Source organism: Physella acuta, unplaced genomic scaffold (assembly GCF_028476545.2).
Source record: "Physella acuta isolate Inbredline_101_S28 unplaced genomic scaffold, ASM2847654v3 ptg000299l, whole genome shotgun sequence".
Classification (NCBI taxonomy): domain Eukaryota; kingdom Metazoa; phylum Mollusca; class Gastropoda; family Physidae; genus Physella; species Physella acuta.
The window spans coordinates 188,419-251,769 of record NW_026731818.1 but is presented as its reverse complement, the minus strand read 5'-3'; the positions used below and the strand labels follow the sequence as shown (position 1 = coordinate 251,769).

The 63,351-nt window shown below is 37.3% G+C and overlaps 3 protein-coding genes and 1 long non-coding RNA gene across 4 annotated transcripts; 1 reads left to right on the top strand and 3 right to left on the bottom strand.

The window, feature by feature from the left end:
• Positions 1 to 16,914: 16,914 nt before the first annotated feature.
• On the top strand, positions 16,915 to 20,070 carry LOC131939880 (uncharacterized). Its single transcript, XR_009386488.1, has 2 exons — positions 16,915 to 17,267; positions 19,819 to 20,070. It is a non-coding gene; the product is annotated as an uncharacterized LOC131939880 (long non-coding RNA).
• Positions 20,071 to 22,705: 2,635 nt separating this feature from the next.
• LOC131939882 (uncharacterized) lies at positions 22,706 to 30,441 on the bottom strand. Its single transcript, XM_059298407.1, has 7 exons — positions 30,352 to 30,441; positions 29,501 to 29,596; positions 29,119 to 29,201; positions 28,431 to 28,446; positions 25,740 to 25,835; positions 24,445 to 24,588; positions 22,706 to 23,148 (listed from the first exon to the last, which is right to left on the bottom strand). The coding sequence occupies exons 6-7, from the start codon at positions 24,563 to 24,565 to the stop codon at positions 22,832 to 22,834; spliced, it is 438 nt and encodes a 145-aa protein (XP_059154390.1). The 5' UTR covers positions 24,566 to 24,588; positions 25,740 to 25,835; positions 28,431 to 28,446; positions 29,119 to 29,201; positions 29,501 to 29,596; positions 30,352 to 30,441; the 3' UTR covers positions 22,706 to 22,831.
• A 135-nt stretch (positions 30,442 to 30,576) lies between these two features.
• Positions 30,577 to 52,250, bottom strand: LOC131939889 (uncharacterized). The gene is made up of 13 exons (XM_059298419.1): positions 52,168 to 52,250; positions 51,521 to 51,602; positions 50,381 to 50,515; positions 48,771 to 48,914; positions 48,042 to 48,230; positions 46,397 to 46,609; positions 44,692 to 44,886; positions 44,113 to 44,241; positions 42,058 to 42,156; positions 39,614 to 39,709; positions 32,710 to 32,808; positions 31,708 to 31,800; positions 30,577 to 30,581 (listed from the first exon to the last, which is right to left on the bottom strand). Exons 2-13 carry the CDS (start codon positions 51,588 to 51,590, stop codon positions 30,577 to 30,579), a joined length of 1,467 nt encoding a protein of 488 aa, XP_059154402.1. The 5' UTR covers positions 51,591 to 51,602; positions 52,168 to 52,250.
• A 2,349-nt stretch (positions 52,251 to 54,599) lies between these two features.
• On the bottom strand, positions 54,600 to 60,398 carry LOC131939888 (DNA ligase 1-like). The gene is made up of 6 exons (XM_059298418.1): positions 60,341 to 60,398; positions 59,877 to 60,035; positions 58,799 to 58,897; positions 57,650 to 57,745; positions 57,103 to 57,243; positions 54,600 to 55,288 (listed from the first exon to the last, which is right to left on the bottom strand). Exons 1-6 carry the CDS (start codon positions 60,396 to 60,398, stop codon positions 54,600 to 54,602), a joined length of 1,242 nt encoding a protein of 413 aa, XP_059154401.1.
• Positions 60,399 to 63,351: the final 2,953 nt, after the last annotated feature.

The following is a 63,351-nucleotide window of genomic DNA, read 5'->3' as shown; positions in this document are numbered from 1 at the left end:
AGGAAATGACAAATGAAAAGTCATGTCAACTGTTATGTCTTCATGTCAATGTACAGCAAAGTTTGGACCTCCCTTGCTTAAAGCAAGTAACAAAAACACACAAGATGTTGATAAGAATTATTAACAATGACATGCTAGGAGAAAATGGTGGAGAGTGGATACAGAAGCGACGCAGTAAAAGTACTTATTTTATTTAAAGATGACTCATAAAAATCCGGAAAAAAAGAAAATTTTCTGCGTTCATGTGTATACTTTGTTACATTTTGTGTTCAGTATTCCCTGAGCATCGTATACAAATTTAAAAAATAAAATGTATATACATACAATTTTGTTTTGTTTTGCCCAGCAAGCAGTATCTATGCTGCCAAATGAATGGGTTTTAATAATAGTTATAAGCGTAGATGTTCTGCACAACGAAGAAGCAATTGTTATAGCTGGAAGCAACTACACCAGCATCTTTCATGTTACGTAGTTCGTATTTGTTGCTATAACGTGCCAGTTTTGAAGTTTTAGAAAAATGGACCTTAATTTAATTAGCACTAGAAACTGGCTGTGGTGGTTGTTATGAATGCGATGTGAGGACAGGATCGAATGACAGAAGACGACGATCCAATACAATTAAAAATGAACACATAGTTTAATTGCATACAACGGACATGACTATATCTACGACGACAGACAAAGACATCCACACCCTAACAAGACATGACGAAGACTGATTTCAACCCCTTTACCTAATAACAAAATCCTATTCTCACACGTCACATCCTTTCTTGACTCGTCACATTCACATCTTTTATTAATATAGCACATCCCACTACAAACATACTCTCATACCCATTCAGTACACCAAAATACCATTCACAACAGTGGTATTGGGGAGCCGGGCATTTTCTCGAAGGCCGTTTGCCCTAAGGCATTTTCCCCAATAATAACTTCAAAATGGAACGATTGCTCGAATGAACACAGCCCACAGCTCATAGCTATTCAGCCTTCACAACATTGAAAGCAAGTTTATTGCAAGGACATATCAGACAGAATGACTTCAGAGCAGAAACGAATGCTGATTTATTAAAAACCAGTAACTTTAAATTTAAGAATTAAAGGAATGCATAGATACAAAATAAAAACATTACATTAAGTTCAATACGATAAAATAATAAAGCTGGTGTTTTTATGTCCCCACCAGATTTGGCGGGCGCTCCCCAATCCGGCGCCCGGGGAGGCGCTAGATGGGAGATCACCAGCAACTCCACACGAGAAGTGACGTCACGAACCATGGCGACATGGCAGTGGTAGTGTCGGAGCTGATGTCCTTGACGTACCCTAAGCTGAGTCCGACACTTAGTGTTCTGTCAAGGGTGTACCGTTCTCCTTGATTTCGCGGGGGTATATCATTTCTCAACTGAAGCGTGAAATAAATGGACGACCCCCAATCAGTGGACCGATAGAATACCCTTATTTAAGAAGCCTAATACTAACCTCGGGAGGCGTTTGTAATGTGTTCATTCAAGGCCGACAAAGGCGCTTTCAACAACTTATATGGATACCCCAAACCACAGACAGAAACTAAGCACTCGTAGGATACACAATCTCAAGTGCCCTTGTAGCTGCCATGGTGGCCTATAAACATCCTTTCTTGAATAAGGTAGTTCCGTCTGACCAGTTGCAGGATGTATGGCCTGCACTGTTCACGAGAGAAAACTTATGGGGTACTCAACTAATTCGCATCCACAGATACACGATCTTGACACTGCTACAGCAGTAAAACACAGAGCATGCCTGTTCTCGCAGGCCTAGATAATACGTTCCGCTCCACCAGGCTTATGGAACAATTTACGTTCCGCTCCACTAGGTTTATGGAACAATTGACGTTCCACTCCACTAGGCTTATAGAACACGGTCGAAGTATTTAGTCAAGGGCCCTGTAGCAGTTATCAGTGGGTGACCGGACGTCGACTTTTAAAATGTCCGCCTGACGCTTACAGCCTAGATGCCTGCTAACGACAGGTAAAACGGTTAAAAATGTCTCACAAATCTACCACTGGTAATTACTAATGAGTTTGACAATAAGCCTTTGAGCAAATTTAAACGTCATATATATTAAGAAAGACGCGTTCCTCCTAGAAGCCATTGTCCTGACATTTTTTACATTTAATTGATTTCCTGTTTTAGTTTTATTTTTACTCTATGATGCAAAAAATAAGCTTTTCCTCATAAAAACATCCGGTCTATCAAACTTTCTATTATAATACAGCACAAAGGTTGCGGCTGACTGACTTTTAATGGGCTCATTCGAGAAATTATTCGAAAGGCCCGTTAAATATTTTTTTAAAACAATGAACGATGTTATTAAAATAACTATGAGTATATAACCCTGACTGATTTTTTTTGGACTTTACTAAAGATTGAATGTAACGTGTGTTTATTATTTTCGGTAACTAAAAAAAATTGAAAGAAAGCCAAAAACAATCTAATTGTTTACAATTATTACAGATCTATAAATCTACTTATCCAGATGTACGTTATGAAATTTATACAATTTTCTAGTCGTAAAATAATAAAATTAGTTTAAAAAACAACAACACAGATACCATTGAACAGCCGGTTTTAATCGTAAGTCTCTCAGTTGATTGTTAAGTAATTACAGCAAATCACGTATTTCTAATTTTTAGTGCATATTTATATAAAATCTTTTTATTAAAACGTTTAATATTATTTTTCAATAGTTTAAAAAATTATATACAGGACAATTGTTTCACTAAAAACAGCTGGGCGCCAAATGAACACAAACAATGTGCGTATAATAGTACAAAAAGTAGTACTTTTTACAAGCTTTTATTTAACTCACTTCCTCTGTCGTCAGTCTGTCTAGATCGAAACGCCGGAGTGAAAATTCGGACACTTCTACTTCAAATTGGATGCCTGATTAATTTTTTATGAATTAATTAAAATTTGGACCGAATTAGTAGGCATATCCAACCCCACCACACGCGTCATCACGGTCAATAGCTGCGCCATCACGTTCAGTAGGCGCGCAATGGTTTTTAGTCATGTAACTCTATTGTAAATAAAACATGTAAAGTACTGAAAAAAAAATTCATAAAAACCGTTTTAACAATAAGCTTTTATGTAATAATGCACTAAAAAGTAGAAAATAAATTATAGACTACTATTTAAATAACTATAAACAAAAGCGTGGGTGTCTTCCTTAACATTAGTAAAGGTATCCAACAGATACTAAAGTGACCCACGCTTTTCTTTATAGTTATTTAAATAGTAGTCTATAATTTATTTTTTACTTTTTAGTGCATTATTACATAAAAGCTTGTTATTAAAACGTTTTTTATGTATTTTTTTTTATTACAAGCTTTTATTACACTCACTACCTCTGTCTGTCTGTCTGTCTGTCTAGATCGAAACGCCCGTGTAAAATTGCAGGCACTTCTAACTGACAGGTACGGTTCGTAGTTGGTACGTGGGTCAAGGCATGAAGACAATGCATCGTGACATTCAATTTGACTTAACTGGTTGCCTAATTAATTTTGTATGAATTAATTAAAATTTGGACCGAATTAGTAGGCAGTTCTATCCACACGCGTCATCACGGCCGTGTTGGGCGTGGAGCGAGAGGGGGGGGGGGGGGGGAAGGGGGGGGGGGGGCTCTACGTAAAAAGCGCGTCATCACGTTCAATAGGCGCGATGAATTTTAGTCGGGTCAGCAGTCTAGTTCTTTATCACTAGACTACGCCATCTCATAATACATGTAATAAAAAGCAAAAAAAAAAAAAAAAAAAAAAAAAGATACGGTAAATATGCAATAATAATGTACTGTTTAAATTAACCGCTAGAAGTTCCAAGCGACTGCATGTTACGTCATTGTTCGCCATCGCATAAGCCCATATATTTGTTGCTACACTATATTGTCTTAACATGCGTATAACTCGTTAAAACTAAAAAGTATAAAAATAATAAATACATAAAAACGTTTATAATTACAAGCTTTTATAAATGCACTAAAAAGAAGAAAATAATAAAAATTTTATTAAATATAAAATAAATTTTAAAAAGATAATAAATCTTCGGTTACTTTAAATATAAAAAAACTACTTTCTTTAAATATATTAATGCACTTCTATTTATAAATATTTATAAATAAAAGCTTTGGCCGCTATAATAATAAGTATTTAAACAAGCGGCCCACGCTTTTATTTATAGTGATATAGATAGGGGAGTAATCTCCCCTTATCTTTCTCGAATATTCGTATATAACACTAAGAGACATGGCCAATCCAGTTCTATCGGTTCATAGAGATGTTTTTCTTTCTCATTTCTCGTGCAAAAGAATCGATCGAAGATTGTGTGGGAGTTTGGAGAATCGGAAATAGCATAAAAGACTACTTTCGATCACCGGAAACCACTAAAAATTTGACAGAATCGAGAGAATAAGTTCTTAAAAGTATAAATGGAATTTCGTTTACCTAACTGAAATAAGGTTATTCGCTTTTGAAAAAACCGGGAGTAGAATTAGTACCTTTTTTGGTTACTACAAATCGTTGGAAAGTTGGTACAGAACTACACATTAATATAATACTTATATTTAATACTTATATTTAAAACTTCGTCAACATAGCTGAAAGTTTTCCCGGCTTGATGAAGTGTAAAACGTCCAGTTTTGTGAAGATCTTTTTCGCACGATTACAATACTTTCTTTATACTTCGTATACAAGAAAGTAAAAATATGTGAGATTTAACTCATTTTATTACTGAGAATTCACTCGCATTGAAATGTACACTAATTCAACTCAATTCAATAGAATGTGAATTATTTTGAAATTGATATGCGTATTTTTGTACCCCACCGGCCACCATATAGCTAGTTTCAAGTTATTTATACTTGTTACTGTAAAAGAAAAACAACAAATGATAATTATTTCAACTCAATTAGAAAGCTATGAAAATAACAATATGTATATTAAAGAATTCTCCTTGATCTAACAATCCATTGGGCAGATGAAGTAGAGTCCATATGTTTCTTAACCTCAGTTTATGAAGCGAACAGGCGGTCAGCAATTTGCCCAGCCGACATTACATTCACTAACATGAGTTAGGTACCCATCAAAGCTGGTAGACTCAGGGACGTTCTAATGACATTAACCCGGATTTGAACTAAATGTTGTCATTTCTGAAAAGTTTCATTAAAATTTAAAAAAATATAAATTTAATTTTAATTTTAATTTTAATTTTAATTTTAATTTTAATTTTAATTTTAATTTTAATTTTAATTTTAATTTTAATTTTAATTTTAATTTTAATTTTAATTTTAATTTTAATTTTAATTTTAATTTTAATTTTAATTTTAATTTTAATTTTAATTATTTGATTTTGATTTTGTTTTTGGTTTTGGTTTATGTTTTGGTTTTGGTTTTGGTTTTGGTTTTTTGTTTTGGTTTTGGTTTTATGTTTAGGTTTTTTTCGTTTTGGTTTTGTTTTTGGTTTTTCGTTTTGTTTTTGGTTTTTCGTTTTGGTTTTGATTTTGGTTTTTCGTTTTGGTTTATGGTTTTGCGTTTTGGTTTTTCGTTTTGGTTTTTCGCTCTGGTTTTGGTTTTTCGTTTTGGTTTTGGTTTTTCGTTTTGGTTTTTCGTTTAGGTTTTGTTTTTCGTTTTGGTTTTGGTTTTGCGTTTTGGTTTTGGTTTTTCGTTTTGGTTTTTCGTTTTGGTTTTTCGTTTTGGTTTTGGTTTTTCGTTTTGGTTTTGGTTTTGGTTTTTCGTTTTGGTTTTGGTTTTTCCTTTTGGTTTTGGTTTTTCAGTTTGGTTTTTTTCTTCGATTTGGTTTTGGTTTTTCGTTTTGGTTTTGGTTTTTCGTTTTGGTTTTGGTTTTTCGTTTTCGTTTTGGTTTTTCGTTTTCGTTTTGGTTTTGGTTTTTCCTTTTGGTTTTGGTTTTTCGTTGTTTTTTTTCGATTTGGTTTTGGTTTTTCGTTTTGGTTTTGGTTTTTCGTTTTGGTTTTGGTTTTTCGTTTTGGTTTTGCGTTTTGGTTTGGTTTTTCGTTTTGGTTTTTCGTTTTTGGTTTTGTACCCGTCCTGGTTTTCAAAGAGATTTTAGTTTGGGCTAAAATTTTACAAGAAAATAAAGTATGACGATATGTATTACTACATTATTTGTTATCTGCTCCCAAGATTGCGAGAAATCTTACTTTGAACAAGATTTTTTAGATGTTTAGTTTTATACAAATTTAATTAAAAAAATAATTTCCCGCTGGGTTTGAATGAAGAATATGGCATACGATTTAAAAAATAATCACCAAATTTATTACATGATTTATGTAACAGCAGTGTCAATAGTAATAAGTGATATACCAACTGCTTAAATAACAAATAAAATGCAACTCGTATGTCAAGTTTATCCAGTGCTTTATTGGACGGTCATTAAAACCACTCCTTATATAAAACAAGCACGTCATTATACCGTCTTGATGAAAATTGTCAAACAGAAGGTACACATTAGTGAAAAATGGATATGTAAAAAACAGGTAAACTCCTGTATAATGGCAATCAAGGATCATACTTTTCATATTCATATTTTTCATATTCATAATTTTCATACTCATGATTTTCATATTAATAATTTTCATATTCATAATTTTCATATTAATAATTTTCATAATCACAATTTTCATATTCATAATTTTCATATTCATAAATTCCGTACTCACAACTTTCATATTCAAAAATTTCATATTCATAAATTTTATTTTCATAATTTTCATACTCAAAATTTTTATGTTCAAAATTTTCATAGTCTTAATTTTCACATTCTTAAAGTTCATATTCATATTTTTCATTTTCGTAATTTTCTTATTCATAATTTTCATATTCATAATATTCATATTCATAATTTTCATATTCATAATTTTCATAATCACAATTTTCATATTCATATTTTTATATTCATAATTTTCATATTCATAAATTTCATATTCATCAATTTCATATTCATAATTTTATATTCTTAATTTTTTTCTTCATAATTTTCATATACATAATTTTCATATTCATAATTTCTATATTCATAATTTTAATATTTATATTTTCACATTCATAATTTTAATATTCATTATTTTCATATTCATAATTTTCATATTCATAATTTTCATAATCACAATTTTTATATTCATATTTTCACATTCATAATTTTCATATTCATAAATTTCATATTCATAATTTTCATATTAATAATTTTCATATTCATAATTTTCATGTTCATAATTTCCATATTCATAATTTTTATATGCATTACTTTCATATTCATTATTTACATATTCATAATTTTCATATTCATAATTTTCATAATCACAATTTTTATATTCATATTTTCACATTCATAATTTTCATATACATAATTTTCATATTCATAATTTCTAAATTCATAATTTTTATATTCATAATTTTCACATTCATAATTTTCATATTCATAATTTTCATATTCATAATTTTCATATTCATTATTTTCATATTCATTATTTTCATATTCATAATTTTCATACTTACAATTTTCATAATCACGTTTTTCATATTCATGCATATTCATAATTTTCATATTCATAGCTGTCATATTCATAATTTTCATATTCATAATTTTCATAATCACAATTTACATATTCATATGTTTATATTCATAATTTTCATATTCATAATTTTCATATTCATTATGTTCATATTTATTATTTTCACATTCATAATTTTCATATTCACAATTTTCATATTCACCTTTTTCATATTCATGCATATTCATAATTTTCATATTCATAGTTTTCATATTCATAATTTTCATATTCATATTTTCACATTCATAATTTTCATATTGATAAATTTCATATTCAAAATTTTCATATTCATATTTTCATATTCATAATTTTCATATTCATAATTGTCAGATTCATTATTTTCATATTCATAATTGTCAAATTCACAATTTTCATTATCACCTTTTTCATATTCATGTATATTCATAATTTTCATATTCATAATTTTCATATTTATAATTTTCATAATCACAATTTACTTATTCATATTTTTACATTAATGATTATCATATTCATAAATTTCATATTCAAAATTTTCATATTCATATTTTCAAATTCATAATTTTCATATTCATAATTGTCATATTCATTATTTTCATATTCATAGTTGTCATATTCACAATTTTCATTATCACCTTTTTCATATTCATGTATATTCACAATTTTCATATTCATAATTTTCATAATCACAATTTACTTATTCATATTTTTACATTCATAATTATCATATTCATAAATTTCATATTCAAAATTTTCATATTCATATTTTCATATTCATAATTTTCATATTCATAATTGTCATATTCATTATTTTCATATTCATAATTGTCATATTCACAATTTTCATTATCACCTTTTTCATATTCATGTATATTCACAATTTTCATATTCATAATTTTCATATTAATAATTTTCATAATCACAATTTACTTATTCATATTTTTACATTCATAATTATCATATTCATAAATTTCATATTCAAAATTTTCATATTCATATTTTCATATTCATAATTTTCATATTCATAATTGTCATATTCATTATTTTCATATTCATAATTGTCATATTTACAATTTTCATTATCACCTTTTTCATATTCATGTATATTCATAATTTTCATATTCATAGATTTCATATTCATAATATATATATTTATAATTTTCATATTCATAATTTTCATAATCACAATTTACTTATTCAAATTTTTACATTCATAATTTTCATATTCATAAATTGCGTATTCATAATTTTCGTATTCATAATTTTCATATTCAGAGGCGTAGCGATTTGGGGGGGGGGGGAGGGCAGGGGGGTACATCTGTCCCCGGGCGCCGACCTTAGGGGGCGCCAAAATGGGTTGTAAAAACAAAAAAAAATGTCATTTTAGCTGCATTTTTGCATTATAAATAGTTTTTAGGGGGGGGGGAGATGCAAATCGAAAGTTTGAGGGGGGGGGGGTGTGCTAATCGAAACTTTTGCTCCCGAGGGGGGCGCCAAATTGGAAGTTGGTCCCCGGGCGCCGGGAAGGGTCGATACGCCTCTGTTCATATTCATAATTTTTATATTCATAATTTTTTTATTTTTTATTTTTTATATTCATAATTTTCATATTCATTATTTTCATATTCATAATTTTCATATTCATTATTTTCATATTCATAATTTTCATATTCATAATTTTCATATTCATTATTTTCATATTCATTTTTTTCCTATTCATAATTTTCATATTCATAATTTTCATAATCACAATTTTTATATTCATATATTCACATTCATAATTTTTTTCTTCATAATTTTCATATACATAATTTTCATATTCATAATTTCTATATTCATAATTTTTATATTTATAATTTTCACATTCATAATTTTCATATTCATAATTTTCATATTCATTATTTTCACATTCATTATTTTCATATTCATAATTTTCATACTTATAATTTTCATAATCACGTTTTTCATATTCATGCATATTCATAATTTTCATATTCATAGTTGTCATATTCATAATTTTCATATTCATAATTTTCATAATCACAATTTACATATTCATATTTTTATATTCATAATTTTCATATTCATAATTTTCATATTCATTATGTTCATATTCATTATATTCACATTCATAATTTTCATATTCACAATTTTCATATTCACCTATTTCATATTCATGCATATTCATAATTTTCATATTCATAGTTTTCATATTCATAATTTTCATATTCATATTTTTACATTCATAATTTTCATATTGATAAATTTCATATTCAAAATTTTCATATTCATATTTTCATATTCATAATTTTCATATTCATAATTGTCATATTCATTATTTTCATATTCATAATTGTCATATTCACAATTTTCATTATCACCTTTTTCATATTCATGTATATTCATAATTTTCATATTCATAATTTTCATATTCATAATTTTCATAATCACAATTTACTTATTCATATTTTTACATTCATAATTATCATATTCATAAATTTCATATTCAAAATTTTCATATTCATATTTTCATATTCATAATTTTCATATTCATAATTGTCATATTCATAATTTTCATATTCATAATTGCCATATTCACAATTTTCATTATCACCTTTTTCATATTCATGTATATTCATAATTTTCATATTCATAATTTTCATATTCATAATTTTCATAATCACAATTTACTTATTCAAATTTTTACATTCATAATTTTCATATTCATAAATTTCGTATTCATAATTTTCATATTCATAATTGTTATATTCATAATTTTTATATTCATAATTTTCATATTCGTAACTTTCATATTCATAATTTTTATATTCATTATTTTCATATTCATTATTTTCATATTCATAATTTTCATATTCATATTTTCACATTCATAATTTTCATATTGATAAATTTCATATTCAAAATTTTCATATTCATATTTTCATATTCATAATTTTCATATTCATAATTGTCAGATTCATTATTTTCATATTCATAATTGTCAAATTCACAATTTTCATTATCACCTTTTTCATATTCATGTATATTCATAATTTTCATATTCATAATTTTCATATTTATAATTTTCATAATCACAATTTACTTATTCATATTTTTACATTAATGATTATCATATTCATAAATTTCATATTCAAAATTTTCACATTCATATTTTCAAATTCATAATTTTCATATTCATAATTGTCATATTCATTATTTTCATATTCATAGTTGTCATATTCACAATTTTCATTATCACCTTTTTCATATTCATGTATATTCACAATTTTCATATTCATAATTTTCATAATCACAATTTACTTAATCATATTTTTACATTCATAATTATCATATTCATAAATTTCATATTCAAAATTTTCATATTCATATTTTCATATTCATAATTTTCATATTCATAATTGTCATATTCATTATTTTCATATTCATAATTGTCATATTCACAATTTTCATTATCACCTTTTTCATATTCATGTATATTCACAATTTTCATATTCATAATTTTCATATTAATAATTTTCATAATCACAATTTACTTATTCATATTTTTACATTCATAATTATCATATTCATAAATTTCATATTCAAAATTTTCATATTCATATTTTCATATTCATAATTTTCAAATTCATAATTGTCATATTCATTATTTTCATATTCATTATTGTCATATTTACAATTTTCATTATCACCTTTTTCATATTCATGTATATTCATAATGTTCATATTCATAGATTTCATATTCATAATATATATATTTATAATTTTCATATTCATAATTTTCATAATCACAATTTACTTATTCAAATTTTTACATTCATAATTTTCATATTCATAAATTGCGTATTCATAATTTTCGTATTCATAATTTTCATATTCAGAGGCGTAGCGATTTGGGGGGGGGGGGGAGGGCAGGGGGGTACATCTGTCCCCGGGCGCCGACCTTAGGGGGCGCCAAAATGGGTTGTAAAAACAAAAAAAAATGTCATTTTAGCTGCATTTTTGCATTATAAATAGTTTTTAGGGGGGGGGGGGAGATGCAAATCGAAAGTTTGAGGGGGGGGGGGGGTGTGCTAATCGAAACTTTTGCTCCCGAGGGGGGCGCCAAATTGGAAGTTGGTCCCCGGGCGCCGGGAAGGGTCGATACGCCTCTGTTCATATTCATAATTTTTATATTCATAATTTTTTTATTTTTTATTTTTTATATTCATAATTTTCATATTCATTATTTTCATATTCATAATTTTCATATTCATTATTTTCATATTCATAATTTTCATATTCATAATTTTCATATTCATTATTTTCATATTCATTTTTTTCCTATTCATAATTTTCATATTCATAATTTTCATAATCACAATTTTTATATTCATATATTCACATTCATAATTTTTTTCTTCATAATTTTCATATACATAATTTTCATATTCATAATTTCTATATTCATAATTTTTATATTTATAATTTTCACATTCATAATTTTCATATTCATAATTTTCATATTCATTATTTTCACATTCATTATTTTCATATTCATAATTTTCATACTTATAATTTTCATAATTACGTTTTTCATATTCATGCATATTCATAATTTTCATATTCATAGTTGTCATATTTATAATTTTCATATTCATAATTTTCATAATCACAATTTACATATTCATATTTTTATATTCATAATTTTCATATTCATAATTTTCATATTCATTATGTTCATATTCATTATATTCACATTCATAATTTTCATATTCACAATTTTCATATTCACCTATTTCATATTCATGCATATTCATAATTTTCATATTCATAGTTTTCATATTCATAATTTTCATATTCATATTTTTACATTCATAATTTTCATATTGATAAATTTCATATTCAAAATTTTCATATTCATATTTTCATATTCATAATTTTCATATTCATAATTGTCATATTCATTATTTTCATATTCATAATTGTCATATTCACAATTTTCATTATCACCTTTTTCATATTCATGTATATTCATAATTTTCATATTCATAATTTTCATATTCATAATTTTCATAATCACAATTTACTTATTCATATTTTTACATTCATAATTATCATATTCATAAATTTCATATTCAAAATTTTCATATTCATATTTTCATATTCATAATTTTCATATTCATAATTGTCATATTCATAATTTTCATATTCATAATTGTCATATTCACAATTTTCATTATCACCTTTTTCATATTCATGTATATTCATAATTTTCATATTCATAATTTTCATATTCATAATTTTCATAATCACAATTTACTTATTCAAATTTTTACATTCATAATTTTCATATTCATAAATTTCGTATTCATAATTTTCATATTCGTAATTGTTATATTCATAATTTTTATATTCATAATTTTCATATTCGTAACTTTCATATTCATAATTTTTATATTCATTATTTTCATATTCATTATTTTCATATTCATAATTTTCATATTCATATTTTCACATTCATAATTTTCATATTGATAAATTTCATATTCAAAATTTTCATATTCATATTTTCATATTCATAATTTTCATATTCATAATTGTCAGATTCATTATTTTCATATTCATAATTGTCAAATTCACAATTTTCATTATCACCTTTTTCATATTCATGTATATTCATAATTTTCATATTCATAATTTTCATATTTATAATTTTCATAATCACAATTTACTTATTCATATTTTTACATTAATGATTATCATATTCATAAATTTCATATTCAAAATTTTCACATTCATATTTTCAAATTCATAATTTTCATATTCATAATTGTCATATTCATTATTTTCATATTCATAGTTGTCATATTCACAATTTTCATTATCACCTTTTTCATATTCATGTATATTCACAATTTTCATATTCATAATTTTCATAATCACAATTTACTTAATCATATTTTTACATTCATAATTATCATATTCATAAATTTCATATTCAAAATTTTCATATTCATATTTTCATATTCATAATTTTCATATTCATAATTGTCATATTCATTATTTTCATATTCATAATTGTCATATTCACAATTTTCATTATCACCTTTTTCATATTCATGTATATTCACAATTTTCATATTCATAATTTTCATATTAATAATTTTCATAATCACAATTTACTTATTCATATTTTTACATTCATAATTATCATATTCATAAATTTCATATTCAAAATTTTCATATTCATATTTTCATATTCATAATTTTCATATTCATAATTGTCATATTCATTATTTTCATATTCATAATTGTCATATTTACAATTTTCATTATCACCTTTTTCATATTCATGTATATTCATAATGTTCATATTCATAGATTTCATATTCATAATATATATATTTATAATTTTCATATTCATAATTTTCATAATCACAATTTACTTATTCAAATTTTTACATTCATAATTTTCATATTCATAAATTGCGTATTCATAATTTTCGTATTCATAATTTTCATATTCAGAGGCGTAGCGATTTGGAGGGGGGGGGGGGGGAGGGCAGGGGGGTACATCTGTCCCCGGGCGCCGACCTTAGGGGGCGCCAAAATGGGTTGTAAAAACAAAAAAAAAATGTCATTTTAGCTGCATTTTTGCATTATAAATAGTTTTTAGGGGGGGGGGGGAGATGCAAATCGAAAGTTTGAGGGGGGGGGGGGGGGGTGTGCTAATCGAAACTTTTGCTCCCGAGGGGGGCGCCAAATTGGAAGTTGGTCCCCGGGCGCCGGGAAGGGTCGATACGCCTCTGTTCATATTCATAATTTTTATATTCATAATTTTTTTATTTTTTATTTTTTATATTCATAATTTTCATATTCATTATTTTCATATTCATAATTTTCATATTCATTATTTTCATATTCATAATTTTCATATTCATAATTTTCATATTCATTATTTTCATATTCATTATTTTCCTATTCATAATTTTCATATTCATAATTTTCATAATCACAATTTTTATATTCATATATTCACATTCATAATTTTTTTCTTCATAATTTTCATATACATAATTTTCATATTCATAATTTCTATATTCATAATTTTTATATTTATAATTTTCACATTCATAATTTTCATATTCATAATTTTCATATTCATTATTTTCACATTCATTATTTTCATATTCATAATTTTCATACTTATAATTTTCATAATTACGTTTTTCATATTCATGCATATTCATAATTTTCATATTCATAGTTGTCATATTCATAATTTTCATATTCATAATTTTCATAATAACAATTTACATATTCATATTTTTATATTCATAATTTTCATATTCATAATTTTCATATTCATTATGTTCATATTCATTATATTCACATTCATAATTTTCATATTCACAATTTTCATATTATGTTATGTAGGGAAGCCAGCTCTTGTGTTATGTTCATGTCTTCATCCACACCTCTAATGAACACAAGCAGTTGTGAGGTAGAACAACTGTCCAGCGACTCATCCATCGCAATTTGAAACATGGCGAAACTTGCGCTTGGCCCGCGGGCCGTAGTTTGGAGACCGCTGCCCTAGACGGAAGAACCAGACACGCTACACACTAACACGCACACAAGGATACACGAAGACATACACGTACACACACACACTTACACACACACAAACACATACCTGCAAACAGTCATGTACATTTAAATTTTGTTATAATTAGCACACAACTAATCCAATACATTTACCCGTGCAGTTACACATGTATACACACACACACACATGCACGCACGCACTTTCGCACGTGAGATACTCACACACGTGACATACACACGCACGTGACATACTCACGCACGTGACATACTCACACACGAGACATACTCACACACGTGACATACTCACACACGTGACATACTCACACACGAGACATACTCACACACGTGACATACTCACACACGTGACATACTCACACACGTGACATACTCACACAAGTGCCATACTCACGCACGTGACATACTCACCCACGTGACATACTCACGCACGTGACATACTCACACACGTGACATACTCACACACGTGAGATACTCACGCACGTGACACACGCACGTTGTCCCCCGCGTGAATAAGGCGATGACCACCTGCGGCAGCGTCACAACAATCCATCCCAGCATTGTGGTCACTCTCAGCTTCGAGAGTCACAAGCGGACAGAAGGGACAAAATACAACCTGTCGCAGTGCCTGATCTAAGATATACGGGGAACAAAGTAGCGTTAGTGACTGGAGTATGTCTGTGTACAGGGACAGAGTTGCCCAGCGTTTACACTATCTACATGTATACCATACATGTCTAATAAAATTAGCTTTATCAGAATATGTATGGGGGAGGGGGGGCTACTCTCTTATTTAAAGACATGTATTGTACACATGTTGAAAGTGTACAAGAAGTTTTAGGGTTATGATTAACTAGGGAAAGAGGGTTCGGAATCGGGGTAAAAATTATAACAGTGCTGGGGCTTTGTTTATGGTAGTTAAGGCTAAGTCAGGAGATAGTGTGTGGGTTAGGACTAAGTCGATTTGTAGTGTTGGGTTAGGAATATGTCTAAGGGTAGTGTTTGGTTAGGACTAAGCCTAAGGGTCGTGTTAGGACTATGACTGTCTTCAGATGTTGTTAGCCTTAGGACACATGACGGTGTCTTAGCTCGGGCTATGTCCTCGGATAGCGTAAAGGCTAGGGCTAGGTTTTGGGATAATGTCGGGATTAGTAGTCTGGAGACACAGAAACGTTGTATGACTAAGTTTGGGAGGGTTGTGTTGGGGCTACGGCAACGTTTGATGATAGTTTTAGGGCTATGTCTGATGATAGCGTTAGGGCTACGGCTATGTCTGATGATAACGTTAGGGCTATGTCTGATGATAACGTTAGGGCTATGTCTGATGATAAACTTTTAGGGATATGTTTGATGATAGTTTTAGGGCTGCGAATTAGACATTGGATAATAAATAATTTAACGCTAGGGCAAAGTACATGGATATGTTTAGGGCAAGGGCTAAGGGCTGTCTAGGGGTATTTCAAGTCTAGGACTAATTACGAAGATAATTAAAGGCTAGAGCTAAGACTATAAATGATTCGGCACCTAGATACCTAAATATAGATCTAGAGTCTAGATCTAAATATAGCTAGTGCTATAATCGCATCTGTCTAGACTACTCTAGACTCTAGACTCTAGTGACCTTCTAGTTCTAGATTGGCGATACATAACGTCAATAGGGCGATCCCGCAGAAAATATACAAAAACCTCACTACAATAGGTAGGAAAAGTCTATGTAATCATACTAAATTTTTAAAAAATTATTTTAAAAAATATGGCAAGCGATAAAATTATAGCTACAATTTTAAAAATTAAAGTCGATTAGGAACCATCGATTACACTCATTTTCATATTTTTGTGTTGAACAGAAGCCGTTAAAAATAATTTTGAATAATTGTACTAATTTACATATTTTATAAAACCGCCCTCAACCCCACCTTGAACTGAACTTAAGTGGCCAGGGAGAGGTAAACGATGCAAGTCATAACATTTGTTATCCATGATAAATACGGACAAGGTAATCAAAATAAACAAAATGGCGAACAAGGGAAGATTTTCAGTTCGATTCAAGCTTTAAAAATTCGTTTGTATCCCCTTTCATTACAGTTGGCTTATTTTTTTATGACTGTTATGCTCAGATTATTAAGATCTAACATTATTAACATTATTCTTATTAATTGTTAATCTACCTTTTTTTTAAAAGTGTTTTTAACGCAAGTTTCATAATTTTTGTTAGGCCTGCTCTTCTACGCCATGATTGATACTAGTATTACTAGATCTACTAAGATTCTAGATCTAGATCTCTAGATCTAGATCTAGATCTAGATCTATCTATTCTATAGTATGCTACGGCTTTTTAATATGTTTAATAAATTATTAAATATAAAAATACTAGTCTAGAATAGAGAGTCTACTAGATCTAGTAAGTCTAGATCTATTATAATATTATTATTAGATAGATCTAGATATTAGACGGTTTTTAACGCAAGTTTCATAATTTTTGTTAGGCCTGCTCTTCTACGCCATGATACTATTAGATTCTAGATCTAGATCTAGAGATCTAGATCTATCTATAGTATGCTACGGCTTTTTAATATGTTTAATAAATTATTAAATATAAAAATACTAGTCTAGACTAGAGAGTCTACTAGATCTAGATCTAGATCTAGTAAGTCTAATATTATTATTAATAATAGGCCTAGATAATAGATAGTAGTTAGTTAGCTAAGCCTTAGCCTTAGCGTAAGGAACTTAAATATATTAAATAATACTAAATACTACTTAATACTATATTATAGGGGAGGCCCTAGGCCTAAGTATTAAATTTATTAAGTTGATCTAGACCTAGAGTCTAGATCCAGACTAGATTGACTAGAAAGATTATCTGTTAAAAAAATATATCTAGATAGATCTATTTTTAGGCTATTCAATAAAATCAATAAGTATTTAGTATAAATATTCTATAGGCCTAATGATTGTACTAATAAATAGTAGAATCTACTTATCTAGAACTGTAATAGATAGTATCGTATCTAGAATCTAGTATCTGAATCTAAGTATAGTAGTGATACTAATTTAATTTACTAATAGTAGGCCCAATAGAAATAAAGTAGACCGTCTGACTAGTGTGGTGGATTTAGACTAGATCTAGATATAGTTTTAAGTTTTAGTATTGCTATACTAGCGTCTATCTTATACTCTATATTTCAGTTAATTATAATAATAGATAAATTAAATTAGGCCCATATTTTATATTATTACAAAGTGTCGCTGGTATAGATAGTTTTAGACTTGTCGTATAGTAAATAGTAATTAGTAGGGCAGTATATACATGTAGTCTAATTAATGATTAGTCTAATTAGTTAGAGCCTACTTGTTTAAATATATTTACTATTTAGTAGTATTAATAAAGTATAGTTACTCTATTCAAAGAATAGTTATTAGGTATAATACACAACCTCATAATCGCAAAATCATGACATTAGTGACTCAGTTATTTAGTAGGCCAATAAGTTCTATATTAATATAATTTTAATAGTTAATACTTCTTAAATTACTAGATTTGTACAAATGAATACATTTTATTTTAGATAATTTAGGCTATGATACTGCTGAATACTTCAGTTACATTAGTATTATGAATTAGGGCCTATTTAGAGGTAATTATTAAATTACTAATTAGACGTATGATAACTTATGTTGGTCTAATAACTAATAGATTCATATTTAATAGCAGTAGGTCTGTAGGTATAGAATAGTATTGTAAAAAAATAAAGTATGCTTAATTTTTTACAGTTGTCATATTAATTTTAGTTTTAGTAGGTAGTAGTAGGCCTGTGATAGCGCAGGTAGTTAGTATTAGTATGTAAGTTAAACACAGTTAACTACTATAACTAAGCTTAATAAGGCTACAATTTTAAACTAAAAATTACACGCAGCCTAAATAAAAGGTTACAGACTAGTGCATTAAATAATATCCAAAATTTAAGTTTAATCTACATTAGTTTAATAATTGTAAAAATTACTGAATAGAACAGTAGGCTTACTTGTGAAGAGCTGTCTCATTTTAGTTCTACTTAATTAATATATGACTTAGTCTACTCTTAGTCTCCTGTAGTTATCTTTTGAACTTATTAAAAAATGCAGAATAGTTAATTAAGCCAAAAGGTGTCAATTGTCATAGATGGATTAACTTACTATTCAAATCAATATAATTATACTTATTTATTCTAGTAGGTGTATGAATTGATGATAGTTTTAGTAGCCTAGTTTGAATATAAATTTTCAACTAATTCTTGAGGTGGCTAAACATAAGTAGTAGACCTTTATTGATACATTTTTAATTTTGTTTTTTTTTTATGATATATACATGACTTTTGACACTTTTGAAGACCTATTGTATTTAATGACAAACTCCTTACATTAAAATATTAAAAGAAAATCTTAGATCTATATATTTAATGAATGGTAATAATTAGATAGCCCATACAATCCCATGCATAAATAGTCCCATCATTGCTTTATGATTTTTATAAGACAGACAAATATTTTTAATTATACCATACAATGTTAAAGTATATAAATGTAATGAGTTTAATATAACAGTTTGTGAAATTTATTTGTTTTTTTTTTAGATACTACATACAGAGAAGATAAGTCAGATGAAGTTCCTTTTAAAAACTCTTATCACTGAATCCTCCAGTTCTGAAGACTTAATATACAGTATTCTTCAACAGTGGTCAGGCTTGACTGAAAATGGCCTACACATACCTATTAGATCCAACTAGTCCAAGGATACATGTTGGACCCAAGAAAACTTGTTCATATTGAACAACTTTTTTTTTAATATATTAGTTCTGAATGTAATTAAAAAAGAAATTTATAAAGTTTGTTATGTTTATTTTTTTCAGCACTGGTTGTGTGTGATGGTGTATGCGGAAACTAATTATTGTTACCTTAATTTAATAATTGACTTAAACTGGCGAACTATAAATAGTTTTTAAGAATATGGTGCTGAAGTAGATTTCACCTAGTTTTGTTGCCCTTCCATATTAATAAATTGTATGGTCAGGAAAATATCAAACAGCTTTTACTGTCCATAACCAGTCAGGTACCAGTTAACTGCTTTGAATTTGAATCAGAGACAACCTAAAGGATTAAAATTTAAACTCAAGAACTTTTGCTTTAGCAAATGTGTTCACAAATATGTAGTCCCACTATAAGTCTTTCATTTGAATATTATTTACATATAAGTTTATATCAATATATAATCTATCATTTGTTAATATTATTCCTAGTCCAAACAACATGCTGATATGAAACCCATTGTATTACAAGAAGAAAATAAGGAATGAAAATTTCCCATAAGACAGCTTGCTTATAATAATACAAATAATAATAAAAGGGCAATGTCTGCAAACAATTATACTTTAATTTTTTATTTAGAATTTTCTACTTTGTATTATATCTCGTTCAAAACGAACAATTATTAAAATATCTTATGTTATGGTTTAAGCTTCAACTTTAGTATTTTGTAACTATTACTTAAATTTTCTACAATGTTAAAAATAAAACTACTATATCTATCATAGCTGTAAAACATGATAAGGGAAGAATCAAGAATATGGGTTTTTGTCAATTCTAGCCATACCAGCATATAAATGTAGACCAAGCTTATAGAAATATGGCTGATAACTAACCATAAACCACAAATACAGCAAACTATAATAACTGCTTGTTTCCTGGTAATGTGTTGTTATTGGCTGTGCAAGTTTATAAACATTTTGTAATTGTTTATACATTACAAAAGAAAAAGACTGTAGCTGATCAGATGCATTCCAGATATTTGAGGAAAAGATGTTTTCTATAAGGATAGGCAGCTATAGCAAATGAGGTATGGGGAAATGTTGAGTTAAGATAAACTATTTAATAATTGTAATGACAGAGATACCTTCACAGCAACAAATGTAATTGGGTTTGTATGACTAATTAATGAATATCCTATAAATAAATATAAAATGCTGAGGTGGTCGTCTATAAACGACTTTGAGGTGGTGGTGGAGATTTGGACCTTTGTGTCAAAGGGGAGGGGGTTCAGAAAGTAAGATGACACTTTTCCATGTTCAACAAACACTCATGTTAAGAAACTGAATTTAAGCCTTTATTGCATTATTAAAAGTTGGTTTATAAATTGTTGTAAATAATTCATCAATAGGCCTACATTGAATGCTGGAAAAGCCCATAGGTCTAAATATTTTATGAAAATCGCTGCTTTAAAAACAAACTAGGGGGGGGGGAATGTTGGCTTAGGTTTACTTCTTTGGGGAAGGGGGAGGTCTGGCATCGTTGTGACATCGTTAATAGATGACCCCATAGTCAGAGGTCGATCTAGATTGCTTAGGCCTATATTAAAATGTTGATATTAATTACGCTTTACTTATTATTACAATGGAATATAGCCTAGTAGTTTAATTATGTTAAATAATATAACATCCCCTTTCACCACAACACCCTGACTATACTAATCCAAATTAAAATAAAAATGTTTGGTAAATTACTATTATATTATTAGTAATTTTGTGTTTAAAATTCTAGCCTTAGTAAAAACCGGAAGTGATTTTTACTTATTTCACAAATGTTATAAAATATTCAATTTTGGTTCAAAAATATGCTTTCTGGCAACACAAAGTGGAACCACTTTTGGAACCACTTTTCCTACCTATTACCTTATAATGTGATCTACCTCTGCGCCTGATTTAAAATGTAGTGCTACACTATATACTCGCTAAAAATTGAGACACATTTAACGATACAAACAAAAGATTCCATCCTGTTCTGTAACATTTTATTTGGGTGCTGGCGACAGGGAATTCCCTATTTGTGTTGCAAAACGTTAGAAAACAACATCATTACTAGGTCTAGCGTTGGAAGGCTACCGACGGTTAACAAGCACTTATTAAGTTGTCTTTCTAACTTAATTTATGCTCTCAATGAAAATGCACATTTTTTTTCGTCTGAATAAAAATAAATTATCTGTGATGATATTATCAAAATAAAGTGTATATTGTGTTTTTGAATCAAGTTGGTACAAAGTCAATGTATAATGAACTTACCAATACAGCCTTTTACTTTTAGACAACAAGGCAATATAGCCTATCATGACAGCAGTGTTTCTTCCAGCCTTTTTTTTATCTGTGTGGGGGGGGGGGGGGGGGCACTTGATATTTTCGTGGGGGGGGGGGCGGCCAACATTTTCCGGGGGGCGGACACTGGTAAAAGTATATGTTTTCTATATAAATTCCATGACGTTGGTGGGGGGGGGGGGGGGAACTTTCTTCTCTTTCTTCTGGGGGGGGGGGGGGGGGGTGGGATGCCTGGAAGAAACTGCTTGACAGAAAAGAAATCTAAAAAAAAAAAGAACGTGCAATTATGATTTCCAGAGACAGGTTTGACAATACAAAAACAAACAAAATAAAACATGATATACAATCTTTGACAAGGAATTTATTTTTACAGCGGAAATTGGTCAAAATGAGTGACCGGTAATATAAACAATACAATTTTAAACAATACAAACTAGTTATATGTCACTAGCTAGTTTTTTTTACGCAAAACTTGATTGGTTTGTTTCCGGTACGAGATACTGGATCAACTTTCAATAGACGAACTAAACTTGACTGTCTTGCGTTCGGTTTTTTTGTCCACTAGCGTGCTGCGCATACTGCTTGACGACTTTTCGGATTTCTCCGGCGTCACTCTGCTCACGTCATCGACGCTCGACTCGGCGTCTTTGTTACTCCGCGCAGACGCGCTGTCGCTGGCGGAGCTGGCAGTGGTGGTGGTGGCGTCCGTCGTTTGGGTGGTGTCGGTGGTGTAACTGACGTCGGTGGTGTGGGTCAGACCGGAATCCGTTACTCTTGCTGACGATTTGCTGTTGTCTTCTATCAAGGTTGGAGATGGTGTGGCTGTGAGGATGCAGAAGTTTCAGTTAGCTAGCGAATGGTGGCAAGAAAAAAAAATAGCGAGTATTGAATGAAAATGGAAATATTTTAGGTAATTAACACTTGAAACTGGAAGGTTCATATTGTTTGAACTAGTACCCAGGTACCCGAGTTCAATTATGATTCTTGCAAGCAAAACAAGATGACGCCCATCCTATCGATAGCGTGCGTATGCATACACACACACACACGCGCACACACAACACACACAAACAACACACACACGCCTAAAACTCACACACACAAACATTTACATACACTACCACCCATGCAAACACACTAACTCTAGCTCTCCAGAGTTCTCTGCCCTGCTGGAGTATGGGCCACCAACTACAGCTCTCCAGAGTTCTCTGTCCTGCTGGAGTATGGGCCACCAACTACAGCTCTCCAGAGTTCTCTGTCCTGCTGGAGTATGGGCCACCAACTACAGCTCTCCAGAGTTCTCTGTCCTGCTGGAGTATGGGCCACCAACTACAGCTCCCCAGAGTTCTCTGTCCTGCTGGAGTATGGGCCACCAACTATAGCTCTCCAGAGTTCTCTGTCCTTCTGGAGTATAGGCCACCAACTACAGCTCTCCAGAGTTCTCTGTCCTGCTGGAGTATGGGCCGCCAACTACAGCTCTCCAGAGTTCTCTGTCCTGCTGGAGTATGGGCCACCAACTACAGCTCCCAAGAGTTCTCTGTCCTGCTGGAGTATGGGCCACCAACTACAGCTCTCCAGAGTTCTCTGTCCTGCTGGAGTATGGGCCACCAACTACAGCTCTCCAGAGTTCTCTGTCCTGCTGGAGTATGGGCCACCAACTACAGCTCCCAAGAGTTCTCTGTCCTGCTGGAGTATGGGCCACCAACTACAGCTCTCCAGAGTTCTCTGTCCTGCTGGAGTATGGGCCACCAACTACAGCTCTCCAGAGTTATCTGTCCTGCTGGAGTATGGGCCGCCAACTACAGCTCTCCAGAGTTCTCTGTCCTGCTGGAATATGGGCCACAATCTACAGCTCTCCAGAGTTCTCTGTCCTGCTGGAGTATGGGCCACCAACTACACTCTCTTTCCTGCTGGAGTATGGGCCGCCAACTACAGCTCTCCAGAATTCTCTGCTCTGCTGGAGTATGGGCCGCCAACTACAGCTCTCCAGAGTTCTCTGTCCTGCTGGAGTATGGGTCACCAACTACAGTTCTCCAGAGTTCTCTGTGCTACTGGAGTATGGTCTACACGGGCCTGCTAGTACCAACTGCACCAACAACGAGCATTGCCAGTACTCACCAACGTACTCGTCGTCCCGCTGCCGACACGTCTCTCTGATAGGCCGAATGATCAACAGGTACCAGACGGGAAACGCCAGCAGCACCACTAGTACCATCAGTATCAACAGAATGGTGAGCATGAGAGAGCTGCGTCGCTCCTGTACTGTAGATGTGAACAACGTTAACAAGCTGGTCAAAGTCTGGGCTGGTGGTACTATACAAGTATTATACAGGTACTATACAGGTATTATACAGGTACTATACAGGTATCATACAGGTAATATATAGGTATTATACAGGTATTATAAGTTACTATACAAGTATTATACAGGTAATATATAGGTATTATACAGGTATCATACAGGTACTACACAAGTATTTTACAGGTAATATACATGTAGTATATATAGGTATTATACAGGTATTATACAGGTACTATACAAGTATTATACAGGTAATATATATGTAATATATATTGGTATTATACAGGTATTATACAGGTACTATACAAGTATTATACAGGTAATATACATGTAATATATATTGGTATTATACAGGTATTATACAGGTACTATACAAGTATTATACAGGTAATATACATGTAATATATATAGGTATTATACAGGTATTATAAGGTACTATACAAGTATTATACAGGTAATATATAGGTATTGTACAGGTATCATACAGGTACTATACAAGTATTATACATGTAATATACATGTAGTATATATAGGTATTATACAGGTATTATACAGGTATTATACAGGTACTATACAAGTATTATACAGGTAATATACAAGTAATATATAGGTATTATACAGGTATTATACAGGTACTATACAAGTATTTTACAGGTACTATATAGGTACTATACAGGTACTATACATGTATTACATAGGTTTCTATTCAGGTATTAAACAGATATTAATCAGGTAATAAACAGTTATTATACTGGTATTAAACAAGTATAAAAATGTATTAATCATGAATTAAAAAGTTATGAATCAATTATTAAGCAGGTATTAAGAATATGTTCCAATTTTAGCTAGCTATAAGGAAAAGGGGACTATGTGATAACCTGGTATTAGCCAGATATTTTTCAGATATTAATTATATGTTAATTAGTCATTAGCTAATTATCAGTCGGGTACTAGTCAGTCTCTGTCCAGGTGTTTTCAGGTAAAAGCTATTTAGCTGCCCTGTATTTGCAATGTATTAATCAGGTTTTAAATGCTATCGAAAGGTGTTAATTTAATTTAATGGCATCACACACAAACACACACACAAACACACACACAAAATTTAGCTTACCTTTACAATCAGGGGCAATAAATCCTGCAGCACAGCCGTGAGAACAATGCCCAGTAAATTGGTTACAGGTGTGATCTCCTCCACAATTCTCACACCCTATTAAATAAAGGGCAATTTATTTCTATTTTATACACTTTCCTATATATATATATATATATATGTATATATATATATATATATATATATATATATATATATATATATATATATATATATATATATGTATATATATATATATATGTATATATGTATATATTTATTTATTTATTTATTTATTTATTTATTTGGAAAAACATAGTTTTGCAATTTCATCCGTATGTCTGTGTGTGTGTATGTGTGTATGTGTGTGTTAGTGAACACGATAACTTGAGTACCGTTAGCTAGGTTGCTGAAATTTCATATTTAAGTATTATATCAAATTTGTGGTTCTGTATAAACTTTTCATTCAGCAATTTCCGGTAACCGGAAGTGGAACTTATTCTACTTTCAATTTGTCAAAAGCCATAACTTGAGTACTGTTTCAGGAAGACCAACGAAATTTCACATGTAAGTAAATGAATTGCCGGCCTTTTTTCCGTTAACCGGAAGTAGTAATTTACGCTATTTCCAATTTCTCCAAAAGCAAATATGAATTTATAAAGCACTAATAATCCGCACTCATATACAAATATTGTTTGCTGTTCACTTAGTGCGCAATTCTTTTTTCTACGAGATGCTATTCTATTATAAAAAGTTTAAGTAATTAAAACTTGATTAAAAGTCATGTCTATTTCACGAGTTGGCATCCCCCTTTGCTTTATATAAGCATATTTGAGAAAGTTTAGGGGAGATCACTCCAGCTTTGTTTACGTTAGAAATGAAGAAATAAATTTATTACATTAAATTATCTTTTATTGAACACATCTTTGATCGAAATAATCCAGCAAGCTAAGCATCAGTTTCACCCACTTAATCAACTTAGTGCTGACCAGTCAATAATTTCATACGCAGATGTCACAGAAACAGGTGAACTCTACTTCACCTGCCTCAAGAATCGACCATCTGTGCCTTTAAACTTGTTGGTTGGATAACAATAAGAACGACATTTGAACTTACTGTCGATACAATCGACCTTTGAACTTACTGTCCTTACAATTGACCTTTGAACTTACTGTCCTTACAATTGACCTTTGAACTTACTGTCGTTACAATCGACCTTTGAACTTTCTGTCGTTACAATTGACCTTTGAACTTACTGTCCTTACAATTGACCTTTGAACTTACTGTCCTTAAAATCGACCTTTGAACTTACTGTCGTTACAATTGACCTTTGAACTTACTGTCGTTACAATCGACCTTTGAACTTACTGTCGTTACAATTGACCTTTTAACTTACTGTCATAACAATTGACCATTGAACTTACTGTCCTTACAATTGACCTTTGAACTTACTGTCCTTACAATTGACCTTTGAACTTACTGTCGTTACAATCGACCTTTGAACTTACTGTCGTTACAATTGACCTTTGAACTTACTGTCCTTACAATTGACCTTTGAACTTACTGTCCTTACAATTGACCTTTGAACTTACTGTCGTTACAATTGACCTTTGAACTTACTGTCGTTACAATCGACCTTTGAACTTACTGTCGTTACAATTGACCTTTTAACTTACTGTCATAACAATTGACCATTGAACTTACTGTCCTTACAATTGACCTTTGAACTTACTGTCCTTACAATTGACCTTTGAACTTACTGTCGTTACAATCGACCTTTGAACTTACTGTCGTTACAATCGACCTTTGAACTTTCTGTCGTTACAATTGACCTTTGAACTTACTGTCCTTACAATTGACCTTTGAACTTACTGTCGTTACAATTGACCTTTGAACTTACTGTCGTTACAATCGACCTTTGAACTTACTGTCGTTACAATTGACCTTTTAACTTACTGTCATAACAATTGACCATTTATCTTACTGTCCTTACAATTGACCTTTGAACTTACTGTCGTTACAATTGACCTTTTAACTTACTGTCCTTACAATTGACCATTGAACTTACTGTCGTTACAATTGACCTTTGAACTTACTGTCCTTACAATTGACCTTTGAACTTACTGTCCTTACAATTGACCTTTGTACTTACTGTCGTTACAATCGACCTTTGAACTTACTGTCCTTACAATTGACCTTTGAACTTACTGTCCTTACAATTGACCTTTGAACTTACTGTCCTTACAATTTACCTTTGAACTTACTGTCCTTACAATTGACCATTGAACTTACTGTCCTTACAATTGACCTTTGAACTTACTGTCCTTACAATTGACCTTTGAACTTACTGTCCTTACAGTTGACCTTTGAACTTACTGTCCTTACAATTGACCTTTGAACTTACTGTCCTTACAATTGACCTTTGAACTTACTGTCCTTACAATTAACCATTGAACTTACTGTCCTTACAATTGACCTTTGAACTTACTGTCCTTACAATTGACCTTTGAACTTACTGTCCTTACAATTGACCTTTGAACTTACTGTCCTTACAATTGACCTTTGAACTTACTGTCCTTACAATTGACCTTTGAACTTACTGTCCTTACAGTTGACCTTTGAACTTACTGTCCTTACAATTGACCGTTGAACTTACTGTCCTTACAATTGACCTTTGAACTTACTGTCCTTACAATTGATCTTTGAACTTACTGTCCTTACAGTTGACCTTTGAACTTACTGTCCTTACAATTGACCTTTGAACTTACTGTCCTTACAATTGACCTTTGAACTTACTGTCCTTACAATTGACCTTTGAACTTACTGTCCTTACAATTGACCTTTGAACTTACTGTCCTTACAATTGACCTTTGAACTTACTGTCCTTACAATTGACCTTTGAACTTACTGTCCTTACAATTGACCTTTGAACTTACTGTCCTTACAATTGACCTTTGTACTTACTGTCGTTACAATCGACCTTTGAACTTACTGTCCTTACAATTGACCTTTGAACTTACTGTCCTTACAATTGACCTTTGAACTTACTGTCCTTACAGTTTACCTTTGAACTTACTGTCCTTACAATTGACCTTTGAACTTACTGTCCTTACAATTGACCTTTGAACTTACTGTCCTTACAATTGACCTTTGTACTTACTGTCGTTACAATTGACCTTTGAACTTACTCTCCTTACAATTGACCTTTGAACTTACTCTCCTTACAATTGACCTTTGAACTTACTGTCCTTACTATTGACCTTTGTACTTACTGTCGTTACAATTGACCTTTGAACTTACTGTCCTTACAATTGACCTTTGAACTTACTGTCCTTACAATTGACCTTTGAACTTACTGTCCTTACAATTGACCTTTGAACTTACTGTCCTTACAACTGACCCCTCTAAACCCTGGCTGACATCCGGACCAGCACTGACCGTCGTCCCTGCCGCAGGTGGTCGTGTTCCAACACCTGTCGCAGGCTGCAGGGAGCACAAAAAGTTTTCTTTTATTGCGTTAATTAGCGCGTGAAGATAAAAATCGCAGAGAATGGGGTCGTTTTTTCGAGGTCATTTTGTCAAGGCCGTTTTGTTGGGATCGTTTAGTTGGGGCAGTATTATTTGTGTCGTTTTGTCGGTGTCATTTTGTCGAAGTCGTTATATCGAGGTCGTTTTGTAAGAGCTGTTTTAGTCGCGGTCATTTTGTTAAGGTCTTTTTGTCGGGGCCGTATTGACGGTGCACAAGAGCAGGTTACCCATGACGTAATGCACACGTGACTCACAAATATCACAGGTGGGTCCGCCATAATGTGGTACACACCCCAGCGTGCAGTTTCCGCTCCTCTGGTCGCAGAGTTGGTCTATACACTTGTCGCAGGCTGTGAACAAATTTTAAGTAGCAACATTATTGTTCTATACACTTGTCGCAGGCTGTGAACAAATTTTAAGTAGCAACATTATTGTTCTATACATTTGTCGCAGGCTGAGGAACAAATTTTAAGTAGCAACATTATTGTTCTATACATTTGTTGCAGGCTGAGGAACAAATTCTAAGTAGCAACATTTATGTTCTATACATTTGTCGCAGGCTGAGGAACAAATTCTAAGTAGCAACATTTATGTTCTATACATTTGTCGCAGGCTGAGGAACAAATTCTAAGTAGCAACATTTATGTTCTATACATTTGTTGCAGGCTGAGGAACAAATTTTAAGTAGCAACATATTTTCTATACATTTGTCGCAGGGCTAGGGATGTGGGAAGTGGTAAGAATTGGTATAAAATGTATTGTAATGGATGGTAGAATCTGAGCTACGACAAATACCCGAAAGAAAGTTGCCCGAAATATTAAATTTTTTTTCGGGCTAACGGCATTCGAGCAAGTGTCCATTCGGGCGTTTGTCGCAGTTGGGCAAGCGTCTATTCGGGCATTTGTCGCATTTGGGCAAGTATCCATTCAGGCATTTGTTGCATTTGGGAAAACGGATTTTGGGGGAGGGGGTGAAACGTCTTGTTCTCGGGACACAAACATGAGGAAAGGGGATGAATATTAGGTGAAGCAGAGATTATTTGACGTGTTGATGGGGGGATGGACCGGTAAACTTGGTAAAACACAAACACAATCACAAGCCTACCCTGTGTACAGTTGTCTCCATAGTAACCCTTCCCACAACCGTGGATACACACACCACTGAACTGTTCACACGAACCATCGACAGCACACATCCCACAATCTGGGAAACAAGAAAGTAAGTTGTTATATCAGTACACCGTGGGAAACAGGCAAGTAAAACGAAATTTGAAAATAGTCGACACAACTAAAACCACCACACCAAGTGTGCAAATAGCCAAAAGCACATTTAGTCTGAAACAAGTATCATAAAAAAACAAATTGTGTTAATAAACGACAACTTATTTCAATAAACATCAACACATTCTGTCAATAGGCAACACCATTGATCACTCTTAAAACCATGGGCAGACATCAAATGGGCAAAGACTCTGACAATAAACTACTCCGGTCCTATAGTTTTAAATTACCCCGATCCCCTGTCTATATATAACCTGTTGTCTCTAGCAACATATAACCCAGGGTCCTCGTCTATAAATAACCGGTGGCCCCTGACTATACATCATCAGGTGCCTGTCTATATATAACCTGTTGTCCCTAGCAACATATAACCCAGGGTCCTCGTCTATAAATAACCCTGGCAATACATCACCCCGTACCTGTCTATAAATAAACCATGGGCTCTGGGGTGGGGGGGGGCACACTTAGCATTTCCAAAGTGTACGGACACGGGATAAAGTTTATAATTTCTATACAATTTTTTTCTATTTTCCTATTTTGCCCGGAGTTGTTGCGGTTGATTTGGCCTTGCTCGGAAAACGGGAGGGGGCAATGCAAAATGCCTAAAAGAAACTGAATAAACACACAAACTAGACCTAGACTACTCACCCTCATCACATTATATCGACCAGTGATGACTACTCACCCTCATCACATGATATCGACCAGTACCAGACTACTCACCCTCATCACATGATATCGACCAGTACCAGACTACTCACCCTCATCACATGATATCGACCAGAACAGTACCAGACTACTCACCCTCATCACATGATATCAACCAGTACCAGACTACTCACCCTCATCACATGATATCGACCAGACTACTCACCCTCATCACGTGATATCGACCAGACTACTCAACCTCATCACATGATATCGACCAGTACCAGACTACTCACCCTCATCACATGATATCGACCAGTTCCAGACTACTCACCCTCATCACATGATATCGACCAGACTACTCACCCTCATCACATGATATCGACCAGTACCAGACTACTCACCCTCATCACATGATATCGACCAGACTACTCACCCTCATCACATGATATCGACCAGACTACTCACCCTCATCACATGATATCGACCAGACTACTCACCCTCATCACATGATATCGACCAGACTACTCACCCTCATCACATGATATCGACCAGTACCCCTCCCTGCACTCCCCAGCACAGTAGCCTGTCTCCCTGTCACATGATACCCGGCAGTTGGGGCAGGCTAAAGGTTGTCAACGTCATCCAGGTGAGATTGGAATAAAGGTAACATAAAGTAATCAAAAGTTGTCCATGTCATCCAGGTAAGATTGGAATAAAGGTAACATAAAGTAATCAAAAGTTGTCCATCTCATCCAGGTAAGATTGGAATAAAGGTAACATAAAGTAATCAAAAGTTGTCCATCTCATCCAGGTAAGATTGGAATAAAGGTAACATAAAGTAATCAAAAGTTGTCCATCTCATCCAGGTAAGATTGGAATAAAGTAACATAAAGTAATCAAAAGTAATACATTTTCACTTTTTAGTAAAAATGACTTTATATCGGAACAATTAAAATAACGTATTCATTTTAAAAACAACCACTTCATAGTTTAAATATTTCTGTAGGTAAAACATTGCCGTCTTAGTTTGATTATTGATGCCACTACTTTATATTTAAGAAGTAAAGTAAAGGTAATGATCCGAATGCTATCTTACTTTTGCTACAAATGTTTTAGATTATAACTAATGCGGTTTAAAATGAAAGTAAAAGTAAAAAATCCTTTAAAAATCTTAATTTTGTTACAAATTTCATCAATTATTATTAATGACGACTTAATTAAAGTAATAATTCTTTTAATATTTTTGTTACAAATTTAAATTTTTTATACTGTTAAATAAAAAGTTAAGTAAAAGTAAAAAAATCTCGGAATATCTTTGCTACAAGTTTAATAGATTGGATTATAATGATGTTAATTTGAAAATTAAAGTAAAATTAATAATTCCACCAATATCTTTGTTACAAATTTAATAGTTTATATAAATATTAATTAAAATGTAAAAGTAACAATTCCTCTGAATATCTTTGCTATAGAACATAATGTTAAATTTTAAAACGTTAAGTATAAGTCACAATTCCTGTAAAATTCTTACTTTGTTGACAAAAGTCGCCCATGAATAAGTTTTTACAGCCGTCAACACAATACCCATCCTCTTTCATACACGAACCGTCACCTGCACAGTTTGTACACGCTGAAAGAAACGTAAACAACATCATGACGTAACCACGAGGTAGTCTGTCAATGACGTCACACGACAGGAAATTTTTATACTTTTGTTACTGTGTTAATAAAAGGAGTGATTGTTTAAAATATTAAACGCTGCTTAAAAGAGTTGTGTTTTATTTATAGCGTCTTACTGTACAGGGATATTATCTATTAATACTAATAGTTTCGCTGTCTGTGTATCTGACAAGAACGCTCTGTCTGACAAGAACGCTCTAGAGAAAACACAAGCAATTTAAAAACATGCACAGTAATTCGAAAAACGAAATATGACGTCGACACATTTAGCGCACAGAGTAGAAAATAATCTCAAACCCAGAGAGTGCTCAAAGTTATATGACGTCATTGATTTTCGCGTTAACATTGAATAAAAAGGAAATGTTGTCTAATCTTAATGGTTTGCGTGAAGAGTTTCTTGCATACAATTCTTCGGGTAGGGGCGAAGCCCCACCCCCCGCGTAAGAACGTCTGAGCCCCCCCCCCCCCTCGGGGAGGGGGCGGACACTGGAAAAAGTATATAATTATATTTCGTTGAATGGGACGGTAGACATGTTTTTTTTTGGGGGGGGGGGGGGTGGGGGGGGGTGGGGGGGTGGTGTGTGTGGGGGGTGGGGGGTGGTGTGTGTGGGGGGTGGGGTGGTTTTAGTTTAGACTTTTTCCTCCCCAGAGAGGGGTGGGGTACTTGAAATTTTCGGGGGCGGGGGTAGAATTTTCGGGGAAGGGGCGGACACTGGAAAAAGTATATAATTATATTTCGTTGAATGGGACGGTAGGCATGTTTTTTTTTGGGGGGGGGTGGAGGGGTGGGGGGGGTGGTGTGTGTGGGGGGGGGCGGTGTGTGGAGGGGGTGGTGTGTGTGGGGGGTGGGGGGTGGGGGTGGGGGGTGGTGTGTGGGGTGGGGTGGGGTGGGGGTGGTGTGTGTGTGGGGGGGGGGTGGGTTGGTTTTAGTTTAGAGAAAAGAGACAGCACTATCAAGCTAGCGCCCGGTGTATCCTTCCTCAACGGGCCATTTTTCTCGTAATACTAATAGTTTCGCTGTCTGTGTATCTGACAAGAACGCTCTGTCTGACAAGAACGCTCTAGAGAAAACACAAGCAATTTAAAAACATGCACAGTAATTCGAAAAACGAAATATGACGTCGACACATTTAGCGCACAGAGTAGAAAATAATCTCAAACCCAGAGAGTGCTCAAAGTTATATGACGTCATTGATTTTCGCGTTAACATTGAATAAAAAGGAAATGTTGTCTAATCTTAATGGTTTGCGTGAAGAGTTTCTTGCATACAATTCTTCGGGTAGGGGCGAAGCCCCACCCCCCGCGTAAGAACGTCTGAGCCCCCCCCCTCGGGGAGGGGGCGGACACTGGAAAAAGTATATAATTATATTTCGTTGAATGGGACGGTAGACATGTTTTTTTTTGGGGGGGGGGGGGGGGGGTGGGGGGGGGGGGTGGGGGGGTGGTGTGTGTGGGGGGTGGGGTGGTTTTAGTTTAGACTTTTTCCTCCCCAGAGAGGGGTGGGGGTACTTGAAATTTTCGGGGGCGGGGGTAGAATTTTCGGGGAAGGGGCGGACACTGGAAAAAGTATATAATTATATTTCGTTGAATGGGACGGTAGGCATGTTTTTTTTTGGGGGGGGGGGGGGGGGGTGGAGGGGTGGGGGGGTGGTGTGTGTGGGGGGGGGGCGGTGTGTGGAGGGGGTGGTGTGTGTGGGGGGTGGGGGGTGGGGGTGGGGGGTGGTGTGTGGGGTGGGGTGGGGGTGGTGTGTGTGTGGGGGGGTGGGTTGGTTTTAGTTTAGAGAAAAGAGACAGCACTATCAAGCTAGCGCCCGGTGTATCCTTCCTCAACGGGCCATTTTTCTCGTCTATAATAATAGTTTCGCTGTCTGTCTATCTGACAAGAACGCTCTGTCTGACAAGAACGCTCTGTCTGACAAGAACGCTCTAGAGAAAACACAAGCAATTTAAAAACATGCACAGTAATTCGAAAAACGAAATATGACGTCGACACATTTAGCGTAGAGTAGAACATAATCTCAAACCAGAGAGTGCACACAGTAATATGACGTCATTGATTATCGCGTAAACATTGAAAAAAGCAAATTTTATCTAATCTAAGTGGTTTGCGTGAACGAGTTTCTTTCATAGAATTCTTTGGGTAGGGGCGAAGCCCCACCCCCGTGTAAGAACGTCTGAGCCCACCCCCCCCCTCCCTAACTCAAAAGAAATTTCTTTATTGATACTCTATAATAAAATTACCGCCTAATTAATGTGTCTAATCTAAAAAGTGGTTTTCTTGCAATGGGACGGTAGACATGTTTTTTTTTTTGGGGGGGGGGGGGGTGGAGGGGTGGGGGGGGGGTGGAGGGGTGGAGGGGTGGGGTGTTGGAGGGAGGGGGGGGGGGTGTGGGGGGTGGGGGGGGAGGGGTGGGGGGGGGGAGGGGTGGGGGGGGAGGGGTGGGGGGGGGGGGTGGGGGGGTGGAGGGGTGGGGGGGGTGGGGGGGGTGGGGGGGTGTGGGGGGTGTGGGGGGGTGTGGGGGGTGGGGGGGGTGGGTGTGTGGGGGGGGGGGTTGGTTTCAGTGTTTCTTTCAGACTTTTTCCTCCCCGGAGAGGGGTGGGGTTACTTGAAATTTTCGGGGGCGGGGGTAGAATTTTCTGGGAGGGGGCGGACACTGGAAAAAGTATATAATTATATTTCGTTGAATGGGACGGTAGACATGTTTTTTTTGGGGGGGGGGGAGGTGGAGGGGGGGGGGGTGCAGGGGTGGGGGGTGGGGGTGGGGGGCGGTAGTGTGGAGGGGGTGGTGTGTGTGGGGGGGTGTGTGGGGGGGTGGGGGTGTGGTGTGGGGGGTGGGGGTGGTGTGTGTGTGGGGGGGGTGTTGGTTTAGTTTAGAGAAAAGAGACAGCACTATCAGCCTAGCGCCCGTTGTACCCTTCCTCAACGGGGCCATTTTTCTCGTCTATAATAATAGTTTCGCTGTCTGTCAAGAACGCTCTGTCTGACAAGAACGCTCTAGAGAAAACACAAGCAAAATAAAAACATGCACAGTAATTCGAAAAACGAAATATGACGTCGACACATTTAGCGTAGAGTAGAACATAATCTCAAACCAGAGAGTGCACACAGTAATATGACGTCATTGATTATCGCGTAAACATTGAAAAAAAGGAAATGTTGTTCTAATCTAAATGGTTTGCGTGAAGAGTTTCTTGCATACAATTCTTCGGGTAGGGGCGAAGCCCCACCCCCCGCGTAAGAAACGTCTGAGCCCCCCCCCCCCTCCACAACTCAAAAGAAATTTCCTCATCGATACTCTATAATAAAATTACCGCCTAATTAATGTGTCTAATCTAAAAAGTGGTTTTTCTTGCAATGGGACGGTAGACATGTTTTTTTTTTGGGGGGGGGGGTGGGGGGGTGTGGAGGGGTGGGGTGTGGGGGGGGGTGGGGGGGTTGGGGTGGTGTGTGGGGGTGGGGGTGGGGGTGGTGTGTGGGGGTGGGGGTGGGGGTGGTGTGTGGTGTGTGGGTTGGTTTCAGTGTTTCTTTCAGACTTTTTCCTCCCCCGAGAGGGGTGGGGGTACTTGAAATTTTCGGGGGCGGGGGTAGAATTTTCTGGGAGGGGGGCGGACACTGGAAAAAGTATATAATTATATTTCGTTGAATGGGACGGTAGACATGTTTTTTTTGGGGGTGGGGGGTGGTGGAGGGGTGGGGGTGGGGGGTGGTGTGTGTGTGGGGGGTGGGGGGTGTTGTGTGTGGTGGGGGGGGGGGGTGGGGGGGTGTGTGGGGGGGGGGGGGTGGGGGGTGGTGTGTGGGGGGGGGGTGGGTTGGTTTCAGTGTTTCTTTCAGACTTTTTCCTCCCCGGAGAGGGGTGGGGGTACTTGAAAATTTTCGGGGGCGGGGTGGGAGGGGGCGGACACTGGAAAAAGTATATAATTATATTTCGTTGAATGGGACGGTAGACATGTTTTTTTTGGGGGTGGGGGGTGGTGGAGGGGTGGTGTGTGTGGGGGGGGGTGGGGGGTGGGGGGTGGTGTGGGGGTGGGGGGTGGTGTGTGTGTGGGGGGGGGGGGGGGTGGGGGGTGGTGTGTGTGGGGGGGGGTGGGGGGTGGTGTGTGGGGGGGGGTGGGTTGGTTTCAGTGTTTCTTTCAGACTTTTTCCTCCCCGGAGAGGGGTGGGGGTACTTGAAATTTTCGGGGGCGGGGGTAGAATTTTCTGGGAGGGGGCGGACACTGGAAAAAGTATATAATTATATTTCGTTGAATGGGACGGTAGACATGTTTTTTTTTGGGGGGTGGGGGGTGAGGGGTTGGGGTGGGGGTGGTGTGTGGTGGGGGGTGGGGGTGGGGGTGAGGGGTTGGGGTGGGGGTGGTGTGTGGTGGGGGGTGGGGGTGGTGTGTGGGGGTGGGGGGTGGGGTGGGGGTGGTGTGTGGGGGGTGGGTTGGTTTTAGTTTAGAGAAAAGAGACAGCACTATCAGCCTAGCGCCCGTTGTACCCTTCCTCAACGGGCCATTTATCTAGTTAATACTAATAGTTTCGCTGTCTGTCTGTCTATCTGACAAGAACGCTTTGTCTGACAAGAACGCTCTAGAGAAAACACAAGCAAAATAAAAACATGCACAGTAATTCGAAAAACGAAATATGACGTCGACACATTTAGCGTAGAGTAGAACATAATCTCAAGGCGGAAAGTGCACACAGTAAAATGACGTCATTGATTATCGCGTAAACATTGAAAAAAGGAAATGTTGTCTAATCTAAATGGTTTGCGTGAAGAGTTTCTTGCATACATTTCTTCGGGTAGGGGCGAAGCCCCACCCCCCGCGTAAGAACGTCTGAGCCCCCCCCCCCCCCTCCACAACTCAAAAGAAATTTCCTCATCGATACTCTATAATAAAATTACCGCCTAATTAATGTGTCTAATCTAAAAAGTGGTTTTCTTGCAATGGGACGGTAGACATGTTTTTTTTTTATGGGGGGGGGGTTGGGGTGGAGGGGTGGGTGTGGGGGGGTGTGGGGGGGGGGGGGTTGGGGTGGTGTGTGGGGGTGGGGGGGGTGGTGTGTGGTGTGTGGGTTGGTTTCAGTGTTTCTTTCAGACTTTTTCCTCCCCGGAGAGGGGTGGGGGTACTTGAAATTTTCGGGGGCGGGGGTAGAATTTTCTGGGAGGGGGCGGACACTGGAAAAAGTATATAATTATATTTCGTTGAATGGGACGGTAGACATGGTTTTTTTTTGGGGGGGGGGGGCGGTGGAGGGGGGGTTGGAGGGGTGGGGGGTGGGGGTGGGGGTGGGGGGGCGGTGTGTGGAGGGGGTGGTGTGTGTGGGGGGTGGGGGTGGGGGGTGGGGATGGTGTGTCGGGGTGGGGGTGGTGTGTGGGGGGTGGGTTGGTTTCAGTGTTTCTTTCAGACTTTTTCCTCCCCGGAGAGGGGTGGGGGTACTTGAAATTTTCGGGGGCGGGGGTAGAATTTTCTGGGAGGGGGCGGACACTGGAAAAAGTATATAATTATATTTCGTTGAATGGGACGGTAGACATGGTTTTTTTTTGGGGGGGGGGGCGGTGGAGGGGGGGTTGGAGGGGTGGGGGGTGGGGGTGGGGGTGGGGGGGCGGTGTGTGGAGGGGGTGGTGTGTGTGGGGGGTGGGGGTGGGGGGTGGGGATGGTGTGTCGGGGTGGGGGTGGTGTGTGGGGGGGTGGGTTGGTTTCAGTGTTTCTTTCAGACTTTTTCCTCCCCGGAGAGGGGTGGGGGTACTTGAAATTTTCGGGGGCGGGGGTAGAATTTTCTGGGAGGGGGCGGACACTGGAAAAAGTATATAATTATATTTCGTTGAATGGGACGGTAGACATGGTTTTTTTGGGGGGGGGGGCGGTGGAGGGGGGGGGGGTTGGAGGGGTGGGGGGTGGGGGTGGGGGGGCGGTGTGTGGAGGGGGTGGTGTGTGTGGGGGGGTGGGGTTGGGTTGGGGGGTGGGGATGGTGTGTGGGGGTGGGGGTGGTGTGTGGTGGGGGGTGGGGGTGGTGTCTGGGGGGGGGTGGGGTTGGGTTGGGGGGTGGGGATGGTGTGTGGGGGTGGGGGTGGTGTGTGGTGGGGGGTGGGGGTGGTGTCTGGGGGTCGGGGGGGGTGGGGGTGGGGGTGGTGTGTGGGGGGGTGGGTTGGTTTTAGTTTAGAGAAAAGAGACAGCACTATCAGCCTAGCGCCCGTTGTACCCTTCCTCAACGGGCCATTTATCTAGTCAAGATATATTTTCCATCTTTTTAAAATATCAATAAATACTAATTTTAAAGCAATTTTTTTCCAGTTTGGAAAGCGATATAATCTTCAATATTAAGCAATATTTCCCTCTTATAATATCTTTATAATCCAAAATGGAAGTCGATTTTTCTCATTTAAAATATCGATATAATTTAAAATATAAAGATATTTTTTTCTATCTTAAAATATCGAAATTATCGTAAATATAAAGAATATTTGCCCTTAATTTATATCGATATAATCCTAAATATATATCAATTTTTATGTTTTAAAATATCATAACAATTCTAAATTTTAAGCGTTTTCACTTTTATCAAATCGATATAATCCAAAATATAAATATACTTTCCTCTTAAAGTAAGTATATAATCCTAAATAGAAAGCAATCTTAATACCCTCTTAAAATAAATTATCGTAAATAAAAAGAAACTTTTTTCTTCTTAAAATATTGATATAATCCTAAACATAAAGCTAAACATGGCCCCTATAGTGTTCAATGAAAAACTTCTGATTGATTCGACTCACGTTTTTGACAATCGTCGCCAAAAAATCCCTTGGGGCACTGATCACAGGCACCTGTGTACCTGTCACATGTAGAGTTGTTAGGGCAGGGGTCACACACTGCGGAGATAAATGTGAGCCTGGGTTAGAGTTGTTAGGGCAGGGGTCACACACTGCGGACAGAAATGTGAGCTTGGGGTTAGAGTTGTTAGGGCAGGGGTCACACACTGCGGACAGAAATGTGAGCTTGGGGTTAGAGTTGTTAGGGCAGGGGTCAGCCTGGGGTTAGAGTTGTTAGGGCAGGGATCACATACTGCGGACAGAAATGTGAGCTTGGCGTTAGAGTTGTTAGGGCAGGGGTCACACACTGCGGACAGAAATGTGAGCTTGGGGTTAGAGTTGTTAGGGCAGGGGTCAGCCTGGGGTTAGAGTTGTTAGGGCAGGGGTCACACACTGCAGACAAAAATATGAACCTGGGGTCAGAGTTGTTAGGGCAGGGATCACATACTGCGGACAGAAATGTGAGCTTGGCGTTAGAGTTGTTAGGGCAGGGGTCACACACTGCGGACAGAAATGTGAGCTTGGGGTTAGAGTTGTTAGGGCAGGGGTCAGCCTGGGGTTAGAGTTGTTAGGGCAGGGGTCACACACTGCAGACAAAAATATGAACCTGGGGTCAGAGTTGTTAGGGCAGGGATCACATACTGCGGACAGAAATGTGAGCTTGACGTTAGAGTTGTTAGGGCAGGGGTCACACACTGCGGACAGAAATGTGAGCTTGGGGTTAGAGTTGTTAGGGCAGGGGTCAGCCTGGGGTTAGAGTTGTTAGGGCAGGGGTCACACACTGCAGACAAAAATATGAACCTGGGGTCAGAGTTGTTAGGGCAGGGATCACATACTGCGGACAGAAATGTGAGCTTGGCGTTAGAGTTGTTAGGGCAGGGGTCACACACTGCGGACAGAAATGTGAGCTTGGGGTTAGAGTTGTTAGGGCAGGGGTCAGCCTGGGGTTAGAGTTGTTAGGGCAGGGGTCACACACTGCAGACAAAAATATGAACCTGGGGTCAGAGTTGTTAGGGCAGGGATCACATACTGCGGACAGAAATGTGAGCTTGGCGTTAGAGTTGTTAGGGCAGGGGTCACACACTGCGGACAGAAATATGAACCTAGGGTAAATAGGGTAAACTATAACTATAACCCTAATCCTAGCCCTGATCCTAACCCGAACCCTAACCCCGACCATAACACTAACCCTAGCCCTAAACCTAACCCTAGCCCTAGCCTTAGCCCTTGCCCTAACCCTAGCTGTACCTTAAGCTATGTCCATTTGGGGGGGATGTCCTACTGGGCGGGGGGTAATTACTCCGGGAACAGGGCATTACTCCCCCCTGTCAGAAACCCCCGGACATTTCCCTCCACGACATTACCTCAGGAGTAATCCCCCCCCTGTGAATTACCCCTGTCATTTACCCCCGCCCAGTAGGACATTACCCCCCCCCCCCCGGACAGGGTTAGGGCTAAGGTTAGGGTTAGGGTTAGGGTTAAAATTAGTGCTAGAGCTAGGGCTAGGGTTAGGGTTAGGGTTAGGGTTAGGGTTAGGGTTAGGGTTAGGGCTAAGGTTAGGGTTAGGGTTAGGGTTAGAATTAGTGCTAGAGCTAGGGCTAGGGTTAGGGTTAGGGTTAGGGTTTTGGTTTTGTGTTTTGAGGAAACTCTGGATTACCCCATCCGCTTTCCCCTCGCTACGCCTCCCAGACCCTGATATTATCGACGTTGAGTATACATGTTATCAAAGACACATTCACTGAAACACATAGGCTAAAATGACAAATACAAATACGCACTTCGACCAAAATAGCGTCCATCGCTTTAACTAAAGAATGAAATTTTTTACACACATAATCACTTAATCCATTATACAGAATTTTCCTTATACCAATTACATAGAATAATACAGATTGCACGCAACAACCGTTACCCACCTACAATAATTATACATCAAACACTTACATGAATTATTCATTCAACACAATGTATTATGGACACAATGAATTATATACACAATACCTACATCTATTACACCTGCACTCACCCATTACACGAACACCACTTACACCCATTACACCTGCATATCACCCATTACACTTACACATATTACACACATTACACCAGCACCTCACCCATTACACTTACACCCGCTACACCTGCATATCACCCATTACACGTTCACATATTACACACATTACACCAGCACCTCACCCATTACACTTACACCCATTACACACGCATATCACCCATTACACTTACACCCGTTACACCTGCATATCACCCATTACACGTACACATATTACACCCATTACACCAGCACCTCGCCCATTACACGAACACATATTACACCCATTACACCAGCACTTTACCCATTACACTTACACATATTACACACATTACACCAGCACCTAACCCATTACACTTACACATATTACACCGGTCACCCCTGTAGCCGTGTAGACAGCCGTCTACACACACCGCTGTGTCCTCATCACACTGTTTATTCCCCGCACACTTCCCGCACACTGTGTGGTCAAGAATCAAAGTGGTCAATACACATGACTTTTGCATTGTTTTTTTTTGGTCAGTTTTTTTATCTTTACCATACCATAGAACTTTTTCTATACTGAGTCGAAATAGTCCACAATGTCGATAATTAACTTATATTGTTGAAATTTGCTTAGTCCTTTGGATTACATCAATTGTATATTTTAATTTGTTCTAAAAAATAAATAAAACGAACATTTTATTGTGTCATTTCTGTTCATTAATTATCTTAGCCGTTTTAAATCTAGTAGGGATTACTTGTTTTAAATGTCGATTGTGTGTCCAGTTGATGACTCACCTTATCCAGGTAATGACCCACTTAGTCAAGGTGATGTCATTTGATAAGTCACCTTTCCAATGCCATGACTCACCTTGTCTATGAGATGACGCACCTTGTCTATGAGATGACTCACCTTGTGAGATGACCCACCTTGTCTATGAGATGACTCACCTTGTCTATGAGATGACTCACCTTGTCTAAGAGATGACCCACCTTGTCTAAGAGATGACCCACCTTGTCTATGAGATGACTCACCTTGTCTAAGAGATGACCCACCTTGTCTAAGAGATGACTCACCTTGTCTATGAGATGACCCACCTTGTCTATGAGATGACTCACCTTGTGAGATGACCCACCTTGTCTATGAGATGACTCACCTTGTCTATGAGATGACCCACCTTGTCTATGAGATGACCCACCTTGTCTATGAGATGACTCACCTTGTCTATGAGATGACCCACCTTGTCTATGAGATGACTCACCTTGTGAGATGACCCACCTTGTCTATGAGATGACCCACCTTGTCTATGAGATGACTCACCTTGTGAGATGACCCACCATGTCTATGAGATGACTCACCTTGTCTATGAGATGACTCACCTTGTCTAAGAGATGACCCACCTTGTCTAAGAGATGACCCACCTTGTCTATGAGATGACTCACCTTGTCTATGAGATGACTCACCTTGTCTAAGAGATGACCCACCTTGTCTAAGAGATGACTCACCTTGTCTATGAGATGACCCACCTTGTCTATGAGATGACTCACCTTGTGAGATGACCCACCTTGTCTATGAGATGACTCACCTTGTCTATGAGATGACCCACCTTGTCTATGAGATGACCCACCTTGTCTATGAGATGACTCACCTTGTCTAAGAGATGACCCACCTTGTCTATGAGATGACTCACCTTATGAGATGACCCACCTTGTCTATGAGATGACCCACCTTGTCTATGAGATGACTCACCTTGTGAGATGACCCACCTTGTCTATGAGATGACTCACCTTGTCTATGAGATGACCCACCTTGTCTATGAGATGACTCACCTTGTGAGATGACCCACCTTGTCTATGAGATGACTCACCTTGTCTATGAGATGACCCACCTTGTCTATGAGATGACCCACCTTGTCTATGAGATGACTCACCTTGTCTATGAGATGACCCACCTTGTCTATGAGATGACTCACCTTGTGAGATGACCCACCTTGTCTATGATATGACTCACCTTGTCTATGAGATGACTCACCTTGTCTATGAGATGACCCACCTTGTCTATGAGATGACCCACGTTGTCTATGAGATGACTCACCTTGTCTATGAGATGACCCACGTTGTCTATGAGATGACTCACCTTGTCTATGAGATGACCCACCTTGTCTATGAGATGACGCACCTCGAGAGATCTCACCTGGTCTATGAGATGACCCACTTTATGAGATGACCCACCTTGTCTAAGAGATGACCAAGTTTGACTAAGAGATGACTCACTTTGACTAAGAGATGACTCACCTTGTCTATAAGATTACTCACCTTGTGAGATGGCTAACCTTGTCAATGAGATGACCCACCTTGTCTATGAGATGACCCACCTTGTCAATGAGATGACCCACCTTGTGAGATGGCTAACCTAGTCTATGAGATGACTCACCTTTGCGACACGACGTGAAGCCTTGCTTCTCCTCACAAGACAGACAAATTCCAGTCATCTCACACAGCTGACTGTGACATTGCTCACACGAATGTTTACAGTCCAGCCCGAACTGACCGGCAGCACAATCTGGCAACAGTGTCAATCAGGAAACAATTACAAAACAGCATCTCTGTTTCCTTTAGGGGCCGACGCCTACATTTTGTTTTCCGTCTAGACACGCCAATGCTCAACAGGGGATCGTTTGATTGTACTCGTTGCTTATCATGGTTTGATCATCACCCATCTAATGAACTAAGGCAGCGACATTGACATTAGATGAGTTAAACTTTAACCCCTGACCTAAATAGCGGCCGCTTTTTGTTCAGCTACAAATTCTACGTCGTGTGAATACGTGCAGTAAAATTAAAAGGTCAACATTTCAGTAAAGTGTCTTGACAAACCACTGACCAATTATTGACAAAATACTGACAAATCACAGACCACCCCCTGACAAGACAAAAAACTAACCATCCACTTACAATCCACTGATTATCCACTGGTAACCCCCTGACGAAAAACAACTGACCATCGACTAACCTCCGTAAACCTCCACCTCACACACACTAAACTCTTTTCTCCCAACGGAAGTTATCTTAACTCCCATAGCCAGCTCAGGGGAGCTCAGTTTGTACTCAAACACTCCAGACGTTCTTGACCTTCCGGGCTGTAGCGCTTCCTTTTCAAAACCGGAAGTGTCAATTAGTTTGACGGCAATCTTATCCTGGCTATTTGCTGTTGGGAATGGCACAATTATAAAACATTGACAACTTATCCTAACTATATGCTGTTGGAAATGGCACAATTATAAAACACTGACAACATATCCTGACTATTTGCTGTTGGAAATGGCACAATTATAAAACACTGACAACATATCCTGACTATTTGCTGTTGGGAATGGCACAATTATAAAACATTGACAGCTTATCCTGGCTATTTGCTGTTGGGAAGGGCACAATTATAAAACAGTGACTAGATCAAAACGTAGACGTACGGTGTTGACTTCGACAAACTTTGGCAGACATATTTCTATTCTGCAGTAAATACTAAAAGAGTAACTCCCCCTTGTTTCTTCTAATGGTGATATGTAATTTATGTTAGAAGAAAGTAGAGTCATCTCCCTTAGTTTTGCATGACTAACTGATTTTAATCGTGAATTTATAATTGGCTAAAGTTAGGAGCTAAAGTAAAGAGCTAAAGTAAGGAGCTAATGTAAGGAGTTAAAATAAGAAGATAAAGGAAGCAGCTAGAGTAAGGAGCTAAAATAAGGAACTAAAGTAAGGATATAGTAAAGATACAATTTTGTTGAGGATTAAATTTTATGCTTTTTCTTTTTTCACGTAAACAAATAAAATAATTTCCGAGCATGAAAGAAAATATAGAATAAAGTCATATCACATAGTATCTAATTAATTACAATATGAGTTAAGTTTTGCTATGTGCTAACCGCATGTACATTTTTAAAACAAGTTAATTAAAAAAGTCTAGTGACATTTATGCGCAATTTCCTTATGTTATCTAAAAATAGCTCTGACGTATAATGATTGGGTGCGTTCAAGCTTGAAGAGCGATCGGTTTGTAGGTGTTTATGTAATTTTAAAATTTGTGACCGAACGAGAGGATATTTTTGAAAACTTTCTTCGGCAATACTGTTCTAAATTATGGCAGGAATCGATTGGTACATGTTTCAAGTCGCTAAGTGGTCTGGTTGCCGAGATATGGGCCAAAAACTGCATTTTTTCGAGGTTTTTTGGCTTTTACGGGAAATACATGAAAGAAACCCGGAATTTTTATGGCCTATGCTCATTCTCGTAACTTGCTTAACATAATTGCTTTTGGAACTAGTCATCGATATTCCTTCGTTGAGGAGGAGATACGACTTAAAGCCCGGACACACATTCATCCATCCATCCATCCATTCCCAGAAATGACGAGTTAATAAACGCAATTCTCCAGAATGGAAATTGCGCTAAAAAATTGCAAGCTTTCGTTTGAAGAATATGGTGTTCTATTGAATTTATAATCCTATATGTCGTCCTATTAAAATTCTCTATCGTCAAATCATAAGGGTTAGGTACGTATTATAAATAACATTTATAAAACTATTTTTTCCGACTCAGGGAAGTGTACAACGTCGAGATTTTTTAAAAAATCTCGATTTCATTTTTTTTGCACGATTACAATACTTCTCTATACTTCGTATACGAGAAAATAAAAAAGAAAAACAAAACACGTAGCTCGCCTTGTCTCGTGTAGATGTCAACAGAGAAGACCAGTATGGGCTTTTCCAGAATCAAGCCCAAATACGCCCGAAGCCCCCTGGATACCGTGCCGAAGCATTTGGTGCCCGTCCCAGGGGATTCGTACCGGTGCCCGTCGACCACCGTGTCTGCCCTGACGTCCGCGTGCTGGAGGTCACTGCTTGACGTCACTTGCTTCAGGGCTACGGACCTACCTAGGAAATGGCCCTCGTTTTGGTGAGGGTGTTTTGGATGATGAAAGGAACATTGATGCTTGTGTTGATAATGAGTGGGATAATGATGATAGTGTGAATAACTATTACAAAAATAAAGGTTATTGTTATGTTTATATATTTTCTTAATCTACATACTTTATACATGCATCAAACACAAATGTTTCACTTTACGCCAGCTAACATAACTTTCCCATATCCCAACTGTCCAACAGAATATTGTGTGAATATTATGTGAATATTGTGTGAATATTGTGTGAATATTGTGTGCTTATTGTGTGAATATTGTGTGAATATTGTGTGCTTAGTGTGTGAATATTGTGTGAATATTGTGTGAATATAGTGCGAATATTGTGTGAATATTGTGTGAATATTGTGTGAATATTGTGTGAATATTGTTTAAATATTGTGTGAATACTGTGTGAATATTGTGTGAATATTGTGTGAATATTGTGTGAATATTGTTTGAGTATTGTGCAAACATAAAGAAAAATATTGTAATAGATTCTATTTTACTACACTTTGACGTTCAGTGCTGCGTGCAATCGAAGTGGAATATGGTTAAATCAAATTATTAAGACGTATATGCGATTATTCCTATTAATTCAAGCATGTGTAATTCAGGAACTTTGATACAAATAAGCTTTTAAAAAATGTCCTTCCCTTTATTTCACACACCCCTCCACCTTTTAGGTTTGGCTTCATGCGTCTCCTCGCATTCTCCACTTTACATCTTACGTGTACGGCACACTATCAAATATTCAATTTCCCACCTTTACCATAAACCAATTTTCCACCTCTACCATAAATCAATTTTCCGACTCTACCAATAAACCATTTTCCAACCTCTACCAATAAACCATTTTCCAACCTCTACCAATAAACCAATTTCCCACCTCTCCAATAAACCAATTTCCCACCTCTACCAATAAACCAATTTCCCACCTCTACCAATAAACCAATTTCCCACCTCTACCAATAAACCAAATTCTACCTCTACAAATAAACCAATGTCCCACCTCTACCAATAAACCAATTTCCCACCTCTACCATAAACCAATTTTCCACCTCTACCAATAAACCATTTTCCAACCTCTACCAATAAACCATTTTCCAACCTCTACCAATAAACCAATTTCCCACCTCTCCAATAAACCAATTTCCCACCTCTACCATAAACCAATTTTCCACCTCTACCAATAAACCATTTTCCAACCTCTACCAATAAACCATTTTCCAACCTCTACCATTAAACTAATTTCCCACCTCTATCAATAAACCAATTTCCCACCTCTACCAATAAACCAAATTCTACCTATACAAATAAACCAAGTTCCCACCTCTACCAATAAACTAAATTCTACCTCTACAAATAAACCAATGTCCCACCTCTACAAATAAACCAATTTCCCACCTCTGCCGATGTACAAGCCGCAGACCTCGACTGCGCTTTTGGTTGTGACCTTGAACTTCGTGAACAAGATGTTGTTGGTACATCGTAGCTCCACAATCTTGCTGGTGACGTCAGTGAACACCCAGCCGGAGCAGACGACTGACCGGCGGTCGGCGTTTAAAAATGAGAACTTGAGGTCCCGGATGGCCGCTGAAAACAATGAGAAAACCTATTCAATGTTGTGTAATCTTAATGATACGAGACGTAAATCGACATTATTTTGTCTAGTTTAGGAGAGAGCATTTTGCGACGAAATTTGTGGCGAAGGGAAGAGAGCGATGGGTGGTGAGAAGGTTTGACAAAAACACATGTGTTTACAAATGTAATGGTAGAAACTGGGTTTTGATCGTCCTTTCGCGATTTTCAAAGAATGTTTGTGTAAATTGTAATTAAAATTCTTTAATATGTTAAAAAGCTTGCCGAGCACTGTAGGTATTTTATTTAGACATTCCTGTTTAAATAAAAAAAAAAACTTTTTGAAAGGGACGTCATTTTAAGGTAGTGGGGGGGGGGGGGGGGGATAGGCTGTCTGACCTTTTGTAACAATGGGGATGGGAGGGAGGAGGGGGGGGGGGGTGAAAACTGCTTCTGTGTTTTACCCTACCACCGTAATGTTTACCTATGAAAACACTGATTCGTTAAGACCGTAATATTTACTTATGAAAGCACTGATTCCGTTACTGACCGTACCTTTTTTTGACAGAACGATCCAGGCGAAAGTGAAGATTTGATCTGTTTTGTCGTCATTAGTCGCTGCTGTAATCTCGGCCTTGGAGCAAGTCGTGTCGTCATCGTCTAGCAAGTAGTCGGCGGTCCGTTGGTCCATTATGTTATCTGGGAGGGAGGTAATTTGTTGTCTGTGTAGGGGGTAATGGCCCTTTCACGGTGTACACAAGGGAGGTCAATATGTTGTGTACAGTGTACAAAAGGGAGGTAAATAAGTTGTCTATAAAAATGTATTGGCCCTTTCACGTTGTACACAAGGGAGGTAAATATGTTGTCTATAAAAAATGTAATGGCCCTTTCACGTTGTACACAAGGGAGGTAAATATGTTGTCTATAAAAATGTATTGGCCCTTTCACGTGTACCCAAGGGAGGTAATAGCTTAGATGTGCTATCTGTGAGTCTGGTAACAGTGCCATTTTATTATCTGCACATAGTGGATAAGGAACGACGTGGCAGAGCGGTAGTGCTTACGTCTGGTAACCCAGAAGTCTCGGGCTAGTAGAACGTCCCTACGTTCACCGAGCTCTGTTGGGTACCTGACACGTACTAGGGAAAGAATAGACGACTGGGCATAGAATTGACGACTTCATCCCTCCATATTCCCAAACTGGTGTACTCTCTCCTTCCCTATGTACCGTAAATTCAGAAAGGACATCCTTACTTAAGATGGTAGGAGAATGTAGTAGTTTCATTGCATGAGCTGATCAGAAGAGTACCTATTCAGTTCTCTGCAAGGGAGGTAACGAGTGTAAAGTACAAACGTCTAAATGGATAAGGTAGGTGAAATCGCTGCCTATATGATTTCTTGCAACAACACGTCTGATTGCTTTGTTAAAAGGACCTTTTATTTCCTCTGAGATTACGGTAGGATAAGGCATTATTAGGACAGGGGTGTTTTTAAAGCAGTTTTAATACATGATCATATAGTATTTTGATATTGGAGTCGACAGTGCACAGGGTTCTCAGACTGGACTGGTATAACCCGAACCCCGAGCCCCACGGTCTATTGTCACTAATCATCATCGAACCCCGAACCCCACCCTCTGTCGTCATAAAGCATCAGAAAAAGTCGGAACTACACACATTTCTACCCCGCCCTCAGCTCCAAATACATTTTTTTTGTTTGTATTGTTTTGGTTAAAACAACACATACTACTGACAGCACTGATAAGTACAAACACATTGTACCTTAGTACTGACAGCACTGATAAGTACAAACACATTGTACCTTAGTACTGACAGCACTGATAAGTACAAACACCAGAGGCGTAGCGACCCTTCCCGCGCCCGGGGACAAACTTTCGATTTGCACCCCTCAAACTTTTGATTTGCACCCCCCTCCTCAAACTTTTGATTTCCACCCCTCCCCCCCCCCCCCTCTCAAACTTTCGATTTGCACCCCCACTCAAACTTTCAATTTGTTTTTCCAATCCATTTTGGCGCCCCCTAAGCTCGGCGCCCGGGGACATATGTCCCCCCCGCTACGCCTCTGACAAACACATCGTACATTAGTACTAACAAATACACACTGATAGTACCCACAGTACTGACACAGGCTACACGCACTACTCACAATATTGACAAGCGAATCCGAAGTAGGACCTGGCACATTTAGCACCTACAGGACACGCGCCACTGGCGTCACAATTCTGGTCCTGGCAGTGGCACTGGTACTCACACTTGTTGCCAAACCAGCCCTCGGGGCATTCTGGGAGGGATGGGAGGGGTATGGGGTGAGAGGGAGGGATAGGAGGGGTAGAGGTAAGAGGGAGGGGGAGGGAAAGGTTAGTGCCATAGAGGGAGGTTGGGATGGGAGGGGTATGAAGTGAGAGTGAAGGGGTTCGTGCTAGAGAGGGAGGGAAGGGTAGAGGTAAGAGAGAGGTTGGGATTGGGGGGGGGGGGGAACTAGTGATGACAGAGAGGGTGGTTTGGAAGGGTGGGGGTGCAAGAAATAAGACAGAGGATGGGATGGTAGGAGCATGAGGTAAGAGTGAGGGTGGGATGGTAGGAGCATGAGGTAAGAGTGAGGGTGGGATGGTAGGAGAATGAGGTAAGAGAGAGGGTGGGATGGTAGGAGCATGAGGTAAGAGTGAGGGTGGGATGGTAGGAGAATGAGGTAAGAGAGAGGGTGGGATGGTAGGAGAATGAGGTAAGAGAGAGGGTGGGATGGTAGGAGCATGAGGTAAGAGAGAGGGAGGGATGGGGGGGACTAGTGATGACAGAGAGGGTGGGATGGGGGCATGAGGTAAGAGGGTGGGATGGTAGGGCATGAGGTAAGAGAGAGGGTGGGGAGTTAAGGGCATGAGGTAAGAGGGAGAAGGGGGCGGGAAGGGTCAGTGCTAGAGAAAGAGATATGGGAGGGGGTAGATGTGAGAAGGAAGTTGGGATGGGAGGGACTAGTGGTGACAGACAAAGGGAGGAGGTGATTGCAGCAGATTAAAAATACTTTTGACTAACGTGAGGGGTGTGAAGCTGACAGAGAGTAAAGAAATATAGACCCATCCGTTGGTACCTCGTCTACAACCAGCAGCAGAGTTTCTTCCAGGCATCTCTTCCGTGGAGCAGAACCCCCCCCCCCCCCCCCGGAAATTTTAGTCCACACCCCCCTCTGAAAATTTCAAGTGCCGTCCCGGAGAAATAAGTCTGGAAGAAACACTGACCAGCAGTCCGCTTTAACTCACTCCACACGTGTACAAAACAAAAAACAACTCACGTGAAAACGTTGTATCAACAATCATAAGCAGCAGATATTTTGTTGTGACTAGCACCCTAGTGACGCCCATCAAATGTAGCCCCTGTCCGATACAACACACAATAAAAAGCAAATACGTTTCTTCAAAATGAAAATTAAAGAAGCAATTACCACTTTAAAAAAAAATATCTTAACTGTTGACCTTTTCAATTACACAGTCACGTCATCCTAATTTAAAACTATTTTCTACTTTATAAAATGTTAATCTACGCTTTGAAAATTTAGCTTTAAGCTTCTAGATCTAGGGTAACTGTTTTCTGATTCATATTTCGATCACCTGTAATCGGTCGGTCACACACTTATGACTTAAAGCTGTAAAAAACGTAAACATGACATCGTCTATCGTGGTTTACTTTTTCTATTGCATGTATTTCTCAACTAACCTTCCCAATGTATCTTAAATCGTCTACAGTCTACAGAATACTGTACTGCAATGGTCTCTATCGCAATCTAAACACCATTATTTAAGTAAGAATTATAGCTAGATCACAATCAAGTCTTGTCTTTTTTAGATCTATGTCTTAACATCAATTCTTTCTACTTTTCTTAAAACTATGAGTAACTCTAGTCTTTAATAATTCGATTACACTAAAATCGTACATTTCTACCTTTTATATTGTCAAGCCAACCCTTACAAGCTTAAAGGAACTATGAACTTTAAGAGACAAATTGTAAGCCCTCTTCCGTAGAAGAATGAAAACCAAAGAAATTGAATCGTAGACTAAGCGGAAGTAGTTTGTACAATGACGGTGCTGATTTGTGCTTAGATAAGTGTGCAAAATGTGTAAAAATAGTTTGGGTAAATCTTGTGATTTTCTTTACAGCAAGTCATCAAACCCATTTAATGGTCGTTTAGTCTTTTAGTGTGTTGGAAAAATTAAAAAAATAGTTTATTGATGTAAGATACAAAAACAAATAACTTAAGATTTTAAAATAGCTAGGTAACTTTTGGAAAATAATATTTCATTCTGTTCCGGCTAGGCGTTGCTCCAGCTGCGATATATCCATCTGATTTTATGACTACACTGACATTTCTTATCTAAAAACGACGAGCATCTTGAACCAGAGGATTAACTGTAAACTATCTAATAGGCCTGTCAAAACATTCTGACAGGGTCATTTGATTGAGATAACGACTATAAATAAAGACCATTCCTACACACCTATACAAAGTTACTCGACTTTTAAAAAAATGGTCACTTGAAGATGAGAAGCATCTGTCAACGAGGTCCAAAACTAACCAAAAACACATCTTCTTCGTCGTTGTCATTCTTAACAGTGATGTTAGACGAGATTTCCTCCAACACAATCAAGTATTATGTGCCAACATGTTATGTGCCAACCTGTTATGTGCCAACCTGTTATGTGCCAACCTGTTATGTGCCAACCTGTTATGCGCCATATAGACAATTGATTCCGATTTCAGCCTGCTTATCTTTTAGGATTTGATTTTATAGCCTTTGTCCATCCAACTTCAAGGATGCAGTTTTTTCTATTGTGGAGTTTTCCCTCCTAGATGGGTTCCTGACCCCAGCTATAAACTGGACAGACTCGAACCCAATCATGTACATCAAACTCGAACCGACTACTGTCTCAAGTCAATTTTTATATGCAAGGAAAGCGGAAAGTGGATCACACTATTATGCAGAGTTTCTTCCAGGCATCTCTTCGGGGGGGGGGGGGCTAAGCCCCCCTCCCCCCCCCCCGAAAAAATTCTACAGCCCCCCTTGAACGAAATTAAATGTATATAATTTATATAGAAAATATACTTTTAACAGTGTCCGCCCCCCCCCCCCCCCCGAAGAAAGTCTACCGCCCCCCCCCCGGAAATTTTAAGTGCCCCCCCCCCCCCCCCCCCCGGAGAAAAAGTCTGGAAGAAACACTGATATTCTGGTTTAACATACTACATTCGTTTTCTAGACTGCTAACATTTGGCCTGTGTTTTTGTCCACACGTCTTGCATATGGATTTTTAATTTAACACACACACTCAAATATCTGTCTAGCGGTAGAGAGCTGGACTGCTAACCCGTAAGTCTCGAGTTCGAATCCGGGTTCAAGTCAGTAGACCGTCCCTGAGTCCACCCGACTCTGATGGGTACCTAACTTATGTTAGGGAAAGTAAAGGCGGCTGGGCATAGTGCTGACCACACTATCTCTTCATATGCCGAGGTCACAGAAACAAGTGAACTCTACTTCACTTGCCCCATTGACCGTCAGGTTTGAAAGGGAAACTTTACTTTTTTTTTTTTACTCAAATATCTGCTTAGATAAAGACACGTCACCAGATACATTAAAGCTAGCTGTATAAGTACGTAACTCTAAATCAGGTACCCTACTGAGCTGGGTGACATCAGGAACGTTCTACGGCCTGTGAACGGAACTCTAAACATTTGGGTTGATTAACTGCGTGTTGTCATTCACCCGCTAAGGGGTCATCCATTTATTACGTCCACAATTTTTTTTATTATTTTTGGACCCCCCCTCTTCCGTCCACAAAAATCCACGTTTTTTCCTTACACAAGTCCATATGCGTCCAAAAAAGTCAGTTTTTTTCGGACCCCCCCCCCCCCCCCCCCCCGCGTGTGGACGTCATAAATGGATGACCCCTAAATCCCAGTAGTCATATCCTACTTAATTTCAGCATGAAAATTTGTTAGTTTGGATATAATGGAACAACTGTTTTAGAAACTTTTTGCATAAAATGAAGGAAAAGTACCAGAATGAAAATGAAATAAAAATATTTTTATTATATAATTCTACATAAAAAGATAGTTCAATATTTGATAACTATAAATATCTTGGCTACAAATATAACAGTTACAAAACCTATAAATTACAAAAATAAAGATTATAAATTATGTAAATATAGCAGACAACCATTACGTTTGTAATCAATTATTACTTTAATATATCACTATCCTCACGTATAAAAGCATTACAATTGTAAAGTAATCTTCTCTCCGTGCGATCACACATTAGTTACATAAAATTATTTTCATAAGGTACATATTTAATATTTTAACGCGATAAAAAAACGCTTATTCATCAAAATCATATTCCTCTTTCTCTTTCTTGTACGACCTCCCGTCCTCTGTCTCCCCCCACTCCTTCTGTATCCAAAACCTCTCGCTCATCTTCCGAATTCTCACCCCGATGCCTTGAGGCTTCACCTCCCGGGGCGCCGAGGATTTCAGCTTTGGGATGGCGACAACAACTTCCTCTTCTGATGGCGGCGAGGGGGGCACATCCTTGAACGTCGCCCTTTTCTTTGGCTTGACGGGCGGGGGTTTAGCTTTGGGGGGTGGTTTAGCTGGGGCGGGGGCTGCCTCGGACGACACGTCGGATTTATCAACGGACGACGAGACTGATCCGGCGTCCTTGTCTTTACCTTTCGCTGGGGGTTTATAGCTCCTGACGCTGGCATCGTCGGACTGTTGCTTTTTCTCTGGTTTGGCGGATTTCGTTTTCTCCTTTTTCTCCGGTTTTGTTTTTGGTTCTTTTTCTACACCCTTCTCCTTTCCTTCCTTTTCCTTCCCTGCCTTTTCCTTTCTTTTCTTCTCCTTACTCTCTTTTTCCTTTTCTTCCTTTGCCGGTTCTTCCTTTGCCGGTTCTTCTTTTACCGGTTCTTCCTTTGCCGGTTCTTCCGTTCCCGACTCGTCCTTTCCCGATGAGCCTTGTTTCTTTTTTTTTGCTGACCCCTTCCCGGTAATGTCGTCGTCCTTTTTATCTATAAATGGCAGTACGTGGTGATAAACCAGTTAGTTTTTGAGTAAAGTAATGTTTTCAATGAATGGTAATTGTGTGATAAGTTATAATCAGATAAGTTTTAATGTAAAATATCTTTCAATAAAGCCAGTTAAAACAAACACTACATAGATGCACTTCAAAGACATAACTAATCAAGGCCATTAATGACCGATTATAAAGCTTTAACAAATAAAAATCTCAAAGACAGACTTCAGAAAATTATTATTAATTTTGCACAGACAAACAATAACAGGCTTCACAGACAGAGAATCAGAGATTATCAAAGACAGGCAGAACATTCGAGACTTAAAGCACAAGGGACTTACAATCGGGAACATCATTAATATATAACTTACCAAGGAAGCCATCTTTAATTTAGGACAACAGCTGTGACATTATGTAATCTATGACTTACCAATTGTGCAATCTTTAATCTATGACTTACCAATTGTGACATCTGTAATTTAGAACTTACCATCTTTGATATCTGTGATCTATGACTTACAATCCGGGATATCTGTGATCTAGGACTTACTATCCGGGATATCTGTGATCATGGACTTACTATCCAGGATATCTGTAATCTATGACTTATCATCCAGGATATCTGTAATCTATGACTTACCATCCAGGATAGCTGTGATCTATGATTTAACATCCGGGATATCTGTGATCTAGGACTTACTATCCAGGATATCTGTAATCTATGACTTATCATCCAGGATATCTGTAATCTATGACTTACCATCCAGGATATCTGTGATCTATGACTTACAATCCGGGATATCTGTGATCTATGACTTACCATCCGGGATATCTGTGATCTAGGACTTACCATCTGGGATATCTGTGATCTATGACTTACCATCCGGGATATCTGTGATCTAGGACTTACCATCCGGGATATCTGTGATCTAGGACTAACCATCCGGGATATCTGTGATCTATGACTTACCATCCGGGATATCTGTGATCTAGGACTTACCATCCGGGATATCTGTGATCTACGACCTACAATCCGGATATCTGTGATCTAGGACTTACCATCCGGGATATCTGTAATCTATGACTTATCATCCAGGATATCTGAAATCTATGACTTACCATCCAGGATATCTGTGATCTATGATTTACCATCCGGGATATCTGTGATCTAGGACTTACTATCCAGGATATCTGTAATCTATGACTTATCATCCAGGATATCTGTAATCTATGACTTATCATCCAGGATATCTGTAATCTATGACTTACCATCCAGGATATCTGTGATCTATGACTTACCATCCAGGATATCTGTGATCTATGACTTACCATCCGGGATATCTGTGATCTAGGACTTACCATCTGGGATATCTGTGATCTATGACTTACCATCCGGGATATCTGTGATCTAGGACTTACCATCCGGAATATCTGTGATCTATCACTTACCATCCGGGATATCTGTGATCTATGACTTACCATGCGGGATATCTTTGATCTATCACTTACCATCCGGGATATCTGTGATCTATGACTTACCATCCGGGATATCTGTGATCTATGACTTACCATCCTGGATATCTGTGATCTAGGACTTACCATCCGGGATATCTGTGATCTAGGACTTACCATCCGGGATATCTGTGATCTACGACTTACCATCCGGGATATCTGTAATCTCTGACTTACCATCCGGGATATCTTTGATCTATGACTTACCATCCGGGATATCTTTGATCTATGACTTACCATCCGGGATATCTTTGATCTATGACTTACCATCCGGGATATCTTTGATCTATGACTTACCATCCGGGATATCTTTGATCTCCCTCTTGACGTAGACAGCCTTCCGACAACAGAAGTAGAGAATGAGCAAAAGAATGACCATAAAGACCATGAGTCCCGCTATAATGTAGTAGATGTTCTTGTACCAAGGCTTCTTTGGGTCTGAGGATAGCAAGTGTACAAACACAAATCATAGGTTTAGAGATTATGTTGGCTGACTCTAGAAACCTTAGCCAGTTACATGGGTTAGAGATTATACAGGCTGGTTCTAGACCCATAGCCAGTTACCTACATATATATATATATATATATATATATATATATATATATATATATATATATATATATATATATATATATATATATATATATATATATATATAATTTGTAAAAATAATAACAGAATAAATCATATATCAAAATTCAAAATAAAAAATCAAAACCGCCGTATATCTGTGATTAAATTAGTAAGTAAAATAAAAAAGAATAATGATAAAAAGGTATTTCTTCGTTTGACTTCCGGTTTCACTCTTATCAGGGGAGTAGCCCGACAACATCCGGGACTTACCGAGACAGCGCTCGCCTTGGAAATCGCTGCTACATCCGTTTTGACAGGCGGCTGTAGTCCTGTCGCAGGCGCCGTTCCCTCCACAGTTGACGCAGGCTGGCAGGGAAAGAGAACCCCCAGTTAGTAACCACAGATTGATTTCAAATCTTAACTTTTTTTTCCACCCGGGGGGGGGGGGGGGGGGGGGGGGGGAGGAGGTATATTTGAAAAAAAATTGGGGGGGGGGGGCGGACTAAAATTTCCATGGGGAAGCAGACACTGTTAAAAGTATATATTCTCATATTCTCTATATAAATTTCATTTCGTTCGGGGGGGGGGGGGGGGGGGGGGGGTACAGAATTCTAGTATGCTGTAGCATGTTGTAGCATGGTATACAATTTGGTAGCATGTTGTAAAAGCGGCTTTGCTTCCTGCTGACTCACACACTTGCATGATCTTCCAAGGCTACAGAAAAAAATAATTAAAAAACTCTACTTCATCTGCACCATAGACCGCCAGATTAGAAAGGGACATTTTTATTTTGGTAACATTTTAAACCTTTTCAAATATGTAACATTTTGTAGCAGTTTGTAGCTTTAGTATGGTGTAGTATGATGTAGTATGATGTAGTATGGTGATGTAACATTTTGTATCAGGTTGTAGCTTGGGTGCAGTACAAAGTAGTATAGTGTAGTGTGATGTATTATGGTGTAGTGTGAAGTAGTATAGTTTAGTATGATGTAGTATGGTGTAGTGTCGTGTAATATAAAGTAGTATGAAGTAGTATGAAATAGTACGATGTAGTATGATGTAGTATGTGTGTAGTATGATGTAGTATTATGTAGTATGATGTAGTATGATGTAGTATGATCTAGTATGGTGTAGTACGATGCAGTATGGTGTAGTATGATGTAGTATGATGTAGTATGATGTAGTATGGTGTAGTTTGGTGTAGTATAAAGTAGTATGAAGTAGTATAGCGTAGTATGATGTGGTATGATGTAGTATTGTGTAGTACGATGCAGTATGGTGTAGTATGATGTAGTATGGTGTAGTATGATGTGGTATGATGTAGTATGATGTAGTATGATGTAGTATGATGTAGTATGATGTAGTACGATGTAGTATGATCTAGTACGATGTAGTGTGGTATAACAAAACAAAGCTTACTATGAGAGCAATGTTCCCCGTGATAACCTGCAGCACAACTCTCGGTACATATATGTGTAGTTTGGTGGCAAGCTCCGGTACCACCACAGTGTATACACTCTGGAATTGTACAACACATTATAAAATTAAATTAATATATGTTGTATGTAAAGCCTCCTGAAAATCTACCTAACAACATGTTGGCCATATATGTAGCACCTACACACTTTTTCTTAAAACCTACAGCAATCCCCAACGTATGAATTTTATCAAACCCCGGCAGCATCAAGCTCACCCCCCCCCCCGCAAACATCAAGCCCCCCCCCCCACAAACACACCTGACTTGCCTGACCTGACACACACCTGACTTGACTGACACACACCTGACTTGACTGACACACAAACCTGACTTGACTGACACACAAACCTGACTTGACTGACACACACCTGACTTGACTGACACACACCTGACTTGACTGACACACACCTGACTTGACTGACACACAAACCTGACTTGACTGACACACACCTGACTTGACTGACACACACCTGACTTGACTGACACACACCTGACTTGACTGACACACAAACCTGACTTGACTGACACACACCTGACTTGACTGACACACAAACCTGACTTGACTGACACACACCTGACTTGACTGACACACACCTGACTTGGCTGACACACACCTGACTTGACTGACACACCTGACTTGACTGACACACAAACCTGACTTGACTGACACACACCTGACTTGACTGACACATACCTGACTTAACTGACACACAACTGACTTGACTGACACACACCTGACTTGACTGACACACACCTGACTTAACTGACACACAAACCTGACTTGACTGACACACAAACCTGACTTGACTGACACACACCTGACTTGACTGACACACACCTGACTTGACTGACACACACCTGACTTGACTGACACACAAACCTGACTTGACTGACACACAAACCTGACTTGACTGACACACACCTGACTTGACTGACACACACCTGACTTGACTGACACACACCTGACTTGACTGACACACACCTGACTTGGCTGACACACACACCTGAAAGAATATTTACCTTCATTGCAATCTGCTCCGGCGTATCCAGCGACGCAGCCCCCTGTACAGGCACCTGTTGCAGGGTCATTTGTCCCACCTGCACAATTATTTGCCTGTCGCCTACGTCTCCGTTTATCTTGCAACAACTTATATTTCCCTCTCAACTTAGCTATAGCTTCTGTCGTTGAAAACAGAAATGTAATTTTGATGGAAAAAAAAACAACGTTTTCACAACATGCTTTTATGTAAGAATGCACTAAAAAGGAGAAAATAAATGATTTTCTATAAATATTATAATGAACTACTGAAGAAAAGCATGGGTAGCTATATTATGTATTGAATACCTTATTAGAAATTTATGAAGCGACCCACACCTTAAATTTTTATTTTGACAAAATTCGTACACAGCGCAGATGTGCAGCCGTATATTAAACGCGTGGCTTCTGGTAACTTAAAGTTTAAAAAAAAAATTCAAGTACTCACTGTGACAACCATCTCCCTCATACCCCTCCAAACAACCGGCCTCACACCTGCCGTTCATCTGATGACACGCCCCTGCGCCTGCGCAGTAACCACACTCTACAATAAACAGATGGAGTTTTAGCGGCATAAACCACACTCTACATGGCATAAACCACACTCTACATGGCATAAACCACACTCTACATGGCATAAACCACACTCTACATGGCATAAACCACACTCTACATGGCATAAACCACACTCTACATGGCATAAACCACACTCTACATGGCATAAACCACACTCTACATGGCATAAACCACACTCTACATGGCATAAACCACACTCTACATGGCATAAACCACACTCTACATGGCATAAACCACACTCTACATGGCATAAACCACACTCTACATGGCATAAACCACACTCTACATGGCATAAACCACACTCTACATGGCATAAACCACACTCTACATGGCATAAACCACACTCTACATGGCATAAACCACAATCTACATGGCATAAACCACACTCTACATGGCATAAACCACACTCTACATGGCATAAACCACAATCTACATGGCATAAACCACAATCTACATGGCATAAACCACACTCTACATGGCATAAACCACACTCTACATGGCATAAACCACACTCTACATGGCATAAACCACACTCTACATGGCATAAACCACACTCTACATGGCATAAACCACACTCTACATGGCATAAACCACACTCTACATGGCATAAACCACACTCTACATGGCATAAACCACACTCTACATGGCATAAACCACACTCTACATGGCATAAACCACACTCTACATGGCATAAACCACACTCTACATGGCATAAACCACACTCTACATGGCATAAACCACACTCTACAATTAACAGATGGAAAATAAATCTATCAAATATTTTATGGAAAACAGAAACTAAATGGGATTCAACTGAGTCTTGTTTTTTAATATGCTATTTGTTAACTATTTTAAATAAAAAAAATATATCTATCAGGTATTTTACCAAAAACAGAAACCAAAAAAGATTCAACTAAGTCATATTTTTAACTGTGAGAATTGTTGACAAATATTTAAAATGGAAAATAGATCTATCTATTTTATCAAATACAGAGAAATTAAATGAGATTAGTTTATCTCAGTACTGATATAAATTAAATAATAATACACTGTAAACTGCACGATAGAGAAACTACCAGACGACATAAGACACCTACCGTTGGAACAGTTCTCGCTCCAGAATTTGACATGACAACCAAGGACACATCTGTGTGTTGCCGGGTCTATGGCACCCGCCAGGCAGTTGTTTGGTCTAGGGGGTGGGGCTGCTGTTGGGGGTGTAGGGTTTGTTTGGGGTTGCGGCCGTAGGGGTGTAGGGTTTGTTGGGGGCTGCGGCCGTAATGGTGTAGGGTTTGTTTGGGAATGCGAACGTGGGGGTGTAGGGTTTGTTTGGGAATGCGAACGTGGGGGTGTAGGGTTTGTGGGGGGCTGCGGCCGTAATGGTGTAGGGTTTGTTTGGGAATGCGAACGTGGGGGTGTAGGGTTTGTGGGGGGCTGCGGCCGTAATGGTGTAGGGTTTGTTTGGGAATGCGAACGTGGGGGTGTAGGGTTTGTTTGGGAATGCGAACGTGGGGGTGTAGGGTTTGTGGGGGGCTGCCAATGTGGGGGTGTAGGGTGTGTTGTGGATTGCAGTTGTGTGAGTGTATCATTTGTTGGCGGCTGCCACTGTGGGGGTGCAGAGTTTGTTTGGGGTGTATGGTTTGTTTGGGGTGTATGGTTTGTTGTGGATTGCAGTGATGGTGGCCTAGGTATTGTTTTTACTGAAACGAAAAAAAAAATCCATTCATTGAATAAAATTATGTGCAATAAAAGAACGAGAAAAATAACATCTTAAGCCTGGGTGAGAATAAACGGCCTGAACGAAAAATATACTTATCGAAGTATAGTTTCATATACGTATTGTTTCCTTACTGGGTTGTAACTAAGATATACTTATAGAAGTATAGTTTCAATACGTATTATTTCCTTACTGGGTTGTAACTAAGATATACTTATAGAAGTATATTTTCAATACGTATTGTTTCCTTACTGGGTTGTAACTAAGATATACTTATAGAAGTATAGTTTCAATACGTATTGTTTCCTTACTGGGTTGTAACTAAGATATACTTATAGAAGTATAGTTTCAATACGTATTGTTTCCTTACTGGGTTGTAACTAAGATATACTTATAGAAGTATAGTTTCAATACGTATTGTTTCCTTACTGGGTTGTAACTAAGATATACTTATAGAAGTAGTTTCAATACGTATTGTTTCCTTACTGGGTTGTAACTAAGATATACTTATAGAAGTATATTTTCAATACGTATTGTTTCCTTACTGGGTTGTAACTAAGATATACTTATAGAAGTATAGTTTCAATACGTATTGTTTCCTTACTGGGTTGTAACTAAGATATACTTATAGAAGTATAGTTTCAATACGTATTGTTTCCTTACTGGGTTGTAACTAAGATATACTTATAGAAGTATAGTTTCAATACGTATTGTTTCCTTACTGGGTTGTAACTAAGATATACTTATAGAAGTAGTTTCAATACGTATTTTTTTCTTACTTGGTTGTAACTAAGATATACTTATAGAAGTATATTTTCAATACGTATTGTTTCCTTACTGGGTTGTAACTAAGATATACTTATAGAAGTATATTTTCAATACGTATTGTTTCCTTACTGGGTCGTAACTAAGATATACTTATAGAAGTAGTTTCAATACGTATTGTTTCCTTACTGGGTTGTAACTAAGATATACCTATAGAAGTATAGTTTCAATACGTATTGTTTCCGTATTGGAGACGAACACAAACTCAGGAGATGGATACTGGTTTTATTTAAAAAGGAAAGAACTGCATTGCCAAGCAGTAGAGCGTTAGACTGCTAACCTGAAAGTCTCAAGTTCGAATCTGGGTTCAAGTCAGTAGACAGTCCCTGAGTCAACTCAGC

What these genes read in the sequence shown, in the direction of transcription:
- LOC131939882 (XM_059298407.1), bottom strand. Translation starts at nt 24,565, where the DNA reads ATGCTCACCATTCTGTTGATACTGATGGTACTAGTGGTGCTGCTGGCG. An exon ending in GCGGGACGACGAGTACGTTG is followed by an intron (nt 23,149 to 24,444) that starts GTGAGTACTGGC and finishes GCATCCTCACAG; the next exon opens with CCACACCATCTCCAACCTTG.
- LOC131939888 (XM_059298418.1), bottom strand. Translation starts at nt 60,398, where the DNA reads ATGAACGGCAGGTGTGAGGCCGGTTGTTTGGAGGGGTATGAGGGAGAT. An exon ending in CCAAGGCGAGCGCTGTCTCG is followed by an intron (nt 57,244 to 57,649) that starts GTAAGTCCCGGA and finishes TGCTATCCTCAG; the next exon opens with ACCCAAAGAAGCCTTGGTAC. An exon ending in GATCAAAGATATCCCGGATG is followed by an intron (nt 55,289 to 57,102) that starts GTAAGTCATAGA and finishes TGCCATTTATAG; the next exon opens with ATAAAAAGGACGACGACATT.
- LOC131939889 (XM_059298419.1), bottom strand. Translation starts at nt 51,590, where the DNA reads ATGGGCGTCACTAGGGTGCTAGTCACAACAAAATATCTGCTGCTTATG. An exon ending in GGGTGACCGGTGTAATATGT is followed by an intron (nt 39,710 to 42,057) that starts GTAAGTGTAATG and finishes TTATCTCCGCAG; the next exon opens with TGTGTGACCCCTGCCCTAAC. An exon ending in TGGCGACGATTGTCAAAAAC is followed by an intron (nt 32,809 to 39,613) that starts GTGAGTCGAATC and finishes CGTTTCTTTCAG; the next exon opens with CGTGTACAAACTGTGCAGGT.